This window comes from Schistocerca americana, chromosome 3 (genome assembly GCF_021461395.2).
Source record: "Schistocerca americana isolate TAMUIC-IGC-003095 chromosome 3, iqSchAmer2.1, whole genome shotgun sequence".
In the NCBI taxonomy this organism is placed as follows: domain Eukaryota; kingdom Metazoa; phylum Arthropoda; class Insecta; order Orthoptera; family Acrididae; genus Schistocerca; species Schistocerca americana.
Genome location: NC_060121.1, coordinates 612,249,183 through 612,321,271, shown reverse-complemented (window position 1 = coordinate 612,321,271; position 72,089 = coordinate 612,249,183).

Here is a 72,089-nt window from a genome sequence, read left to right as displayed (position 1 = left end):
CTGCTGAGGTCATCGGTCCCTAGACTTACACACTACTTAACTTAACAAACTAAGTCACGCTAAGGACAACACACACACCCATCCCCGAGGGAGGACTCGAACCTCCGACGGGGGAGCAGCGCTGACCGTTACAAGGCGCCTGAGACCACGCGGCTAGTTGTTGTACCGTTGTCATTAGGGTAGCAATTTCTTGGTTATGGAACTGAAAAATTTGTGTTAGATCCATCACATTGGTCGCTTGCGGTTATGGCGGAGGGGCAGGAGGTGGAGGGGGCGGGGTAGCCATTGTTTAGTCAAGTATGTTATAGCAAGAAGCAAGAAAAATCTGAAAATAGAAATTTGATTAGTTCTGCGACACCCCTTTTATAATACTTGCAAGAGCACAGCAAGATGTTAGCTATGAAAACACCTCAACACTATCACTACTGCAAGCTAAAACACAAGATAAGCAAGCAAAATCTCTGGCCAAGTTGATTATCTGCAGTCGCCAGTGAAATATCCCCATCGGCACTGTAGTATGCTCGTCGCCACTGTAGAGTCTTTTACCGTATGGGATCAAGGGAGTGGATGTTGTTATGGGTGTCCGGTAACCTCTTTCTGCAACACAAATGCACACGTGGATTAATAGAGTTCTTTATTTACAGGAACTGGATACTCACCTTTAACAGAATTTTTATGATATGGTGCAAACTCATCAGTAATAGTCCTCTAGCACACAATATCGGTAATCCTACTATTACAAGCTTTAGTCACTAATCTCGTCGCCATGCACTGTCGTAGCCTGAGTGAGCCAGTCAGGTCCTCCGGTCAGCGGCGGCGGCTTAAATACCTATTGTCGAGAGGGCGTTGGCGGCTATTTGCTTGTCGGTGTCTCTCTGGCCTCTCTCGTGACAGGCGAACTTGACCCAGCACCTACTATCGGTCTTCGCGCTACATCTTTGCCGACCGGATTGCTGGCGGCAATTTACACCAGCAGATTTGGTACAGAGTCGAGTGGAGGGTCTGAATCAGAGGCACAGTCGGTTTTCTGACTGTGTAGGCTGCAGATTCCTTGGCGTCTAGACCTAGCAACAATCGGTATTGTAGTTGAAAATCGTCGTAGCTATGCTGGTAAAGAACCATAGCTCAAACGTTAATAGAAATCACTGAAGCTCAATGGGTAGCGATTCTACTTGACTACCACAATAAATTAATAGTTGTTTCCTTTTACCGAAGCCCGGGCTCAGGTGGTACAGTTGCTGAACAGCTCAAAGAATATTTGATGCCCTAGCCATACAATTGATACCTTAGTCATACAATTGTACTTGATGGTGGCTTCAATCTGCCCACGACATGTTAACCAAAGTACACATTTAAAACTCTTGAAATCAGTACTGAATGCTTTCTCCGAAAATTATTTTGAACAATTAATTCACAAGATTACTTGAAGTGTAAATGGTTGCGAAAACATGTTTGATTACTTATCAACATACAATCCTGAGCAAATAGGGAGCAACATGACGGATGCAGGGCTTAGTGAGCACAAGATCGTCTTAGCAATACTGAATACTGTAACATCCAAATCCACCGACAATCTACACTCTTTTCAAACTGACTCTGTAAGCATAGACCAGATGTTGTTCGAATTCAAAGAAATAGTATTGACGGTAACTGAGAGATATGTACCAAATAAACACTACTGGAAGCAAGGAAAAAAACATGTCAAATTTAAAAGAAAGCAAATCTCCACGATTGGCGATGTTTTAATTCGCGAAGTTTTACACAAGCAGGAAACTTAGCGCGAACCTCAACGCGAGATATTTTTAATAGTTTCAACAACGAAACTATGTCTCAAAATCTGGCACAAAAAACACAAAGAGATTCTGGTCCTATATACAGTACACCAGTGGCAGGACACAATCAATATCTTCGCAGCAAGATACCAATGTATAAGCAGAGTTACTAAACACGATTTTCCGAAACTCCTCCAAAAAGGAAGAAGAATTAAATATCCCACAATTTGCATCAAGAACTCCCGGCATGAGTGACTTAGAAGTGGATATGCTCAGTGTAGAGAGGCAGCTTTAATCACGTAATACAGGCAAGGTCACTGGTGCAGATCTTATACCAGTTAGGGTCCTTTCAGAGTATGCTAATACAATAGATCCATGCTTTGCAGTCGTACACAATCGCTAATTCGACGAAAAAATCGAACCTAAATTCTGGAAAATTGCACAAGTCACACCAATGGTCAAGAAAGGAAATAAGAATAATCCGTTGAATTACAAAGCCGTATCACCAACGCCGATTTGCAGTAGGATTTTGAAACGTGTACTGTGTTCGAGCATTAAGAATTACCTCGAAGAAAACGATTTATTGACAGAGAACACGGATTCACAAAGTATCATTCTTGGGAAACCCAACTAGCTGTTTATTCGCACGAAGTGATGAGTGCTACCAGCAGGAGATCTCAAATTTATTCCATGTTTTTAGATTTCCAGGAGGATTTTGACACGGTTCCTCACAAGAGACTTCTAATCATATTGCTTGCTTGCGGAGTATCGCCTTAGTTGTGCGACTGGATATGTGATTTCCTGTCAGAAAGGTAACAGTTCGTAGTAACTGCCGGAAAGACATCGAGTAAAACAGTAGTGATGTCTGGCGCTCCCAAGGAAGTGTTATAGTTCCTCTGCTGTTCCTGATCTACATGAGCGATTTAGGAGACAATGTGAGTAGCCCTCTTACATTGCTTGTCAAATCAACTTGTCATTTACCGCCTCGTAAAGACGTCAGATGATAAAACCCAACTGCGACATGATATAGACAAGATATCTGAATGGTGCGAAAAGTGACAGTTGATTGTAAAAAGTTATCCACTTGAGTACTAAAAGGACTCCGCTAGATTTCGGTTGCAAAATAAATCACACAATTCTAAAAGTTGTGAATTGAACTAAATACTTAAACTCGAACGATCACGTAGATAATGTTGTGGGGCAAGCGAACCAGACACTACGATTTATTTCCAGAACACTTGAAAACGCCATAGGTCTACTGAAGAGACTGCCCACACTAATCTTGTCAGTCCCCTTCTGGAGTACTGCTTCGCGGTGTGGGAGCCCTATCAGATAGGCTTGACGGAGGACATCGTAAAAGTTCAAAGATGGGCAGCTCGTTTTGTATTCAGCTAAAATTCCAGACGTCAACACTAAGTCGTGACATTTAATATTTTATTATAATAGCGTTAGATAATCTGCTGTGATGAATGGCTTACTTAAAGGAGGACGTGGTTAGTGTTTAACGTCCCGTCGACATCGAGGTCATTGGAGATGGAGCACTAGGAAAGGATGTAGAAGAAAAGCGGCCGTGCCCTTTCGAAAGAAACATCCCGGAATTTCCCTTAAGCGATTTAGGGAAATCACAGGAAACCTAAATCAAGATTTTGTATGACCATCCTTCTCGCAGGAGATCTTTGGGACGACGGTAGTTTACTATTGTGACAAAATAAAACACCTACAGCCGTCCTTACGATTTTATTTTGATGCAACCAGCAATGGTTACAATACATTTACTCATAAGTATATGCAATTTAAAATTTTGTTGTATTTTTGGGTGTTTACTTGGGTTTCATACATATGAACGCTTTTCGAGTGGGTGCTGGTGAGGAAGCTGCGTGAACGTTGCTGCCAATAGCCCCTAGTTATGTGTTTGATGGTAGAAATGTTCAGATGTGTGTGAATTACTAAGAGGCCAAACTGCTGAGGTCATCAGTCCCTAGACTTACACACTACTTAAACTAACTTATGCTATGAACAACACACACTCCCACGCCCGAGGAAGGACTCGAACCTCTGGAGGGAGGGGCCGCGCAATCCGTGACATGGCGCTTCAAATCACGTGCCCACTGCGCACGGCTTGGTGGTAGAACTGTGTATGTTATCCCTAGGATTGTATGTAGATATCTTTAAATGCCGCTTTGTTTAACATGCAATTACTTTAGTCATATGTGACACATTTAGTGATTATGTACTTGTGTTCAATTTAGCGTGGATTTACATTACTTTACCTTAAGTTCCACTACATACGACTCGTGGCATTGCCAGTGTTTTTGCTGTAATAGTGTACGTATTGCCAACTTATAGATTGCTGTCACACGTTCAAAGTTTACGTCTGACAGAAAAACTACAATTACTTACATTTTAATTACGGGCATGGTGTGTGGCCTCCTCACTGGTCGATCAATAATGTGTCTTCACTTTGACACGATTTGTATGAGTGGTATTTTCGTTTAAAAATTTAATTCCTTGCACTTAATGGGTTTTGGTTTCAATGTCATCGAAAGACCTAAGTGTGTACTGTTGCAATGGATTTATTCATAACTATATACAATTCTAGATCTCAATTATTTGTTCGTGATTACTTTTCCTTTTGAGGAGACCAGAAAAGCTTACTGAGTAGCACTCCGCTCAAAGGGAAAAGTGATCACGCAGAAATAATTGAGATCTAGAATTATATATAGTTATGAGTAAATGGTTCAAATGGCTCTGAGCACTATGGGACTCGACTGCTGGGGTCATAAGTCCCCTAGAACTTAGAACTAATTAAACCTAACTAACCTAAGGACATCACACACATCCATGCCCGAGGCAGGATTCGAACCTGCAACCGGAGAGGTCGCTCGGCTCCAGATTGTAGCGCCTAGAACCGCACGCCACTCCGGCCGGCAGTTATGAATAAATCCATTGCAACCAGTACATACTTAGGTCTTTCGATGACATTGAAGCCAAAAGCCATTAAGCAATTAAATTTTTAATATACAGGGTGAGTCACCTAACGTTACCGCTGGATATATTTCGTAAACCACATCAAATACTGACGAATCGATTCCACAGACCGAACGTGAGGAGAGGAGCTAGTGTAATTGGTTAATACAAACCACAAAAAAATGCACGGAAGTAGGTTTTTTAACACAAACCTACGTTTTTTCAAATGGAACCCCGTTAGTTTTGTTAGCACATCTGAACATATAAACAAATACGTAATCAGTGCCGTTTGTTGCATTGTAAAATGTTAATTACACCCGGAGATATTGTAACCTAAAGTTGACGCTTGAGTACCACTCCTCCGCTGTTCGATCGTGTGTATCGGAAAGCACCGAATTACGTAGGGATCCAAAGGGAACGGTGATGGACCTTAGGTACAGAAGAGACTGGAACAGCACATTACGTCCACATGCTAACACCTTTTTATTGGTCATTTTCACTGACGCACATGTACATTACCATGAGGGGTGAGGTACACGTACACACGTGGTTTCCGTTTTCAATTACGGAGTGGAATAGAGTGTGTCCCGACATGTCAGGCCAATAGATGGTCAATGTGGTGGCCATTATTTGCTGCACACAATTGCAATCTCTTGCGTAATGAATGTCGTACACGCCGCAGTACATCTGGTGTAATGTCGCCGCAGGCTGCCACAATACGTTGTTTCACATCCTCTGGGGTTGTAGGCACATCACGGTACACATTCTCCTTTAACGTAGCCCACAGAAAGAAGTCCAGAGGTGTAAGATCAGGAGAACGGGCTGGCCAATTTATGCGTCCTCCACGTCCTATGAAACGCCCGTCGAACGTGTACCTCACCCCTCATGGTAATGTACATGTGCGTCAGTGAAAAAGACCAATAAAAAGGTGTTAGCATGTGGACGTAATGTGCTGTTCCAGTCTCTTCTGTACCTAAGGTCCATCACCGTTCCCTTTGGATCCCTACGTAATTCGGTGCTTTCCGATACACACGATCGAACAGCGGAGGAGTGGTACTCAAGCGTAAACTTTAGGTTACAATATCTCCGGGTGTAATTAACATTTTACAATGCAACAAACGGCACTGATTACGTATTTGTTTATTTGTTCAGATGTGCTAACAAAACTAACGGGGTTCCATTTAAAAAACACGTAGGTTTGTGTTAAAAAACATACTTCCTTGGATTTTTTTATGGTTTGTATTGACCAGTTACACTAGCCCCTCTCCTCACGTTCGGTCTGTGGAATCGATTCGTCAGTATTTGATGTGGTTTACGAAATATATCCAGCGGTAATGTTAGGTGACTCACCCTGTATATATTGTTGAGTCATCCTTTATGACACACTGCATCCTTCGATTGTTTCATGGCAGTACATGATATATAATGCATTCGCATATGAATGTTTTCATCACGAACAGTTTTCTTGTGGGCGTCTTTCATACGTTTTACATATGTTATGATCTGAGATGGGTCTTACAATCGATTTTATAACGTCTTGGACATTAATTTTATATATATGACATAATATATGCCACTCATCTGTGTACAACTAGGCATCTTATACTTTGACACGATACATACGTCATGTTCCTTCTCTTTACTTGTTTGTGAGGACTTGTTTCCTTCCAATTATCATCTTATACAGGTATTTTGTCTTACAATAGGTTATTTCAGGGTTGTGGAGATAATTCATATCCGAATGGCCAATAAATTCATGAATAGTTATTAAAAGAAGTTTTTAATAGATAGTATAATTGTGCAACATATTGAGTGAAAATTCGTTATGGTATATTTTAGATATGTGACAATCGATGTATTTGTTCGTTCTATCAAATGTTCGGTGTAAGTTCACTTGCAGAGTATTGCCATTGTTTCTCATTCTGTTTTTAATCTGTTTCTATGTAACTTGATTGATAAGTTGATAATGTTATAGTTTCTGTTTTCTGTATACAGGCCTGAAGATGGCACATTGAAGCTCTGAAAGTGAATGCATCAAAATAAAATAAAATCATAAGGACGGCTGTAAGTGTTTTATTTTGTCACTCCAAATCAAGGTGGCAGATTGCGGGTTTGAACCGTCGCTCTCCCGAATGAGAGTCCAGTGCGCTACCTCGCCCTGTGGTTTAGTTAAATACCATGGTAATAAAAGGCGCATAAAGGCGTGTGCAAACTGCAACAAACAGAGACACCATGAGAATTAGACAGAGAACACTTTTTTAAATATTTAATATTTCAAAACTACTCTGTCAGAAACACTTACTAGCTGACACAGTATTTATGTTATATTTTGCACTGAATTCAAATATAAATGATCTGATGCGTTTTCGATTCTAAAATCGTTGAAATACTCAGCCTGTGCGTAGATTAATGTTGAATTGTAAATTTTTTCTCCCTCACTCAAGGGGCAATGTGAGACATCATTGTAATTTAAAGTCAAAGACATAATCATCTGCCGAGAGCACAAGACTAGCGCATGTAACATCACCTCAGTAAATTTCATATATCACTTGTTTAAAAAAATTGATGTACGATTTATCCTTGTTTCAACTCTTGTTCCGACCGCCAAGCTGTAAGGTGATCTCTTTTTTATCCTCTGTAAATTATACTGAATAATAAGGCATTTAAGGTTAACTACTGCTCTTATTCACTAGCACGATGATTAAGATTGTGTTTATGTTACAGCCGCCTAAATACGTTGGAAGTGGTTGGTTCGGTAAGGCGACGATCGCGCCCTCTCAGCACGCTATGGTATGTACACTCACATTTTCACAAGCCGAGCATGCAGACTAATGTTCTTTACGAGGTCCGATTATCACAGTTGTCATCACTAAAATCATTTGTTGCATTGAAACTTGACATTATCACGGTCGTGCGCCACCACGCTTTCCCGCCATCCCTTGTCGTCTTCTGCACCTGACCATTTCATGTTTTAGAGCTGTCAGATATTTGACAATTAAATGACGTAGTTTGAGCTTCAGTTTTATCACTAATTCAAAATTCTACAGTTCCATGTTATTAGCGTACCCCTGCTGTAGTCGATGTGATATTCCCCACTACTCGAATGATTAACATTCAGAAATCATATCGTTATTTGCTCTCAACATTTCATTATTGTTTTGTGAAGTACTTTGCAGCATGTAGAGTGTATGATGCAAGTAGAAGTTTGTACAGTAACGGACATTTGCATCGTTCCAGACGATTACCTACGCTTTTCTCGCAATCTAAATCAACGTTGATGACTGAAAAAAAAATGGTTCTGAGCACTATGCGACTTAACTGCTGAGGTCATCAGTCGCCTAGAACTTAGAACTAATTAAACCTAACTAACCTAAGGACATCACACACATCCATGCCCGAGGCAGGATTCGAACCTGCGACCGTAGCGGTCGCTCGGTTCCAGACTGTAGCGCCTAGAACCGCACGGCCACTCCGGCCGGCACTTCCGTTGATGACTGACATCGTTAGTATTTACGATGTGTAGGCGGCACGTAGTTGGACTGATAGATGTTGGGGTGCCAGCTGAACAAGAAACCAGATTTAAGTCAGTATCTTTGAGTCACATCTGGAACTCAGTCCAGTCACACTCTGTTGCTTCAAGAAATGAACGTTCTGCTGGACACTCTTGATAGACCATACAGGGAACGCGGAAACTGACTTCCTTCCTTTTCGATTGCATGCTCAGTGTGTCGTATGTAGCTGCTGCAATACACGCCTTGAAGCATTGCTGCTGCGCTTTCCTACGGGGGATTGATGTTTGGCATTCAGCGATTCTTCGAACCAGAATAAAGTCAAAGCAGATACAGTTATATAGATTTCATTATCAGTAACGAAGTAACTGAAATCTCAGATCAGTAATATAATTTGGCTCACGTTCCTCCGTTAATCGTAGAATATATTTATAGTGCCGCAGACAACGATTAACTCTTGCATTACTAAGTGTGAATATTACATTTCAAGAAAGCACTTTGTCAAATTCAGCCAATTCTCCATCTAAAAAAAGACTGCTTTATTTGACTCTGCGGAAGAGACTTCGGATCTTTTCCTTCAGTTTATTAAATATAGTGAAGTCCAAGAGAGCATTATGAAACCACCTAAAACGACATCCCGTCATTATTTTATTTGAATTTTAATGTCGTGTCTATATGTAGCTTGTTGTAGAGGAAGAAAGCTAACTTCCGTTAATTTTGTTGCTGTGTACTGAAAGTAACTGTAACGACTGCCGTTAGTAAAACATCTGTTTTCTCTATAACGCTCTAAAAGCACTGAAATTCTTAGACATTCAGACAAGCCATTTTAAAGTCCCAGTAAGAACATGGTAAAATCGGACTTGAATTTTTTAACGTTTTATTAAAAAAATAGGAGGTGAATGTAAGCGTGGTTCCAAAATATGCTCTGAAATTATGCTTTCATCAAAATACAGATTAACTCGAACAACCAACCATCTACAGTAAGATTTTATCTTACGTTTGTTTGTCTCACTAACCGAAGCAATACTGTTTATGTGCATCTACGTCATACTTCGCAAGTCACCTAATGATGTGAGGCGGAGCGTCCTTCTACCATCCCACGTACTCTATTCCATTCGCGAATGGCGCGTAGGAAGAATGATTGTCAGTAAGCCTCTGTTAGCTTTAATCTCTCGATTTTTTTTTCTCGTGGTCATTACGCGAAACATATGTGGGAGGAAGCAATATGTTATTCGATTCTTCCTGGAAAGTGGTCTCGCGAAATTTCAGTAGTAAACCTCTTCGTGAGGATCCCATTTTGATGAACAATACTCAAGAGTCGGTCGAACAAGTGTTTTGTAACCCCACTTTCTTCGTAGATGAGTTACATTTAATTAAGATTCTTCCTATGAATCTGTGTGGCATCTCCTTTTGCTACTACTTGTTTTGTATGGTCATTCCACCTTAAGATCGCTCTGGATGGTTACTTGTAGATATTTTGCAGTAGATACTGCTTCGAGTACTTTCTCATCAATAGCGTAGTTGTACAATAGCAGCTTTCTTTTCCTATATATGCGCAATATGTTACATTTATTTGTGTTGAGGGTCAATTACTAGAGCATGCATCATCCATCAATCCTCTGCAGGTCATTATGCAAATCGATACTGTCTTCGGCCTTGCTGCTTAGGCACATCATCATCACCTACGAGCAGTTTTAAAAAGAGCATCCGACACTTTGTATTCGATCATTTATAGAGATTGTAAGCCGGCTGGGGTGGCTGAGAGGTTCTAGGCGCTTCAGTCGGGAACCACGCGGCTGCTACGGTCGCAGGTTCGAATCCTGCCTCGGGCATGGATGTGTGTGATGTCCTTAGGTTAGTTAGGTTTAAGTAGTTCTACGTCTAGGGGACTGATGACCTCAGATGTTTAGTCCCATAGTGCTCAGAGCCATTTGAACCAGAGACTGTAAATGACAACGATGCTATCACACTTTCTTGGCGTACTCCGGAAATTACCTTTACGTCTGTCGATTTCGTTCCGTTAAGAGCGACGTGTTGGGTTCTGTTTGCAAGGAAAACTTGAATCCAGTCGCATATCCGGTCCGATGCTCGGTAAGTTCGTATTTTGTTCACTAAACTTTCTAAAGACAGGAAAACGTTGTTTCAAGCAAGGGAATTATCCTACCTTTTTCTTGTTGATCCAAGTCAATTCTAATCCAACAATGTTGAATGGGCACTGTGCACGATTCCAGCATCTTGCGTTGCTACCTGGGGTCGGGTCACACTAGATATGAATTGTCGTTGCCTTCCCCTGATGTGATGTTGAGAGGTGGCACTCCATGCTTTCACTTAAACAACATTGTCCGTCAGATTCTCGTTCATATTTTAGGTCATGATCTCGCTGTTCCCCAATACTACATTTGGTATGCGTGGTTTATGACTTTTTTACATGAGGAAATTGTGAGCAGAATGTTTTCATAACTGCATGTAAAACGCCATACAGAAACCAAGATGCTATAGTGGACGCGATGGAGAATAGGGAGAGAGATCACATGGGGGCCAAAAACGCTGAGTGCAGCGATCTGGCTGTGTGGGTGATTATGGAAAGCAGCGGTCGGTGGACTGTGCCAGCAGCTGGATTTGTGGTGGAAGCTCTCTTCACCTCCCGCTTAGGGTCTGTGAGAAGAGCGCCGTTTCGTAAAACATTTTACCCGGACTAGGCTGCCATTCCGTCGCGAAGATGGCCAGTTGGCGATAACATCTCGGACTTACGACAAAACTGGTTAGTTCAACTCTTGAACTAGATAGTTAGAGATCAGAGACGAACAAACACGTTTCAGTACCTAGCAAATGAGCTGGCGGATGAGATGAGACAAATGTACGAACAGGTCACTCGTGTAGGAATTAAGCCAGAAGAAACAGCACATCGCCGTGAGCTCGTTATTCACCAGGAATGTCAAAGGCACAGGCTGATATACGGTAGAACGCCCAATGAACTGGTTACGACGCTCAGCGGAGCGTGCGCAGTGGCCCGCAGTACACAAAGTACCGGGCTGAACAATTGCGCGCAACTCGGACGTACGGAAACATTACTAGATGACTGTGATAACACGAGACGGGGTACAACAGCATTCAGGGATCGGTCGGCCATGAAATCTTGGGTGCACACGCGCTAGAATTTGGAGAAAGTGCAGGGACGCAAGGTTATGAATATTTCGACTTAAAACATTTTCTCTCAATTCAATTTTTTCAGGTTTACAAAGAGAATCACGATTCATTACATGCCAAGTCATTCAAAAACTAGTATACAATCTGGAATTTATTTGTGGACACCCGGAAGGCTCAATAGAAGAGCACATGCGTGGCGATGCAGCAAACTGCCGCAGCTACGGCGAATTCAGAGTGGCTTTCCTCAAGGGCTACTGGTTACAGGACATCAAAAAAAGAATTAAACAGGAGAGTATGTTATGAAAGAATTATGAAGCATTGATGTACCGCAGTCCGGTAAAGTTTTTTGAGACACTTATCAATAAGAACCGTTACCTGGACAACGGTGTAGCGATAAATAAACATTGCTATACTGCTACATGAAAGTGCCATTGAGGTACTAGGAATTGTTCATTGGCAAATGTAATGACACAATAAAGTCATTCAAAAGCGCTCTACGTGAGTTAGATTTTGTTAAGAAAGAACAAAACGCGAGAGACCGAATGAGACGCACTGAACGAAATTCGCAAGTTGCATGTGGTGGGAATAATAACGGGCAGAATACAAATAGAAACAGGGCAACAACAAACCATTGTCAAGGCCAAAGCTTTAGCAATGAGCCCCAGTGGAATGATAGAAGCAAACGGGGTACGTATGGTGGTAATTTTCAAGAAAACAGAAATAACAACAGGAGGGAAAAGCAAAATTCTAACCTGTTCATGCAGACATTGTGGAATTCAGGACAAACAAGGAATAATGGAGGGATTGGTAGGCAGAGCCCGCAACATGATCACTAAAATGACATAGTGAAAATGAGACCACCTAACCCCTCAGACAGAAACTCCAGTAGAAGTCCGCGTAGGAACTGACAGTCAGCCACTGCGGCATCGTTATATCATTAAGTTAGTGTTGAGCATCATTTATTTACATTTCATTAATATAGTCTTTTAGCGTATTGTTGCTTGCATTTACACTTTTTGCATGGCTTATTGTTGTAATGAGAGGATAAAATCTTCTTCTGTGACACCTGATCAATGACTTTGACGTTCGTAGTTTTCGATACAGCATTTGCTCTTTCATAATTTATCACAAATTTGAGATGTAGATGTAGAGTTTGCGAATTTTCGTGGATGATTTACAACATTACGGTTGCTGCAGCGCACCGTTCCTCGTCCACGGCACCCCGTTTTCCTCTGCCGCCTGAATTAAGGTGAAAGGGTAAACTACTGCTGCACTAGCGCAGGGTTATTAAGTTCTGTTTTCAGGTGAACCGAAGTTTGTGGTGTACTTGGTCGGAGCTGATTTCATCTGAATAGAGTTGAGTCTCACAGTGAATTCATATAAACAAAGCCAGATTGCGTTGTAAAAGGGATTAATTCAGGCAAGAATCTGTATGCTTTACTAATCACACACCATTCCTTTGCTTTTGTAAATTTTGTGTAAGGTTTATCAACTAGTTGTAGTTACGAAAGGATTAATAAAACCTGTCTTCATTTTGTAAACTTAAATACGCCGCTGTTCTCGCTCATACTTCCTTAACTATACGTGGGATACCAGCTGTTTAACGTTCAATCTCATTAAATTAATTATTTGACTATTAATCTGAGTTCTGAAAGTGACCACAGGCGTAGGAAACAAAAGTGCCATAAGTAAATTCACTAACTTCATACATAAAAATTAAGGGTGTAGCTCTCGATTTAAAGATCACTGAGTAGATAATATTTAGCATCACTCAGACATATATTTATGATTAAAGCAAGTGACGGCCTGCAATATTAAATGTAAGACATGGGCCCACACTGTGTGGACGACTCATCACGTCTTGTATTACATCTCTTGTGTTTTTGATGACATAGGCGAGTACTGAATCTAAGGAATTCATCGGTTGATACCGAGAAGGTCGCCGATAGCTTACAGCAAGAGTCTCACATACCCGCATTAGTGAGGCACTATGACAGTTCTCGTGACCCGAAATTTACACTTTTTCGTTTTTTTGGTTTAGAAATTCATCGAGCATTAGAATTGAAATCTGCAACCTTCACGTTGGCTGCTTCCGCGTTAGAGTACGTTGTCGTTATCATCTACGGGCTAACATGGTTTATTACATCAGTTAGGTGCAATTCTTCCTATTTGTGTTGGTGGCATAAATAAAAATGTTTCGGCAACTACCACCAGTGGGACAAAGTGTACTAGAGAGCCATGGCAGTACATTTTCATCCTTTTTGTATCATCATTAGAAACAAAAACGGACACGGGTGAAAGAATACAGCAGCAGAATCAAAAACATTGCAATAAACGTGGCTCCGCAAGCGAAGCGATTGCGATATAACTGCCAATGTGTGATGAAGAGCCGCCAATGACAGCCAATGAGCGTTCAGTAGTCTCCTGCGCAGTCTGCTCTGAATGTGGTAACCAATGCGAGCATTAAACGTGATCGTAACGAGTTATTTAGTGAAATTTCATTCCGTATGTTGCGATTTCCCATGGTTGATGGTAGTGATAAGAGACAAATTTTAAACAAGTGAGTGAGAGACATTTTTTGCATGACACTCTCTTTCACCAAGCGCAAAGCAATCGTATGCGCGTACCGCAACTGTCGCTTGGGACCGGCGACAATGCAATCCTTGTCCGTTTCTCGATATGCGCGAGTCGCCATCGTTGGCAGATTGGTCTATAGTGTGAACAGCATCTCGCGCCGCAGCAGCTTAGCGTGCAGCTGTGAGCGCTGGTCGCCAGCGGAGAGGAGACGGTATCTCCCTCCGCAAGCTGCGCCACAGAAAAACAAACACAGTAAGGCCACGAGGCGGCGCCATTTATAGTCCACTCCGAATGTGATAATTAAACAGTCGTTGTCTTGTTAATTATCTTCCACGTATGGTTACGTTTAGCCGGCCGCTGTGGCCGAGCGGTTCTAGGCACTACAGTCCGGAACCGCGCTGCTGCTGCGGTCGCAGGTTCGAATCCTGCCTCGGATATGGATGTGTGTGATGTCATTAGGTTAGTTAGGTTTAAGTAGTTCTAAGTCTGATGACCTCAGAAGTTAAGTCCCATAGTGCTTAGAGCCTTGGTTGTGTTTAATTGCTTTCTCATCCTGAATGATTTCTCTTAATGGGTTTGATGTTATTTTTACATTTTGTATTCTGACTATGCCAGGCTAGAAGTAGCTTTTTATTGTCAAGGGCCCCCACACGCATCAACTGGACGACCTATCCTTGTCGTGATGTCGGGCAGGCAGTCTCTCAGAACAGTCGCTACCCCCCTTCTTCCCTCCACCCCATCAAACTGCAGCCGAGAAATTGTGCTGTGAAGCTCTATCGTGCAACTGTCGAACAAAAGTTTCGCCTTTGTCACTGCGCGTGGGATTAAATGCTGTGCTACAGAGGGCGAGACGAACGAAACTTCGACAGACTCTTTGAAGAAATTTAAATAATGTCGATTGTGGGACAAGTCGCGCGATGAGTATAGCTATAGACATGCAAGAAATGAAGCAGTTGTGTTATCTTTTAACTAATCCGTGATGGTTTACGTGACAATAAACAAATCACAACAACTAGGTGGCGCTGTAACCGTTGAGTGCAGTCGGGCGGAACGTGTGTAGACCGCCACGAAAATAGTCGATTCGCCGGACGGCCGATAAGTTGGTTCATGTGTAGGGACCTTCACCTTTTACACGTTTTATGTGGTTTCTAATAATGAATTTTATTTCCGTATATTGGATGTCAGACACAAAAGATTGGTGTAATATCCTATAATATTTATTATTTGTTACACGAACCGGGTTTCGCCTGTTACGCCATCATGGGGTACAAAGGCAAGTATGTGGTACAGTGAAATTTTGTTGAGTCAAATATTTTAAGCTAGTACATATATCTCAATTCCCAGAGATGAAAAATGTTAATGTTAGAGTTAGGAATACAACACAACGGATTATTTCAATGCAACAACATGCTGAATGGACCGCTTAGGATTGGCATCACGTTCTCTTCACCGATGAGTGTCGCATATGCTTTCCACTAGACAATCTTCAGAGACGTGCTTGGAGGCATCCCGGTCAGGCTAAAAGCCTTAGGCAAACTGTCCAGCGAGTGCAGCAAGCTGGAGGTTACCCTACTGTTTTATGGTGGCATTATGTGGGGCAGACGTACGCCGCTGGTGGTCATGGAAGGTGCTGTAACGGCTGTACGATACGTGAATGCCATCCTCCGACCAATGCAAGAGGACGTGCTACTGTTTATTAGAGGTACCGGTGTGTACAGCAATCTGGACCACCACCTCTGAAGGTCTCGCTGTATGGTGATACAACATGCAATGTGTGGTTTTCATGAAAAGAGTTACATGTTTGCATCTGTTACTCCCCTTCAAAGTAGTCACCGGCGTTGTGTAGAACTCGTTGCCAGCGATGTGGAAGACGTAGTATACCGCTAGCAGAACGTGTTCTGTTGACGGTGCGAATGGAGCAGTCTACTGCCTGTCGAACATTGGGAACCGTTCTGAAACGAATGCCACGAAGTTGTTCCTTCATTTTCGGAATGTCCGCCCCTGGTAGCTGAGTGGTCAGCGTGACAGAATTCATACCTAATGGCCCGGGTTCAATTCCCGGCTGGGTCGGAGATTTTTCTCCGCTCAGGGACTGGGTGTTGTGTTGTCCTTATCATCATCCTTTCATCCCCATCGACACTCAAGTCGCCAAAGTGGCGTCAACTCGAAAGACTTACACCAGGCGAACGGTCTACCCGACGGGAGGCCCTAGCCACATGGCATTCCATTCCATTTTCGGAATCAAATCAAAGTCACAGGGACTTTAGTATGGTGGGTGGTACAGTATTTCCCAGTCCCATCGATCGAACAGAGCAGCCACAGCTTGTGCTATATGCGCCCGCGCATTGTCGTGGAAAATCATAGGTGGGTTACGCAGAGAGTATCGCCGCTTCTTTCGCAAAGCTGGTCGCAGGAGATGCTCCAGAAAAGAACAGTAATACTGTGCATTGACAGCCTGCTGTGGAGGAACGTAATACGTTAGGATAACACCATCACAGTCGTACAGCTTTGCGTTAGACCGCTCGCTCACAGGAGACTTTGTTTCGTCCGCAGCTCGTGGTCGTGCGGTAGCGTTCTCGCTTCCCACGCCCGGGTTCCCGGGTTCGATTCCCGGCGCTGTTAGAGATTTTCTCTGCCTCGTGATGACTGGGTGTTGTGTGATGTCCTTAGGTCAGTTAGGTTTAAGAAGTTCTAGGGGACTGATGACCATAGATGTTAAGTCCCATAGTGCTCAGAGCCATTTTTGACTCTGTTTCCCTCGATTGTGACATGAGCCGGGCAAGTCCATTTGCTCGGAGGTAAGGTAGGAATGTCAACAACGTGTGGTATCAGCGAAAATAGTAGATTCCATTGCATAGTGTCTGCACAGCAGTGTTGCCACTGTTTAAGTTCCAACCTACGTATTTCGCATTCGTGGATCCTGCACAAAACTCTATATGGTCTCTTTATACACCCTGTAACTCTTTAACCAACCCTTCAGCCCTTCCTACAGTATCGTCACCGATTAATTTGGAACTGACCAGAAATAGGAGTGCACTAAACCCACAACATTAGACGTCTCGTTAGGAACAGAACGAGCTGAATTCCATGTAATCAATACAATTCAATTGTTTGCACAACCGACCAAAGCCTGTGATATTGACTGGTATTCTCATTCCAATACTTTAACTACTGGCCCGCGAAGACTGCTCTACATCGAACATATATCACCCATCCTATTCCACGCAATCCCTCTACATGTATGCAGGCTGAGGGGATTAGCACCTGTTATTGGTTGTAGTAGATACGAGTGTTATGGTGATGTAATAGGCGATTAAGTAGGAGAAGAATGTAAGGTATAAGCATCATTGAGCTCTAGACAGAAGGTGTTTGAAACATTTGATGTAAATAACTTCTGCTATCAATTCTGTAGTATTGTGTGGTGTTTGGATTCCATAACAAAAAGGTATTGGAAAGAGAGAAATGATTATAGAACACTCCTAAGACTACATGCTTCTGCAGCTAAACATGCTATAATATTTAAACATCGTGGATTCTGATATGTTTTTTTTCTTGGAATGCAACGTTCTGTTATTACCCCAATGCAGGAAATATATTTCCAACATCTGACACACATTCACCGTGGAAGTTTTCTGTCTCAATTACTATGGCAAGAAACTTTAAGATCATAAAACTGCTACCTTCTACAACAAAGGGAAAAGCATCATAGGTCCTTTGTGATACATGCACTATATAGCTTTCCAGATGTGTATAACGCTCACTGTTCACCTCCAATTAAGATTAGAAGTTTATGCTATGCTCACATCAGTCCTATAAAAGATCGCCAGCAACGGAAAATGCATGAAACAACAGCATCTGATGAGGAAATAGACAAATGCATATCAATGGTGTTTGATATGGGAAATTAGATACTATGTTGGACTAACTCCGTGAACAGAATACAGTTTGTTCCATACACACCATCTATCAAGCTAATGTATATACAGAGATTGTGGTACCCCACAAACATCTGTCACTGGTTTAGAATCACTGCAGTTATGAAACTGAAGACTCGATTTATGTCCAAGATGTGGCAAGGAATGAGAGTACTTCGCATACTTCTTCGTTAATCTAGAGGATGGTGCCGAAATACGTTTTCCATTGGTTTTATGGACATGATTCATCACACATGCGTTGGAAGTCCTCTGTTGACTGTGGTATAGAGAGGTTTCCTGTTAACGATTGCTGTGCTCTAAGGCGGATGTAGGACACGCAGTTGTATATGAGTCGAATGCGGGCTATACAAAACAACTGATACACCCTGAGAGAACAACAGGAGAAAATGGATAAATGTATGATAAATGATGTTCCGCAATATCTCCTCCTTTGAGCGCATCGTCAGTCTATGGTCGACTGGAAGCCGTGGCTTAGCATGTGATGGGCAGTTGGTTACAAAGAGTACTCCAACCTGTCAGCTCTTGCCTGTGGCTATGGCGACAAGTCCCGATGGTGCGCTCTGTGGATGACTAACTAGCGAAATAACCAGTATGCTAGCGACAGAAGTAGATGTGTATGTTGCATGAGAAGATTTAAAATGACGGGTGTTTGCACTGGATGATGTGAATTCGACTTCTTGGTGACAGTTTCTCTGACCTCTGAGTGTTCAGTAAGTTTGGTGTGTGGATGCTGGCAGATGGGAGTGCAGTTGTTGGCGTGGTCGATGTGTGTGTGTGGGTCTGTCCCAACTGGCGCCTGTGTGACAATGTGATCATCCAACCAGGGGCGATGCCGCAGCTCCTGAGAGTCAGCAGACAGTGTGCTCTTCGTTATTGGGAGTCTATGATCGGAAGAACTGTTTTCACCAGGTATGTTTACTGGCAACATCGTCGTGGAGGATGGTGTTTGTGTTGTCAAATGTTGGAGCACACAAGACCTCAGGTATATGTAGTGCTATGAGCAATTAGTGGCGAAAATTTGATTAATTGACTTGCAAAATGTTTGTGTGTGCTTCTCAAACATTGAAAATATGTTTTGTTACAAAAAGACATCATCGGAAGGTGCTGGAGAGTGTTTTAAGCGATCTAATTGACTCCCTTAGACCTTCAAACAATTAATTTGACAGGGTAATGCAAATGGACTATTTCCCTTTAATTCTGATATCGAAATATCTCCCTTTGTCCCCAGCATTAGCCAATAGGGACACAGATAATGAGGAGATATAAAACCTTCTGTGTGTTTGGAAATGTTGCTTCATGCACAAACAGGAAGCAGCCACTTGAGAGCATCTGCGACACGAAGCGAGTCTGGAAGTTACCGATCAACCACCTGATCCTTTGTTCAGGTCTGCAATGTCAAGTGAGACTGACATCTGGCCTGTGGTCGGTGGTATTTAGTATTGTATTCTGTAATTAGGACACTGGGTGGTTTTTGATCTGTGCAGCAGCACCCAGATGTCAGGCACATGTGCGGGCGACCACAAATGGTGGCTAATAAACCACACTTCATTCCATCCCTCATTGCTTACAGTTACTATGTCGTGGGAAGTGGGGGTGTGAGTTTGGACAAGAGCTCTACCCATTTTAGATGGTATGCATCAATGTGTATTACTGACATTGATTTGAATTTCATGTCTCGAGATTCTAACTCTCCAGCACAGACTGAGGCTTTTTCCCAATCTTTTCTAGGAATGGAGGGGGGGAGGGAGCGTGGGGTGGAGGTGGCACATCTTCTGGTGGTGCTGTTGTGCACTAGCTCATTTGATCCCTGCACATCAAGGTAAGCACACACATGAAAGTTTTCCTACATTACAACACATTCAATCTACAGCAATGTAAATATGTAAATAGGTGATGTGAATTTTTCCCGCGCTTAAAGAGATCCAAACCATGAAAATTAAATTTTATGAATAAAGAGTACATCCTCTGCTATGTAATTGACATAGAATTTAATTTCGTATTGTGAGATACTTTCTCTCCAGCACAGACGAAGTCTTGTTTCCACGTATTTCCTGATAGAGGAGGGGAATGGGGGAGGGGGGTAGAGTTGGGGGATTTCCCTGAGGGACTTAATTAATTAGTCAATTAATTTTGTATCAGAAGTGTGCTTGTATTGGAAAATGGGGAGGGGGAAGGGTTAGGGATTTCCCAGAGGTGTGGGAGAGGATAAGAGGAGTGGGAGGGGGATGGGGTGGGCGTTTCTCAGAAGGATGGATTGTCCCCAAGGGATCATAAATCAATCCCAAGGGGTCTTAAAACAATTACCATAGCAATCTGATAACGGGTCATAAGTCAATTAGCATAACAATATTTTAAGGGTAGGGGAAGGGGTTACATGAAAAACCACTAAGCACAACAACGAGTTCAGGTCACAAATCAATCAGCTGTTACGATTTAATTAATTTGCATATCAGTTAGATATCAGGGGTGTGCCAAAACGCCCATGACCCTACTACTATAGTGAACTCACGTTGATATCTTTCCCACCAAATTCGCTTGATTTGAACACGACAATACATATCTGGGCCCAGTTCGCTTGATTTGAACATGACGATAGATATTTGGGACACCATGATGCCAGTGCCGCTTCCGCTTTCACAACACTGACCCTACAGCTATTAAGTGTGCTGAGCGTAGATATGTGGTGTCTCATACCTCTATAAACCTACCACGGACTTGCAAATGAATGCCACGCAGAATCGCTGCTGTTTTGCGTTCCAAAGATGAACAGTACGCTATTAAGGAGTGCATGTGAGCAGTACGGCCCTGCATAAGATAGTCGTGTGTACAATATCTGTGCTGACACGTGAGGTTTTTCCACCTCGTTACGACACGGCGTTAGTCAGTGGTATTGTATGTTAGTCAGTGGTACTGTATGGAGGACGAAGGCAAACTGATAATGAACTGCAGTTGATGGATGTGCAAGAACTGAATACTGCTGAAGTAAATAAAAGCTGGATGACAGCTCAGTCTGGAAAAATGCCCTTTTTTTGTCATCAGTCTTCTGACTGTTTGATAGGGTCCGCCACGAGAGATAAAAAAAAAGTAGACACCATGCAACCCACGCAAGAGATACTAGTGGGTGAGCCTGAACAAATAGGGAGGCCAACTTCTTGACAGAAAATAAGAAGATATGTAAAGCAGTTGCTGTCTGAAGTGGGGTCTCGTCGTCCCAGCAAATAAGTGGGTACAAGAGGACAAGCCACCTTCTGGGTACGTAATGACGCAATGGGAAACCCTGCACACGTCGTTGATGGAGTGGCTGCCGAGGCTCTGACACGTGACCTCGTACAGTGTTTTCTCCTTGACTTTGTCGAGTGTTCGTAATTTTCCAATGAGGCCAGTTCTTGGGAGTCTTCGCGCAATGTGCGGTCATAACTTTTCTGTTTCTTTCTCGGAGGAAAATGTATGTGATTTTCTGTTTCCTTCTCGGAGGAAAATGTATGTGACATCTCATTATGAGGAACTAGTTAGAGGATATTTAACAGCCCCTCTGTCGACGTACAAGTTGTGCGGATGCTGTCAGTATGAATCTTACAAGATTACCACAAGTTTTAATGGTAGATTCTAATCACATGACACTTTGTGCCGATATCTGTTCAAGCAACAGAATAAATTGTTTTTCGATGATAATCGAAACTGAGCAAAAGAAACACTGCGCTATCATTGATTGATAAGACTCTCGTGAAACAGCAAATATAATTTTTTTCTGAGTTTCATGCGAATCGAGCTCAGTCCACTTGATCCACGTGCTGTCGTGCACCTTGTTGTCGCGCACCCAAAACGTATCATCACCAAAAATATTATCAGCTGATACAGCGCGAGTCCATTTTTTTTTTTTATTCGTCAAGATCGTAAATTTGCTCCGAACTTGGTATAGTACAACTTTACATCACAAATGGCCCGTTCATTCAAGGATTATTTCACCACATACGGTAAATTTTGGGGAACAGCATGAAAAGTGAATTGTTTCGAAACACATTCTGACGCTTTCGCTTGTTCCATAGAGTCACAACCATGCAGAACACTTTAGATTGTTCAGAATCGACGATCTGCTTGTTTAGCGGACGCCTTCTCATTTGCACGGGACAGTTTTAATTCTTAATCTGACGTGGATAGGCTACAATGGCAGAAGTCGCCGCTTTTGGGACAATCTTTACCTTGCATCTTTCTGTCGGATTAAAACTGTGCACGGGAAAGCGACTCAGACTTATTACCTTTCGCGAACAATCCTCTTTAAAACTTAGCGATGCAGGCAGAAGACTCGCCGCACAGTTCTGAAGGCAGCAAGAATTTTATACCTGTATGTACACTATCTGATCAAAAGTATCTGGGTATCTATTAGTGGTCATTGATATGGCGTCTGTTCACACTTCGCCTTTATGACGGATTGAACACTGCCAGAGACACTTTCAATGAGGTTTCTGGGTGTCTGGTAATAATAGCAGCCCATTCTTGCTCAAGACCCGAGAACAGAGAAGGGGGTCTGATTCACCCCAAGATTGTTCCATTGGGCTCAGGTCAGACCACTTCAGGAATGTTACTGACTACAAACCATTGTGCCACAAGGGCTGCTTTGTGACAGTGTGCACTGACGAACTGAAACAAACAACCATGCTCTTAAAACTGTTCCTCAGTTTTACGCAGTACGCAATGCTGTCAGAAGTGTTAATATTTTCGCGCATTTTACGTTTTCTTAACGCAATAAGGGGACAATACTCCGACCACGGAAAACGCTCACATACCTTAACACCACCTCCTCTGCACTTCGCCATTGGCACTACACATGATTTCAGGTAACATTGTCCAGGCATTCGTCAAACCCAAACCCATCGGATTACCACAGAGTGTAGCGTGATTTATCACTACCAGTCGCGTGTTGTCATCAAGTGTCCAGTGGCGTCGCTTAGCAGTGACTATAGAAATATGTGGCCTATGATGAGGTGCTTAACCTTTGAACCCCATTCTTTTTAACTCCCTACGCATGGTCACTGCACTAGCTGGACTGGTATTAGCGCTTTGGAACGCGTGGGTGATTCCTTCCTCAGATTTCATGCTATTTCTTACGATCGCCCTCCACAGTGCTCGACTATCCCTGCCTGTCAGTGCATCAGGTCTGCCTGGGCTCAGTTTAACTGTGCCTATTCCTTCATTTTTCTACTTGCAGGTCACGTCTCCAACAGTCGAACTGGGCAGCTTTAGAAGGACGAAAATGGAACCTCTACTCAAGTTTGGTCCAGTGACTGGTCCACTTCAAAGGCAATGAGTTCTCCTAATCGAGCCATTCTGCTGTTACTGCTTCTCTACTGACAACACAGCTTCAGACAGTGAATTCGTTACGATGTATTAAACAGAAAGACGTCAATGACATGCCTGACACTTACCGAACTGTCTATCAAGAGCAACTGATGAAATCGTAGATCGAAAAGCACACCCCAGATTGTAATGGAGTGTAGCGAAGACTGAATACTAATGGTCGTAAGTGGCGCACATACCTACTCGTGTAGCGTAACACGCAGGACGCTAAATTGACGGACATGGAAGTCAGCCACACTTGGATATTTCTCTAAGGGGTGATCAGGCACACCAGCCAGCCAGCCAGCCAGAGACTTGTGTTCAGACGGTTTTCCACACTCTTTTAGGCAAGTGCTAGGCTGGTCTCCAATCTCTACCTCAGAAAACAGGATACAATAACACGGAGTACAAAGTTTACGGGAGTCACAGACTGGAGGTGCATATGGCTTCACTTGCTTAGGCTATTTACTGACTGAGGCAACAGGTACAGCATCAGGCTCAAAGTAAAAAACAGACGAGCCCGTTCGACTAGAAAATCACTGGGAAAGCGTCGTCAATGGTGCAATGAAAGTCAGCGGGAGTTCCGGAGTTGTGTACCAAATCACCAGCCACTATCAGTTACATTACTACCTGACGTCTGTCGTACATTAACTACAAAAATCTTTTGCAGACTTTCACAAAGAGGTCTTAATACCAGCTCTACTGAAATCATGCATTAGTTAACTACACTCCTGGAAATGGAAAAAAGAACACATTGACACCGGTGTGTCAGACCCACCATACTTGCTCCGGACACTGCGAGAGGGCTGTACAAGCAATGATCACACGCACGGCACAGCGGACACACCAGGAACCGCGGTGTTGGCCGTCGAATGGCGCTAGCTGCGCAGCATTTGTGCACCGCCGCCGTCAGTGTCAGCCAGTTTGCCGTGGCATACGGAGCTCCATTGCAGTCTTTAACACTGGTAGCATGCCGCGACAGCGTGGACGTGAACCGTATGTGCAGTTGACGGACTTTGAGCGAGGGCGTATAGTGGGCATGCGGGAGGCCGGGTGGACGTACCGCCGAATTGCTCAACACGTGGGGCGTGAGGTCTCCACAGTACATCGATGTTGTCGCCAGTGGTCGGCGGTAGGTGCACGTGCCCGTCGACCTGGGACCGGACCGCAGCGACGCACGGATGCACGCCAAGACCGTAGGATCCTACGCAGTGCCGTAGGGGACCGCACTGCCACTTCCCAGCAAATTAGGGACACTGTTGCTCCTGGGGTATCGGCGAGGACCATTCGCAACCGTCTCCATGAAGCTGGGCTACGGTCCCGCACACCGTTAGGCCGTCTTCCGCTCACGCCCCAACATCGTGCAGCCCGCCTCCAGTGGTGTCGCGACAGGCGTGAATGGAGGGACGAATGGAGACGTGTAGTCTTCAGCGATGAGAGTCGCTTTTGCCTTGGTGCCAATGATGGTCGTATGCGTGTTTGGCGCCGTGCAGGTGAGCGCCACAATCAGGACTGCATACGACCGAGGCACACAGGGCCAACACCCGGCATCATGGTGTGGGGAGCGATCTCCTACACTGGCCGTACACCACTGGTGATCGTCGAGGGGACACTGAATAGTGCACGGTACATCCAAACCGTCATCGAACCCATCGTTCTACCATTCCTAGACCGGCTAGGGAACTTGCTGTTCCAACAGGACAATGCACGTCCGCATGTATCCCGTGCCACCCAACGTGCTCTAGAAGGTGTAAGTCAACTACCCTGGCCAGCAAGATCCCCGGATCTGTCCCCCATTGAGCATGTTTGGGACTGGATGAAGCGTCGCCTCACGCGGTCTGCACGTCCAGCACGAACGCTGGTCCAACTGAGGCGCCAGGTGGAAATGGCATGGTAAGCCGTTCCACAGGACTACATCCAGCATCTCTACGATCGTCTCCATGGGAGAATAGCAGCCTGCATTGCTGCGAAAGGTGGATATACACTGTACTAGTGCCGACATTGTGCATGCTCTGTTGCCTGTGTCTATGTGCCTGTGCTTCTGTCAGTGTGATCATGTGATGTATCTGACCCCAGGAATGTGTCAATAAAGTTTTCCCTTCCTGGGACAATGAATTCACGGTGTTCTTATTTCAATTTCCAGGAGTGTATATTCATTCACGTAGTCAACCCTGCTGATGACAGAAGGACAGTACTAGACTTTGCAGGCTGGCAGACGTCTGCAGCTTTTTGGCGAAATTTTGAGTGTGCGGATTCACCCCTGTCTCACCGACTCCTGGGGAAACTGTGGGCGACCCAAGTGTATTCTGTGGACTGTCTCCAACTCAAGACGGTCCAGAGTTTGTCAGTTGGCGATAGCACAGTGGTTTCTTTGAGTAAGCTTCAGATACTTCATTGACGTCAAATGACGAATTGACCCGTGGAAGTGCAGCACAGTTTTAATAATATTATTTAATGATCTCACCTCTCAGAGTTTCAAGCAGCTGTACAGATTTAAAAGATTATCACACACTAGCTACGTTCGTTAACTTATCGTAGGATTCCTCTTAACCTGCCCCCAAACTCTTTGTGTTCGTATATATGTATGTAGGAAGGTTCCTGACTTCTCAGAACAAAGTAGTTTTTGTGCGCGTCACATTTAATTCTAAATATTGTCTGAAGCCTTATAAATGAAAAACACAAACTTGTTTATTTTCTGCGGTATTAATTTATTTGGGTAACCAGTTTCCGGCCTACAAGCTTATCATCACACTGACTATCGTTATCAAGGAGGATGCAGCATTTATAAACGACACTGAAAAAGGTATTGATATGAAGAGAGAAAAGGTCACCTTCGCCGGTGCAATAGTGACATAACTGAAAATGTTACAGCCAAACAGTAAACAAATATCTATAGAGGTACCTAAAACATTAAGACTAGCCTAATGATGGCCTTGTAAGTTGAGAATCAGTTAACTAAATAAATCATTACTGTAGAACATGCCAAGTCTGTGCGTTTCATTTAAGATGTCAGTTTGTTCTATCAAGCTGCGATGGAGCAAGCAATAAACATGATTTTCAGAACGCTCTGCAAATGTACGTTCGTTCTAAACTTGGACTTCCATGTCACATACACTGTCAAAAATCATCCTAGAGACTCTTAGACTATGGGTTCGATACAAAGAGATATTTTTATCATATTTAGATATCACACTCTCCCTGCCCTCACATCTACTCCTACGGTACTAGCGCTGTAATACCACCGTGGATTTTTCAATTAATGATTCACAAATGTGGTTGAAATTGCTACAGGCGTTCTTGAGTCGTGCTTATATGTCACTACTTTCCCACGAACACCGCCACAAATCCATATGTACCCTCACGCTAATTGACTCTTGGTACCAAATTTTGTGTGTACCATGATTGGCTGAAATTATCTAGTAGATATTGTGGATTACGTGTGACGCTCCATGAAGGTGTTCGCAGACGATGCCATTGTCTATGGGAAGGCTGTAGTGCCAGGCGACTTTGTCGAAATGCAGGAATACCTGAGGAAGACCGATGATTGATGCAAGTGCTGGACGTAAATAAACGTAACGTATTGAGTATAAATTGGCGAAGGGATACCTTACGATTCGAGTACGCTATGGGTGATACATCACTGGAAACCACACAAACCATAAAATACCCAGGAGCAATCGGATGGAGTGGAATCACCACGTAAAATTATTTGGAGGAATTGCTGAGATTCACTGGAACAGTATAAAAGAAATACACGGACCAGTCACATTAATGTTACCGCCGGCTATGTTCGACGTCAACATGCAAAACCACCCACAGGCGGCAGGTGGCAACAGTAGCAGCGGGAGGTATATAAAGCGTATCGGAGTAACGTAAGACACTACTGGCTAGGGCACAACAACCTATGGTAAGATGACACACACGCACAAGCGACAACATCGGCAAGCCCTTGCAAATCAGCAACATTGTCTGGATATGCCAGCTGCTATTAAAGTCGACCAACAGGCTACAGCAGGGAAACCGACTCATGCTAATGCAAAAACAAACACTACCTTACACCGTGAACCAAATATATGACCTATCGGACACTAAACGATGATGAACCTAACTGTTACAGGTATGCTGACGCTGACAGGGAAACCAACGCCGGCGTCCAGCAGCAGCCGCCGAGTAACACGGCCGCGCAACGTCAAAGGTAACCCCTTGCATGAGACCCACTACTAACAAAGCTTACCCCTGCATGAACTATCACGCAGGCAGCAAGGAAACCGCTACTGCTCTCACAACCCAACTATGCAGAGTTTTTTTCCCCTTGGCTCTTACCTTGGCACTTTTTTCCCCTCTGCCCTTCAAACCGCTACCCTTCGTTCAACTTTCGATCCAGTCTATCTCTAGATAGGCGCGTATTATTGGCTAACCTTAACCAGACGTATGCAACAGCGTAATACCCACATCCTGCGAGATCTCAGTTTAGTGAAAACTAAAACTTATAAACTTATGCAGAGATGGCACTAGATCATTTGTGTTGGCCATCATGCCGGTGTGGCCCTGGAGGGGCAACACCTTCTTTTTTTTTTTTTTTTTTTTTTTTTTAAGTGCAAAACAGTGTAGTCTTGTCGTAATGCGGAAACAGATTTACCTCACTTTCGAAATGAATGCGTTAATCATTAAACATATTCACTAATGGAATTGATAAGAGCACCAATATTATAAAGAAACATGTGACGTTCTGATTAAGAGATGAAATGAATAAAAGTTTTACTTCAAAATCGGCGTAGGTAATTTTCGTGGTAAGTCATTAATAGCCCGATGCTAGGCCGTGTATTGGTAATAAAAGTTTGAATCGCCAGTGCTGGCGCACAAGAAAATACGTACAACAAATTGTAATTTGACATCGCAAATCATAAAAAGATAATGAAGGAAGTTTCTAATATCCCGCAAATTTGCATTTAGACTGCTACAATGGCGGCCGACTAATTGTATCTCCTTATCAACACTTCCGCATCGTCTCGCCTCAAACCGAAGATGAAATAGCTATATATGAGTTGGAAAAAGGTGGGTACAATGATTCACTTCAAATAAGAACATTTCAAAGTTTAACAGATATTTTGACTTGAAATATGCAGATATTAATAACATCGTACCTCTTCTCAAAGTGTGCGTCTACATTGGAAGCTAAGACAGAAGGGGGTGATACAGGCAAGATCCGTCGCCAAAGAAACTAGACTCATTTCTTTGAACATTCTTTAGTTCACATTTTAAGAGCACAAATTACGTTCACATAACTTTTTTACTACTTCACGTCGTTCCACCTATGGAGCGGTCGGTTATCCAATTAATTTAAAAGAGGCATTACAAGACACAGCTGTTTGTATTGAGGTATTAAGTGCATCTCCGCCTCCGCTGCTGCTAGTCCCCAACCAATGGTGCGCAACGACAGAAAACCCCACAAATGTGGATATTACACCCTTCGATAATGCTCCCAAATAGAGACCCACAATGAGGCCCCATTGAGACTCTGTTAGGTGCTGATAACGCTGTCTCACACGAGGACGCAGGATCTGCGTGTTCTTCACATGGATCACTCCATCTGACGCTTATATATCCCGTCAGGCCTGGTAACAACACTAATCATGAACAACACTAATGCACTCTGGTAGTCGTTCTACATTTTACATATAACTGCAACTCCAGACAATGGGGAAAAAAGTAACAGTCCATCGCGAAATCCGTCGTTTTATTACAGCAAGTATAGATTTCAATATTACGTAGTAATGTAACAATTACGAATGTAACAACAGGTGACATTAGTCCGAAGCGTCAGGTAGTAAACAACTTTGGTTGGTATAGACCGTTCGGAAGCCTAACCGTGAAGTTCATGTTAGACTCCTGTACACTCCATACAGTAACCAATGTTATTAAATACGTGTCACTTTGCACTCATGTCACCTCTTGTTATATGGACTCAAGTTGTGTATGTGCGAGGTGTCTGAGAAAGTCTTATCTACCAAAGTTTTATTTTTCTCATACAACAGTACTGTCACCTTCAAGATATTTCCCTTCGGCAGGTATACATCGGCGGGGCCGTCGTTCCCAGTCTTGGTAGCAGCGCTGAAAGACTTCAACTGGTAGGGCCTTTAACATGTTGGTCATATTCTTTTGAACGTCCTCCAGAGTCCCAAAACGACGTCCTTTTCACATTTCTCGGTTTTGGGAAAAGAAAAGAGTCACAAGGACTCAGATCAGGTGACTAGGGGCTGTAGAACAATAGGAATGCCTTTTGAGGAAAAAAAAAATCCGTGATGGAAGTTCCCATGTCATATGGGGTGTTGTCATGATGCAGCATCCACTTGTCTACAATGTCCGCTCTCACTAGTGTCACACTTTATCTACGTCTTTTGAAGACATCTTTGTAAAACACTCGGTTGACATTATTTTCGTTCATCGTATTCGATGCTTCAGGAAAGCCTGCAACTGTGTCTTTCATACAGGGTGTACATGAAGTCGAGGAACACTTTTAATTATTTATTGCACAAGAACTAAACACTGTATAGATGTTATACATTTTGCATTTTGAAGAGAAACTCTGAAAGTGTTTTTACAAACGTTCGATATGCGAACCATGAGTGATGCGGCAGATGTCAATACGGTAACTGAATTCTTGCCATAGTCCATCCAGCATGACATCATCGACTGTGGCAGTCGCTTCTCGTATTCTCTCCCGGAGCTCTGCTACATCACGTGGTAGAGGCGGTACATACACCAGATCTTAAATGTCTCTCCACAGAAAAAAGTCACACAGAGTGAGATCTCGTGATCGGGCAGGCCATTTCATGAAACAGCTGTCCCCTTCTGTAGCATGGCCGATCCATCTATCCGGCAGCTCCGTGTTCAGGTACCCACGAACACAATGAAAATAGGGTGGAGCCTCATCCTGCTGAAAGATGAACGCAGAGTCCGATTGCATTTGAGGCTTCAGCCATTGCTGCAAAATGTCCGAGTAGGAATATCCAGTGACAGTGCTAGAGAAGAAGAATGGTCCGTACAGTTTTCGACGTGACAAGGCACAAAAAACATTTACCTTTGGGGAATCATGCTCAAATTCATTTCGTTCGAGTGGATGCTTTGTACCCCAGATTCGACAATTATGCCTGTTCACTTTCCGATTAGTGTGAAAAGTGGCTTTGTCGCTAAATATTAAGTGCTCAACAATGCCACCCCCATCCTCATTCAATGGTTGCAAATGCGAACAAAACTCAAAACGCTTTTCTTTGTCGTCGCCATTGAGCTTCTGCACTAGCTCCAATTTGAATGGTTTCGTAGACAGCTTCTGTCTCAGGACTTTCCGCACTGTCATTGAAGCCATTTAGAGTTCACGGGATGCACGACGCACCGATTTCTCTGGATTCCTTATGAATGTCTCTCGTATGCACTCCACATTCACTTCACTCACACTGAGACATCCGCTTCTCTTTGGCAGGCATAAGCAACCTGTCGTAACGGATTTGTTGTGCCAGTGGTGAATGGCCTTCCTTGTTGGTAGCTGTTGAACAGCGGTAGCACTCCAACACACAGAAAGCTCGCTCCACACCTGAACTCGCCACGTTTGCGACTATCGCTGACTAGCGGCAAATTACCAAACTACTCTGCGGCGGTAAGCATGAAAAAAAAACTTTCAGGGTTTCTCCTCAAAATGACATGTGTATCATATCTGTACAATGTTTGGTTCCTGTACAATAAATAATTGAAACTGTTCCAGGACTTTATGTATACCCTGTATCTACATAACGAAAATTGCACCAGTTACTAATTTTTTTTTGTGATTAGCAGAATACGTTTCGAGGATTTATTTCCATTTTCAAATGCATTTGCGCATTATTTTAAATGAATATTTTAGAGATGTTTGCATATGTGATTTTCTGCCTGTCTTGCGAGTTCGTGTTTAGAAACAAATCTTTTATTTTATAGTTTGTGGGTTTTGTAAATATACGTTATCTTCACGAATGGAGATTTTCATATAATTTTTATTCCTCACTACTTGAATCAGTGGTGTTCATTTCATTTATTTTTTTTCCCGCAGCCAATTTACTCACACTTTATAGTGCACAAAACTGAGACGGTGGCAGTCTAGAGACGTACATGCTGCTGGAGAAGTGTAGCGTGTGTTTGCTGCAGGCGGTCTATGACGTCACCACGTGAGTGGGTGCGACCTTGTCCAACCTGGAATGTCCTTCGACCCTCATGGGTGCACGGTGACATCGTTAATCGCCAAACAGCTGACGCAACTCTAGCTGCACCCGAGTCCGCAGGTGGTCGAGGTCACACAGTGGCGAGGTGTTCCAAGGCCAAGTTTATCGTCTACCTCTGTGACTGAATCGGAACTCTCAGCAGAGCCATTTACGATTAGTACAGGTAGCTGTTACAAGTACAATCCCGAAAGGATCTTCCTTTTTTATATTCGTTACCATGTTGTACTGATGATGACTCTTCAACCTGGATAGAATCAACAACAAACTGGGTTAGTTCCCTACAGTTTACTTATTCTGAAGAAAACAAGTGTCTGGGTGGCAACCACAGCTCAGAGGCCTTGTGAATAACATTAACAACACTCAACATTCAATAACTATTCAATTTATCATAAAAATTATAATAATTCAAAAGTCAAGAATGATGAGATGTTTCTAAAAGCCGCATAGGTATATGAAAGTGTTTTATTCGCAACTACCAGTTTCACGTCAGTATAGACGCATCTTCAGGTTTATAATGGTTATATTTTCATACTGTAGATACATAATCACAGAGTCCCAACTTTCAGGACGTTAGCCACGTTAAGAGTCAAACCATATTTTGTTATGACGTCCCACCGATGTGGTTTGACTCTTGCGAATAAAGCACCTTCATACAGCTGTGCGACTTTTAGAAATACCTCATCATTCTTGACTTCTTAATTGTTATAATTTTTATGATAATTTGACTGGTTATTGAGTGTTGAGTGGTGTTATTGTGAAGTGTTGTTGTTGTTGTTAAGGTGGTGTATTAACTAACGATGGTAGTCACCTGATTTTGCCTGCAGCATCCACTCTGCTTCTGGCACTTCTGAACTGCTTCCCCTACCAAAGTATTTTCATATCTACTATTTCCCAAGTTGTAAATTTCTCAATACGTGCACCCCTGCTGGTTGAGCTGAGCTTTTGTGATACATTTGAAACATCGCACCTGACCTTTATTGGCCGCGCAGGATTAGCCGAGCGGTCTAAGGGGCTGCAGTCATGAACTGTGCGGCTGGTCCCGGTGGAGGTTCGAGTCCTCCCTTGGGCATGTGTGTGTGTGTGTGTGTGTGTGTGTGTGTGTGTGTTTGTCCTTAGGATAATTTAGGTTAAGTAGTGTGTAAGCTTAGGGACTGATGACCTTAGCAGTTAAGTCCCATAAGATTTCACACACATTTGAACATTAGCCGGCCGCGGTGGTCTAGTGGTTCTAGGCGCGCAGTCCGGAACCGCGGGGCTGCTACAGTCGCAGGTTCGAGTCCTGCCTCGGGCGTGGATGTGTGTGATGTCAGTAGGTTAGTTAGGTGTAAGTAGTTCTAAGTTCTAGGGGGCTGATGACCACAGAAGTTAAGTCCCATAGTGCTCAGAGCCATTTGAATCATTTGACCTTTATTGTAACCTGTACTTCTGTCCCTCCCTGGATAGTGCGCTTTCAAATGAATTATATAGCTAAGTTGGGAGACAGCCTGAAAAAAAAGTCGTTATTTACAACTACAGAGATTGTACCGCTCAGTTTACATGAGGCGTAGGTGCGAATTCAAGAAGAATTGGAGGAGAGAGTCATGGAGGTCAAGGCAACCCCCCAAACATATCCCCCCCCCCCTCCCGCTGCCCCACAAAACAAAAAGAAAAACACATTTTAGTTCCAGCGTTTATATTTTAGCATAAATCGGTTTCCAAAGGTTTAACGGCTCTTAGACATCGAGATCATTACAGACGGAAAACCACGACATTTAACACAGGATGTTTTTCAGTTGATTGTCCAAGGGCTTGCTGACATGGATGGTCTTACGAATTGGCCGGTAACTTTCTAACCTGATGAAGGCACATATTCTCAAGATGACTGTAACTGGTAGTAACAATGAAACCGACACTATTCGTATGTCCACAAGTGGAAACGACATACCACAGGATGTTGAGTAAGGGGAGACATTAAGCGAAAGGCTTAAAAAAAAACTGAGTTCCAGAATGTAGGCGGAAACACTGAAAGAAATAGTATTACCTTCATTTACACACTCCATTAGCCGTTCATAGTCTTAGTACAGTTAGTTACATGTAATGTCCACCATCTGAACGATTCTTCTATGGAAATGATGTAGAACGAGTCAGTTAACAGGCAGTATTTGTACAATACTGGCCATTAAAACTGCTACACCAAGAAGAAATGCAGATGATAAACGGGTATTCATTGCACAAATATATTATACTAGAACTGGCATGTGACTACATTTTCACCCACTTTGGATGCATAGATCCTGAGAAATCAGTTCCCAGAATAACCACCTCTGACCGCAATAACGGCCTTGATAGGCCTGGGCACTCAGTCAAACAGCGCTTAGATGGCGTGTAGTGGTACAGCTGCCAATGCAGCTTCAACACGATACCACAGTTCATCAAGAGTATTGTGACGAACCAGTTGCTCGGCCACCATTGACCAGACGTTTTCAGTTGGTGAGAGATCTGGAGAATGTGCTGGCCAGGGCAGCAGTCGAATATTTTCTGTATCCAGAAAGGCCCGTACAGGACCTGCAACATGCGGTCGTGCATTATCCTGCTGAAATGTAGGGTTTCGCAGGGATCGAATGAAGGGTAGAGCCACGAGTCGTAACACATCTGAAATGTAACGTCCGCTGTTCAAAGTGTCGTCAACCTGAACAAGAGGTGACCGAGACGTGTAACCAATGGTGTCCCATACCATCACGCCGGGTGATACGCTAGTACGGCGATGACGAATACACGCTTCCAATGTGCGTTCACCGCGATGTCGCCAAACACGGATGCGACCATCATGATGCTGTAAACAGAACCTAGATTCATCCGAAAAAAATGACGTTTTGCCATTCGTGCATCCAGGTTCGTCGTTGAGTACACCATCGTAGGCGCTCCTGTCCGTGATGCAGCGTCAAGGGTAACGGCAGCTATGGTCTCCGAGCTGATAGTCCATGCTGCTGCAAACGTCGTCGAACTGTTCGTGCAGATGGTTGTTGTCTTGCAAACGTCGCCATCTGTTGACTCAGGGATCGAGACGTGGGTGCACGATCCGTTACAACCATGCGGATAAGATACCTGCCATCTCGACTGCTAGTGATACGAGGCCTTTGGGATCCAGCACGACATTCCGTTTTACCCTCCTGAACCCACCGATTCCATATTCTCGACCAACGCGAGCAGTAATGTCGCGATACGATTAACCGCAATCGCGATAGGCTACAATCCGACCTTTATCAAAGTCGGAAACGTGATGGTACGCATTTCTCCTCCTTACGCGAGGCATCACAACAACGTTTCACCAGGCAACGCCTGTCAGCTGCTGTTTGTGTATGAGAAATTGTTTGGAAACTTTCCTCATGTCAGCACGTTGTAGGTGTGAATGCTCTGAAAAGCTAATCTTTTGCATATGACAGCATCTTCTTCCTGTCGGTTAAATTTCGCGTCTGTAGCACGTTATCTTCGTGGTGTAGCAATTTTAATGGCCAGTAGTGTATATGCCAATAGTATTGCCATTAATTAACACATTAGCTTTTTAATTCCACTCGTGCAACTACACTTAAAAACAATTGTTCTTTTTACCGGGGCGGATGTGCAGTAATAGAGTGAATGAGGTTCCGGAAGGTACCGACAGGGCTGTGGAGGCATGCCGTCTGCACTGCCGTGGCCAGGTGCCTAATGCTTCCCAGATGAGAATCAATATCACGAGCAGCCTGATGGAGATGGTTCCATGGAGTCTCGAGCTGGTTTAAATCCGGTCTGGACCCTTCCGACAACTGTTGCAGGTCCTTATACGTCAACGGACATCTGGAGCATAAAACCCATTCATCTAAAACGGCTACCTGTCGTCACTCAGATATCCAGTTGCGGTAGTACGGGCGTGCAAATTTCAGCCTTAGTCGACGATTAACGCAGTCACCACAGGTGCATGAACCAGGCGCCTGCTGCGGAGGCCCATACGCTGGAACGTTCTCTGAATAGTGATAGAGGAGACTCTGCTGGCAGCCCCTCGGTTTAGAGGGCAGCCAGTTCCTCAAGAGCTGCACATCAGTTAGCCAAGACGCATCTCCGCAGCCGTCATTCGCCTTTGGCATCTGTTGCCCGTGGTGCATTACAGTTGTCCCAGCGCCGGTTCTGGATAGCGCCATTTTGCCAAACCAGATATGGTTTAACCGCGGTGACACTCGAACAGTTTATAAACTCAGCCGTTTCGTAAATGCTCCATCCTTGGCCTGAAAGCCGAGTCCTTTTTTGAATGTTTGATAAATTGTTCCTGAACCCACCGATTCCATATTCTGCTAACAGTCATTGGATCTCGACCAATGCGAGCAGTAATGTCGCGGTACGATAAACCGCAATCGCGATAGGCTACAATCCGACCTTTATCAAAGTGCCGTCTGCGAGTGGTTACTGGCTCAAATGGCTCTGAGCACTATGGGACTCAACTGCTGAGGTCATTAGTCCCTTAGAACTTAGAACTAGTTAAACCTAACTAACCTAAGGACATCACAAACAGCCATGCCCGAGGCAGGATTCGAACCTGCGACCGTAGCGGTCTTGCGGTTCCAGACTGCAGCGCCTTTAACCGCACGGCCACTTCGGCCGGCGCGAGTGGTTACTGCTCGTTGACGTCGAACGTAGGCGGTGGTCACATTAATGTGACTGAATGGCGATTGTTGTGTGATTTATGATGTTGTCAAAGTTGTAACAATTTATTTCTGATACTCTTTAATTAATTCCATGATACATGTTCTTCTCAAATTTTCGGTCTAATGCTTTTCAGCTGCTATTTTTCCCTGAATTGTAATTTCTTAGATATTATGCTAAAGCTCTGAGCTCAGTACTTAGTTAAACAAATTGTTATTGTTCGCAGTAAAACATTTTATATATTTGCGAACTTCAAAATGTAAGTTAAACATGTCGACCATGCTAAGACCATCTCTCGCAACAAAAGTTGCGGATTGTTAGGAAGGAATATATGTTCTGAGCTTGCAACAGACGCAGTTCTGCTGCGGAACAGGTAATTGGTGCATCACAGTGTATGCCCGCACTTGGTTGGGTTGTTTGGGGAAGCAGACCAGCGAGGTCAACGGTTTCATCGGATTAGGGAAGGAAGGAGAAGGAAGTCGGCTGTACCCTTTCAAAGGAACCATCCCGGCATTTGCCTGGAGCGATTTAGGGAAATCACGGAAAACCTAAATCAGGATGGCCGAACGCGGGACTGAACCGTCGTCCTCCCGAATGCGAGTCCAGTGTGCTAACCACTGCACCACCTCCTCGGAAGCGGAGCTGATCTCAAAAGTTTTTGTATGTATTGTCCCGGCCGTGTGGGTCGGGCATAAAACGTCTCTGAATCACCTTGTGAATCTTGTCGTGTGAACTAGCAGTTGAAAATTGATCGCGTTTTTCCAGAGATAGTTCATACACTTTCAACCACGACGGATCCAAAGACAGTTCTTTTTATTATTCTGGGGTAAGACATCAATTGAGCTCCAGTCTATTTTTTACTAATTTGTTTCCCTGAGTAATTTGATTTAGTTAGTTTAGTAGTCTGTATGCATTCGTTGAATTCTATGAAATCTGTTTGTAAAAAGGTTTATCAGCTTTCTTCAATAACCCTTGAATGTTTACAGATATTATTGTCTACGTACTAGCTGATTATGGAATTTAGTAAACACTGGAATGTCTCATGTATTTCTGTTTTATTGACACAATTAAGTTCTTAAATTAATGAGAGACAGCACTGGGCAATCAATGGAAGGAGAATTGATCCTAGTGTGTATTGTTTCGGTATGACAACAGTCAGTCAATACCACAGTCCTTCGTCTACCTATCACCAAAGATATGCTTTCCCATGAAACTGTCCTTTGATATTAATATCCGATAAATTATAAATATGTATTTCGGCCTTACAATGTCTAAGCTTCTCAATTCTCACGACACCATATTAAGTATGGGTTCGAATGTGTGTTCAGCACAAGTTTAGTCTTTTAACGGGCACTATTTTTCGCCTCTCGTTTATTAGCGGAATCACCTTGACAACGAACGGCAAAGACACTAATGTGATAACGTCCACACTATTTTCGGTCCCAATACTCTTTAATAATTCGCATACAGCGAATAAAGTCCTAATTCAATATAAAAGTTTCCGTATTGTCAATAAATCTCTTCACAATCGTAAGTATACGATCGTAGCGTTTCGTTTAACACGTACTTATTGCTATAACGGACCAAACGCAACGTCGCGTCCGGCCGTAGTGAAATGGTGCCAATCATCTGACTGAGATAGCACAGACGTAGACGTCGCTGGTCGGCAAGGCGGGCCGTCGACATCGACCATAGACGACAATGTCCAGGCAATGGGGGAAATGATTCGCAGCAGTCGCAGATTTTCCAGCGATGAAGACGTTCAGAAACCAATACCTGAATGACTCCGTGAGCAGGGATCGGATTTCTGTCGTCGAGGATCTAAACGATTGGTACAATGTTCTGACCGTTGTTTATAGAGATATGGTTACTGTGTTTAAAAAGGTGTCATCTCTGTTACTTGAGCGTGGAGTGCAGCATTCAGTAAAACTTACGTGGCCTGCTATAATAATGTATAAGTTGCCTTTTTGAAGTCCCGTCTTGTTTAATTGTACCATTATTAAAATCGTGGGCATCTGTGTCTCGTTAAAAGTGTGGGAGACGGCATATAATATTTACAGAAGGGGCGAGGCAAAAGCAACAAGCTGTGAACATTCCCCTCCTCCTCCCATCTTCCCAAGAAAATTCGACAGCATGGGGCTATGGTGGTCAGACTATGATGCAACATTTTTTGAGCCTTTTTATTTTTTAGGTTTAGCACCCGACCAATGAAATTCTGAATCCATTCTGTTCCATGAATTACATTTCTATGTCTTTATAGGACACATACATACAATAACACAACTTTAAAACCCATTTCCGCGGTAGTGGTAGGATTAGAACTTGGCTACTAAATGACTTAGCATCACTCGAGAAGCAAACTTAGTCCGCGGTTTAATGGGAAGACAAAAGTGGCTCTGAGCACTATGGGACTTAACATCTATGGTCATCAGTCCCCTAGAACTCAGAACTACTTAAACCTAACTAACCTAAGGACATCACACAACACCCAGTCATCACGAGGCAGAGAAAAAATGGGAAGACATGTTTGGGCGACAGCCGCATCGCATTTCAAAAACTCGCATGTTGTTACTTACCAGTACAAGGTGGGAAAGGACCGCCTGAGGAGTGACGGCCTGACGATGGGAGAGAGAAAAGAATGAGGACGCGAACAGACCTGATGGAACGAGCTGGCAAAATGTTACTACCCAGTAGGTCAGTAGTGTTCATGTAACAGAAGTAGGGACGTGATGACTCTGCGAGTGGTAGCTGGGTATCTGTCCCAAATAACAGAGTGAAATGCTCATAAATGCACAACTTCTGCCGTACTGCGGAAAATTCACTGCTTGAATGGAAGCATTGAAAATGTATAAAAAACGGATAATCGCGAGTAACACTCTCGCTCTGATGGTTCCGTGCAAACTCATAGCAGTTCATCGATAGGTTTGGATGAATAAGTTTGCAAGTAATACAAAACCCTATCAACACCCAAGATGTTCCACGTCAGTTAGTTCCAAAACCAGCAGATGTGATGAAATGTGAACAGTCAATTATCATGCGACATGTCAGAGCCATCGACTTGTTCGCAAACTCGATATATGCTGGTTAAGCGAAAATCACAAATATTAGCAGATTATCATTTCAGTACAACAGCTTGTTTATCACAAGTTATGTCAAGAACAACAATAATTACTTTTATTCCGCAATGAAATTGCCGATGAAACATACTAGCTGTATGCCTACAGACGAACAAAAGAGCCCTAACAAAGAAGTGACACTGCGGATAAAGTTTACCTTCATCGTTATGAGAAAATTTTATCCATCTGGTGGCACAAAGAAGATATCGTGCACTGCGAGTAGCTACCGGCTCGACCTGCAATGAAAACGGCTGACATTTACTGCTAACAGCTCAGAGGCCATGTGAATGCAGTTGAAGGAAAACGACCAACAGGACGCCTTCGGGTGCTGCTGCAGCGCGCTAAGGGACTTCCCCAAGTCTCTGACATAAAAAAAAACCATCCAGGAGCTTGATTAAGTAATTCTATATCCCTACATTCTCCCGACCTGCACCCACTACTTTTCCTATTTTACACCAGTGAGGAAACTCCTTCTAGAAAGACGGTTCTTGACAGACTTGGTTTGACACTTCTTCAACTCCAAGGCATATAAAACTGCACATTCACGGAATTGAGAAACAACCTCAACACAAATTGTGGATGGTACTAGTAGTATATTAACAAATAATTTCTGTGTACTGTCCGTCTCTTATGAAAAAGGTAAACAAGCAATGATTTTTTCGGATATCCAATCCAATATGTAAGGAGACTGAATGTGATTCTCATCCGGCTATTACATTAGCTGTTAAAATATATAGCTATTCTTACGAGCATCTGCTTAGTAACACGAAGAAAAATTCCGTCACATTTTCCCACACAAAGAATCCTATTTGGCTGTACTTACAAACTTTTGCAAATGTCGTATAAGTTTTAAAGGCGTTTACTCATGTTCCGGCTTATTCATAAGAGTTTCATTAACTGACGAACACATTACTCGTACTTACGGATTCCAAGACTTATGACTTTAAAATGACGACCAAGAGCTCACGTCATGGGGAACAACTTTTGGTAGGAACAAAATATTCACTGATACTTTCCGGCGACACTAGGCGCCCTTTAGTATTGGTTACGCCCCTGAGACGCAGCAGGGAACAGGCAATCTGTGACATACGTATTTCTCCTGTGTTGCCTAAAATCCAGTCATATGCTCTATATGAAAAGGAGCAGTCTCAGAAGAATTAAAGTTCCTGATTAGTTTCTTAAATATCTTTCTCCATTTAGAGAGACTCATTCTTAGGTTTTCTTGTTGGAAGTCACTACCAATTTGCTGGGTTAGTTATTATGTAGCATAATCTGGCCAGTAGGGCCTGCTTGTTTGGTGAAATCTCGTCATCGCAGGCCGACGAGTACTATGGGACGCCTAGTGTCAGCAGGAAGCATCACCAAACAATTTGTCTCTAACAAAAGTTCTTCCCCTTTCACGTGATCTACCACCACTAAACGTTTGATGCAAAGCTTTGAAAACACTATATAATATACGAGGTGGTCCATTGATCGTGACCGGGCCAAATATCTCACTAAATAAGCGTCAAACGAAAAAACTGCAAAGAACGAAACTTGTCTAGCTTGAAGGGGGAAACCAGATGGCGCTATGGTTGGCCCACTAGATGGCGCTGCCATAGGTCAAACGGATATGAACAGCGTTTTTTTTTTTAAGTAGGAACCCCCATTTTTATTACATATTCGTGTAGTACGTAAATGGTTCAAATGGCTCTGAGCACTATGGGACTTAACTTCTGTGGTCATCAGTCCCCTAGAACTTAGAACTACTTAAACCTAACTAACCTAAGGACATCACACACATCCATGCCCGAGGCAGGATTCGAACCTGCGACCGTAGCAGTCCCGCGGTTCCGGACTGCGCGCCTAGAACCACGAGACCACCGCGGCCGGCGTAGTACGTAAAGAAATACGAATGTTTTAGTTGGACCACTCTTTCCGCTTTATGACAGATGGCGCTGTAATAGTCACAAACATATGGTTCACAATTTTAGACGAACAGTTGGTAACAGGTAGGTTTTTTAAATTAAAATACAGAACGTAGGTACGTTTGAACATTTTATTTCGGTTGTTCCAATGTGATACATGTACCTTTGAGAACTTATCATTTCTGAGAACGCATGCTGTTACGGCGTGATTACCTGTAAATACCACATTAATGCAATAAATGCTTAAAATGATGTCCATCAACCTCAGTGCATTTGGCAATACGTATAACGACATTCCTCTCAACAGCGAGTAGTTCGTCTTCCGTAATGTTCGCACATGCATTGACAATGTGCTGACGCATGTTGTCAAGCGTTGTCGGTGGATCACGATAGCAAATATCCTTCAACTTTCCCCACAGAAAGAAATCCGGGGACGTCAGATCCGGTGAACTTGCGGGCCATGGTATGGTCCTTCGACGACCAATCCACCTGTCATGAAATATGCTATTCAATAACGGTTCAACCGCACGCGAGCTATGTGCCGGACATCCATCATGTTGGAAGTACATCGCCATTCTGTCATGCAGTGAAACATCTTGTAGTAACATAGGTAGAACATTACGTAGGAAATCAGCATACATTGCACCATTTAGATTGCCATCGATAAAATGGAGGACAATTATCCTTCCTCCCATAATGCCGCACCATACATTAACCCGCCAAGATCACTGATGTTCCACTTGTCGCAGGCATCGTGGATTTTCCGTTGCCCAATAGTGGATATTATATCGGTTTACATTACCACTGTTGGTGAATGACGCTTCGTAGCTAAATAGAACGCGTGCAAAAAATCTGTCATCGTACACGACGTTCAAAGTCGTCGCCATGCAATTCCTGGTGCATATAAATCTGGTACGGGTGGGTACGGGTACAATCGATGTTGATGTAGCATTCTCAACACCGACGTTTTTGAGATTCCCGATTCTCGCGCAATTTGTCTGCTAGTGATGTGCGGATTAGCCGCGACAGCAGCTGAAACACCTACTTGGGCATCATCATTTGTTGCAGGTCGTGGTTGACGTTTCACATGTGGCTGAACACTTCCTGTTTCCTTAAACAACGTAACTATCCGGCGAACGGTCCGGACACTTGAATAATGTCGTCCAGGACACCGAGCAGCATACATAGCACACACCCGTTGGGCATTTTGATCACAATAGCCATACATCAACACGATATCGACCTTTTCCGCAATTGGTAAACGGTCCATTTTAACACGGGTAATGTATCACTAAACAAATACCGTCCTCACTGGCGGAATGTTACGTGATACCACGTACTTATACGTTTGTGACTATTACAGCGCCATCTATCACAAAGCGAAAAAAGTGGTACAACAAAAACATTCACATTTCTTTACGTACTATAGCGCCATCTGGTTTCCCCCTTCAAGCTAGACAAGTTTCGTTCTTTGTAGTTTTTTCGTTTGATGCTTATTTCGTGAGATATTCGGCCCGGTCACTATCAATGGTCCACCCTGTATACACTACGATAAAAAATGTTCAAAAGTGTCGCACCACGAAAGATTTATCGGAATGGGACGGAAATCAGTAGATGTGACGTACACGTACAGACAAGTAATAATTCATTACAATTTCAGAAAAAACTGGATGATTTATTCAAGAGAAAGAGCTTTGTAAACTGAGCAAATGAATTATGTGTTGGTTCACCTCTGGCACTTATTCAAGCAGTTATTCAGCTTGGCGTTGGTTGATAGAGGTTTTGGATGTCTTTCTGAGGGATATTGTGAAATATTCTGTACAACTGGCGCGTTAGAACGTTAAAATCATGAGATGGTTGGGAGGCCCTGCCCATAACACTCCAAACATTCTCAGTTGTGGAGCGTTCCAGCGATCTTTCTGGTCAAGGTAGGATTTGACAAGGGCGAAGACAAGCAGCAGAAACTGTCGACATGTGCGGAAGGCCATTACCTTTCTGAAATGTAAACCCAGGATGGCTGGCCGTGACAGGCAACAAAACAAGGCATAGATTGTCGTCGACCTATCGTTGTGCTGTCAAGGCGTCGCCGATGACAACCAAAGGGGTTCTGCTGTGTGGAGCACAATTGGCAGGGCCCTCCAAATGGCTCAAGGTTATGATGATCTAAGGCGCCAGAACGATATCCTTGAGGAGGACATCCAACAACTCTATCAACCAGTTCCAAGCCGGATAATTGCTCCATATGGACCAGAGGTAGACCAACATGTTACTGACTTGCTCAGTTTGTGGAACTCTTTCCTTTGAATAAATGATCCAATTTTTCTGGAACTGTGATGTTTAGTTTGCCTGTTCATGTACATCACATCTATTGATTTCCATCCCATTCTGACAATTACTTCGTGGTGCGTCGTTTTTCATTTTATTTACTTTTTCTTAGAGCGTGTATAATAAGTTTTGAAAGGATTTAAAGTTACGTTTTCCATGAAAGACAATTTTGAGAGTGCCTGTCCCATAACACTATAATTCTCATCTGATTAAGTCATTTGGTTAAGTTAACAATGTATTCAGATAATGACCTTCACAAATAAATAAAACACTTGGGTCTCGTAATACTGTCCGGCACGACGTTTTTTGTTACAGAATGACAAAATACTGTATGGTTCAGAAGGTGCATGACTGTCAACAAGTCGGTTACGAACTGATAAGTAGGTAGAAAGAACAGTTAGACCAGAGGGTTTTGGGTTTTTACGACGCTTTTAGTAACACACGCTCGGATAAAAAACAGGGATGGGGAAGTAACCTGTTGTGACTTTTAAAAGGATCTATGCCGGTATTCGCTTTACTCGGTGACGCAGAAAATCTGGCTGAAATCTAAAACCTGTTTCATCCGAAGAGAGACCAATACTTCACCGCTGCGCCATGCGGATGCTATTAGAGGAAAACAGAATACAGTACTCTGAACAGTTTTTTTGGGACGATCTATGTAAAATGTACGTTCTGAATCATTGTAGCAATTAATTCACATCTGCCGAAAATAGCTAGGACACATAAACAAAGTTTATGTTTGCAGATTCGTTATAGGCAAGATAAAATAAACGGACGACAAATAAATCTCAAAATAATTATTGCACAGTGATGAAATTCCTGGAACACAATTTATCTAGGCAACATAAGTAAGCGACTAACATTGTAAGAATACAGGTTAATGTCAGTGCGAGATAAGCCATTACAAGTGTGAAACGCTGGTACATTAATGACCGGTGTGACCGCCGGAATGTTGAATACAGGCATGCATGCGTTTTGTTGTACAGGCGCCGGGTGTTAGTTTCTGGAATGGGGTTCCATGCCTGTTGCCCTTGGTCGGTCAATTCAGTGACGGTCAACGTCGATTCTGGATAACGCCCCGTACGTGCTCAACTGGAGACGGATCTTTTGATCGAGCACGCCAAGGTAACACGTCGACACTCTGTACCCCATGTTGGGTTACAACAGCAGTGGATGAGCGAGCTTATCCTGTTGAGAAACGCCGGCCGTAGTGGCCGTGCGGTTCTAGGCGCTGCAGTCTGGAACCGCAAGACCGCTACGGTCGCAGGTTCGAATCCTGCCTCGGGCATGGATGTTTGTGATGTCCTTAGGTTAGTTAGGTTTAACTAGTTCTAAGTTCTAGGGGACTAATGATCTCAGCAGTTGAGTCCCATAGTGGTCAGAGCCATTTGAACCATTTGTTGAGAAACACCCCAATTCCTGGGGTTCATGAATGGCAGCATAACAGGTCGAATCACCAGACTGACGTACATATTCGCTCTTAGGATGCGCGGGATAACCACAATAGTGCTCCTGCTGTCATGCAAAATCACACCCCAGACCATAACTCCAGCCAGGAGTAGATCCAATGTTTTCAGCACGGAGACGGGTTGGTTGTAGGCCCTCAACTGGCCCCCTTCTGTGTAACTCACGGCTTTCACTGGCACCAAGACATGACTGGCTTTCATCAGAAGTCACTACAGAACTCCACCTTGCCCTCTGATGAGCTACCGAGCGAGGTGGCGCGGTGGTTAGCAAACTGGCCTCGCATTCGGGAGGAAGACAATTCAAAACTGCGTCCGGCCGTCTTAATTTAAGTTTTCCGTGATTTCCTTAAATCGTTTCAGGCAAATGCCGAGATGGTTCGTTTGAAAGGGCACGGCCGACTTCCTTCCCCATCCTTCCCTAACTCGACTGGACCGATGACCTCGTTGTTTGGTCCCCTCTCCCATATCAACGAACCAATCCGATGAACTCTCGCTTTGCACCACTGAAGTCGCAAATGGCGGTGATTTGGCGTCAGTGGAATGCACGCCACGGGGCGTCTGGCTCGGAGCTGTCCTTGAAGTAACCGGTATGCACCAGTTCGTTGTGTCACTGTGGTACCAACTACTGGTCAGATTGGTGTTGCAGATGCAGTACGATGCGCCAGAGCCATACACAGATCCCGACATCTTCCCTCTCGGCAGTGCCACGTGGCCGTACTGATCCCGATCTTCTTGAGACTGTACATTCTCGTCATCACGGCTGTCAGCAATCATGTACAGTGGCTATATTTCTGCCAAGTCTTTCTGCATTGTCATAGAAGGAGCTTCCAGCTTCTCGTAGCCCTAAAATCACGACCTCGTTCAAACTCAGTGATATGTTGACAATGGCATCTTAGTCGCCTGAAAGGCATTTATGACTAACATCAACTCAGCACGTTCGGTCTCAAAGGTAACTAACGTTTACGACCGCTACAAAGTATTTAAAGCCAACCTCATTTGCATCCTCATAACGGCGCTGCTGGCGGTACTCGCATGTGACGGGTGCTAAATGTAAATAAACATCATCTTTCAGTTGTAGAAAGTTGTCTGCCAACTTTCGTTTATGCCGCACAACTTCCTCTTGTTCTTGCGATTTTTCCCATCAATTATACGATGTATATAATTTGTATTCATTTTCTTCGACAAACTATTCTGAGCAAGTTTCAAAGGCAGTTTTAGACCCAATGCTGTGCGAAGGAGCAGGTTAGGAATATTCCGCGTAGCTTTTATTTTTTTCCCCGTCCTATCCTTCCATGATGCGTCCATTACGCACAACTGTGCTATTTGGAACCTGTGACGACACACGGCCTACTTTCCTCAAATAAGACCGAAGAAGATCGCCACCATCAACAGTGTTACATGGATTAGACGTTGCAAGAAGCTTTGTGACTGAAGATACTGGTATTCAATCTGATGACTATGACTACACATAGCCACCTGTCCACCTATCACCGCTCAAATCTCGGCAGCGAATACATCTTCCACTACGATCCGCGGACGTGGAGCTCCATCGAACTGGCATGTGCTAGCGATCTTGGCAGCAGAAGCACGGTGTGTATATGCACTGTTCTTACAACCGTTATGTCTTCTTGCACCACGTGAGGACTACGCCTGCGTGATCAGTTTTCACGTAACTTAAATCACATTATAATGGAGAACGATACTTCCAAAGCCTATTTCTTGACTTAGCAACCCCTCTTCTCTTTCTGTGCTGTCCTCTTCATTTCTTGATAATTATGACAATTCATTACCTCTAACAGATCGGTTATTTTGTTTCGTGGTCTCCCATTTTTTTCCTCCAACGTGTCTATTAAAACTTATTGGATCTAAAAATATATTCAAAATTTAGTTTTCATCTTTGCATAGTTATCATGATGGTTTTCTGTTTCTTGCTCCTTTTCTTCATCTCATTTTCTTTTCTGCCTATCTGATCCTTGTTAGCTTTCTGCAGATCCACATTTTTATCGTTTCTAAGTGCTTTTTATCTACCTCCAACAGCCTCACTCCAAATTAACATCTTTATTTTCTTTGTTTTCGTTTCTGTACCAAATATTCGCTAGTAATTGTCTTCATCAACTGAAAACAGGTTTTTTTGGTTGCAATTCATTTTCTGCTTTTTATGATGCATCTGTTGCCTTCCGTAATTTTGGTGCACCAATTAAATCTTGAGTCGCAGTCGAAAAAGTTCTCGTTGCCAAAATGTATTAAATTTTGTATTTTATTTTCCGTATTTTGATGTGAGGTGTGCCTCTTTTCGTTTGTTTACGATCATGATCTTTCTTCCTTAACTGTTAAGTTTGAACTTATTCGTAACTGCTGCAAATGTAGATAGTATGTTCCACACAAGTTTTCCACTATTAGTTATTATTGCAAACTTGCAAATTTTATGTAGTGAATGGGAATTCCATTTAGTTTAATACAAGCTATCTCTTCTCTGAAGGTCTTCATAGCTTTTCGACAGAAAGGTCGAACAAATACGTGGATAATGGGCATTCTTGTCATGCATCTTTTCTTGTTTTAGCTGTACGTAGCTCTCTATTAATCTTTATTCACTTACTTTAGTTTTTGTGTATGTTTAATATTTTTCTGTTTTTCCTTCCCTCCCTCCCTCCCTCCCTCTCTCTCTCTCTCTCTCTCTCTCTGTGCGTGTGTGTGTGTGTGTGTGTTTGTGTGTGTGTTTCGAGATCTTGAATAGTTTCTTCAACCGATGCTGTCAAATACTTATTGAAGATCAATAAATGATATGTGTGTAAAAATCTGTATTTAATTACAAGGATTTTGTCTAGGAAGCTCGTGAGTGCTGTAATTGCTTCTATTGACCGTATTTTTGGTCTAAAGCAAAACTTCCTGAGATGTCATTCTACTTTTCCTTTTATTCTATTTTCACCATGAATATGAGTATCTTATCAGCACGCAGAATTAGGTTTATCGTTCTGTACAAGAGATAGTCATAAAGTTTTAATTAGCACTTCAAAAAAGAATAAAAAAGCTTTGACTTCATAATAATAATACTCCTTATCTACCATTCACCCTTCAATGTGATGCAATTTTCCCAACTATAGACAACTTAGTGTTTTCTTTGGTGTTAGAGGTGTAAGTAGGCTGTTTAGGTAGCGCACTGTATTAAAATCGCTGACTGCTCTGTGTGCAGTCTGTGGCTGGTTGGACTCGCTGTTGGAGTATTCGCTAATGTAGTGTTTTTTGGATGTGAACAGCGCGTAACTTTGGGCAGCTGGAGGTGAGCCGCCAGCAGTGTTGGATGCGGGGACAGAGATGCCAGAGTTTTGAGATGTTAATATGAGCGGACGATCTGGACGTGTGTCCGTCAGAAAAAAGATATTTGTCAAAATAGATGTCAAGACTTTTGAACACCATTAAGGTAAATATATTGTTTGTTCTCTATCAAAATCTTTCATTTGCTAACTATATGCCTATTAATAGTTAGTGCCTTCAGTAGTTAGAATCTTTTATTTAGCTGGCAGCATTCGGGCTCGCTATATTCCAGTAGTTCGAGTAACGAAGATTTTTGTGAGGTAAGTGATTCATGAAGGGTATAGGTTATTGTTAGTCAGGGCTATTCTTTTGTAGGGATTATTAAAAGTCGGATTGCGTTGCGCTAAAACATTTTGTGTCAGTTTGGAAATGATCAGAATTAGTAAAGAGAAAACTGTCTGAGTACGTTCAGTTTTACTCAGCTATTTCTGTATCAAATAACGTAGAAGTTTGCCAGCACAATCTTTCTTTATATTCAAAGGGGAAGTTTCAAAGTCTACATTTTGGTTGCTCAGCAAAAGTTCCACCTCGAAAATCACCTCGTTGGTTTCTGAAAATGTCTACCATGAAATGGTTTCTTCATCCTAGGAAATGGAAAGAAACCAGAGGGTACCATGTCACGGGAATACTCGGGTAGAAGCCATACTTGATAGCCCAAAGAAGCAGCTTGTGTGATTGTGTCCTATACGGTATGGGATGTGGGAGGTGTTGCGTAGCGAGGCCCCCGTAACCTCGTTCAAGGAATTTAGCAATATTTTTCTATGTTTTGGTTCTTATGAGCTGTTAGCATCACACCATGGTAGTCCCAAAAAAACAGCATCATCTTGCTCGATAATGGTAGTGTGTCCGCCTTTGTCGGCGGGGGTGAATCCTCACATTTCCACTGCTTGCTTTGCTTCTTCTTCACAGGTCCATAGCGATACACGCATTACTCGTCCTCGGCGTTTAGCTGGTACTCTGTTTTTCGTTACTAGGTATTCTTTGACAATATTGAAATATTCTGTGCTACCTAACTACTGTAACGTGCTCTGATGAGCCAAAACGTCCACCGTGTGATTGCTGTCTGGTAGCTTGCGTACATGTGATGCATCAAGGACAATGCACCATGTAGGTCCGGACAATAAGTTTCGTCAGTGTTGCTCATATGGAAACATTACTTCCAAAAACAAATATACCATGGCAGCACTAGCTGTACACCTTGCACTGTTTTTCGAGACAGTGAAAGTCCAACAGGCCAAGATCTTGCCTGTAGGCCAGGTGATCCAGTCTCTCACATCTGAATTTGATCCTGTGTGAGCCTTGTTGTGTGTGTTTATGCTTTGTCGTCCAAGAGCACGACACCTTCACTCGAAGCCCTGGTCTCTTTCGTCGAATGACGGACCTGTGTTTGGTGAGGGTGTCACAGTAATATGCCACATTGATGGTCTCTTGCTAGAGGAAACCGAGAAGGGAAGCAAGTGTCCTAGAACACTGTGGCCATGGCTTTGTCGCGGAGAAGCCAGCCGTTGTAGCCGAGGGGTTCTAGGCGCTTCAGTGCCGAACCGCGCTGCTGCTACGGTCACAGTTTCGAATCCTGCTTCGGGCATGGATGTGTGTGATGTCCTTAAGATAGTTAGGTTTAAGAATTTCTAAATCTAGGGGACTGATGTTAAGTCCCATAGTGCTTAGAGCCATTTGAACCATTTTTTTTCGCAGAGGGTGACACTGAACTTTTTCCTCGCTAGTGAAGTGCGATGCTTCCAAGTCATTGAGGAGACCTTGTATACTGGGAAAAGTGGCGCACCCAAGTCTCATCAACTCTGATGATTCTGAACAGGAACTGTCGCACTTACCACATGAAATGATCGGGGCTGATTCCCATTCCTGCTCTTTTGTGATTCGGGGTCAGGTTTTTTGTCAGCACCCATCTTGTAGGCACATTTCGGCAACCCAATAGATCCTTGAGCATGGGGTGGGCCTCAGCAAGGACAATAAGTAGTGTCGACGCCAGGTCTGACACCATTATGCTCCTGACCACAAACAACAAACCCTATACTCCTCTAATTTTGGTTTTAGTCATATGGTTCAAATGGCTCTGAGCACTATGGGACTTAACAGCTGTGGTCATCAGTCCCCTATAACTTAGAACTACTTAAACCTAACTAACCTAAGGACATCACACACATCCATGCCCGAGGCAGGATTCGAACCTGCGACCGTAGCAGTCGCGTGGTTCCGGACTGCGCGCCTAGAACCGCGAGACCACCGCGGTTTTAGTCGAGGATGTGGGGGGACACCCACATCAACCTTCATCTCCACATTCTGCCTTGCTTCGCTGAACGTGCAGCGACCAAGCATTTGACGAGCCATCTCCTCTCGGTCATACACGATGGACGCTCATGGATGATGGACACATTAGTCCCACGTGTCCATTCATATTAGATAACAGCACACATTTCCATTGGCGACCACATTGTCAGTACACGTCCGTCTACCATCCTGAGGTGTACTCGAATTGTCTCGGGTATGCCAGTTTGCTGCTACTCTCTCTTCTTTGGTGCTCCGCGTATGCATCATTTCTCCTCTGCTGAAGCCCCTCCTGTTGTTGAACCAGTAACTTGTGTGGATTCACGTGACGTTTGTGTCACCTGGTCTATAATCTTCTCTGTCTCAAGCAATGACGAAACACACTTTCCGAACGTGCCTAGTATATGCGTAGGAGAGATGTATGGGGAATCATTCTATCCACGATATAAGTCGTCAGTAGGGAAATCCACTGAGATAAGGCAACGCGGAATATTCCTTCGCGCAGCACTGACAGTGAGTATAAGACTGCATTTGACAGGGGCAGATTGTTTTGGCGTGGGGCCTGGGTAAGAGTCTCTCGGAAATGGCTGTTCGCGTGGTCCTGTCGTGAGCATTTAGGAAATGTGAAGGACGGCGACCGCTCTTTAAAGCAGGATAGGTGGAAATCTGTGGCAGATCTAACGACAAAGAAAAATGCTGGTGTAGGCGCAAGTATTTTGGACCATACATTTTATGCATGTTATTAAACTTGGAACTCAGCAGCAGATGACCCAGATGTGTTCCCTTGTTGACCCAAGGGCATCTTCAGTTACGATTTATATTGTTACAACATGTATATGGTCATTTTATGCTAAAGGCGAAATTCACCTCGGTTTTCAATGGAGTTGTGGTAGTAGTTTAAACGAAGGGACCACGACGACGGCGGAGTATGTGAACATTACTGCAGACCACTTGCATCCCATCATGGTTGATAGCAATAGCAAAACTATCATGATGCTAGAATCATTCTATAGTGGTTTGAGAAGCATGACAGTGGACTTGCATTGATGTGTTGGCTCCCAAATTTGTGTGATCTGAACCCGATGGAACTCATCATTTACGACCCGTAATTTAAGGGTACAGCGTGAGCTAAACCTAGACATTTGGTGCCACAGAACTCCGGAAACCTACAAAGTACATGCTGAACCATGCCTGGAGTCGGCTGCCGTTTGGCAGGTGACCATAATGTTTTGGATATTTACTTAAAATGGTGCATTACTGCTGTACGCTTTCACCAAATGAGCATGAAATGTCACAACATTGTTCACCTTGAAATGCAGAAAGCAAATAACCGCACGACGCTCCTCTTTATCAATAAGCTGCACGATTTGGTTTTGGTTGCTCTAGAGGCGTTCTGCGGTATTTTGGTATGGTGATTTGATTTTTTCCGGGACTGTAGATAACCTACCTTCAATCGAACAAAATATTAGATAACAACTTTATTTTTTATGCGATAGGTGAAGCTTTGAAGCTACCCCTCGAGCGTGGATAGAGGTAATTAATGCTCTTTCATTTTCAAATGGTGTAAGTCCACGCAGCATACACGCTACTTTGTGTATTTTACTAAACAATATAATCCTTCGAACTTTGATCATAACAGGTTGTTCTTTTAAAACTTTTCATTTTCTTGAGGGAGTAGCGAGAAATGAGGTATAGTTCTAAGGAGGTGGAAGTTCGAGTGTGAGGAGGAGCTGGTGGAAGTGGTGTAGAGAGTGCAAGAGATGCGGGAAACGGGATCGAGTTGGCTCTTATGAGACTAGCGGCTGCTGCCGGCGAGTTCCCCGAACAAGGAGTTGCGGTGGCGAAAGTTCCTCCCGGGAACCACCGCAGCGTAATAAGTTGCGCGGCTGGGTTGCGTCTCACGGACCAGTCTGCCATCAGGGCTTAAGGAGCAGAAGTTGCTAACTGTACAGCCAATCACATGAAAGCCTCGGCGTTTTGAAACTCGTTTACAGAGCTTTGTCTAAGACCGACTAAAACTCGATTGACACTAGGAAGGTAACGGAGGTGTTTTCGCACTAGAAGGGACGGCAACACAGACTCTCTTAATTTAGTCCATTACCGAATGGTGAAAGTGAGCATATGAGACGCAATAATTAATGCAAAAAGTCGCAATATAGCATCAGTATTAAGAATATAGCAATGTGATAAAGCTTTTCAATGGCCGAAGCAAATTCATGACGAACGCTCTTCTCAAACATTGTACGGTAAACTGCTCAGATGTGAAACAATAGGAAAACTGTCTCCACACATTTTAAAACACTCTCTCTTATTTAATAGAGAAAATATGTACATACAAACACATCAAAAGATATTTATCATGCAATAGATTGTGCCTTTTTATCTTATCCGTTATGGTTTTCTTTTCTTTCTAACAACAGAATGACATAAAAGAAACAACTATACTTTTCCACTGCAATAGGTTATTAAACAAAGTTTATTTAATGTAATTCTTTCATTATTTTATATTCCCATTTATGCACAGAGTAGGTTATTTCTTTTTCCACGCATTGTGGAATCCATACATTTTTTTTGCTGTCATTTTTCTTTTGTGGAAGAAGGTAAAATATCTATTTCCTCATGGCAGCTTTACAATGAGTTACGAAAAAAAGGAAAAATAAAATAAAAAACTTTGAAGCCGCAAAAGCACAAAACCCACAGTTGTAACATGAGTAATTTTGGCGAAAATACACTAAGTTCCGTAGTTACCAGGTAACGTCACCGTGCCATCACCAGCGTCAACATCGAAACCTTCTTCCCGTGAGATCTCAACGTTCACGTCCCGTTCTGTTCAGTTCCGCTCCATTCCGTTGACATTCTCTGCGAATGCCGCGATTTTAAATGTCTTGTGTAATGTTTTGACTTTAGGCCTCATCAAATCGACCGTAAATCATCAGATACACTCTGATCAAAAGTATCCTACATGTATTAGTGAACGTTGTTGTGGGGTGTGTCCATCTTCATCTTTATGTCGGCTTCAACTCTGCTGGGGACACTTTCAATGAGGTGTCTGAATGTCTGTGTAGGTATGGCAGACCGTTCGTCTTCCAGAGAAGAAACGCAGGATCTAGATCGAAGTCTACGTTCCAACTCATCCCTAAGGTGTTCCACTGGGTTCGCGTAGGGACTCTGGGCAGGCTAGTTCATTTTAGGAACGTTAACGTCCACGAACTGTTGCCTCGAAGATGCTGCTTTATGACACTGTGCATTGTCTTGATGATACAATCATCATCTCCGAGGTGTTCCTCTAATGTAAACAGAATACAATGCTGCAAAATGTGTTCGTAACCTTCTTCATTTGGCGTTTCCTTGGGCGCAATGAGGGGATTACACCCTAACCACGAAAAACACCGCTATAACGTAACAGTATCTTCTCCATGCTTCACTGTTGGTCGTATACATGTTCTCTCTCTGCATCCGCCATATTCAAATCCTTCCATCGGACTGAAACCCGGTAACGCGTGACTCATCGCTCCAAGTCACTCGTTTCCAGTCATCCATTTTACACAACCTTAAACGTCCGTTAGCACAACTACAGAAATGTGTGTCTTTTGACCAGCTGCTAGACCATTGTACCCTATACACACAGTCACTGACCTGCCTGAACTGGAGGTAGCACTTTGAAACTCACTAGTGACTCCTTCCGCTGATTTCATATGATTTGTACAATCATCCTCCGAAATGATCAAGGGCCCTGTCCGTCAGCATATCACGTCTGCCTGGTATTGGTTTAGCTATGGCTGTTCGTTCGTGTTTCCAATTCATCATCGCATCATGAATTGTCTAACTGGTCAGGTTTAGAAGAGTTGAAATGTCCCGCATGGATGTGTTACTCAGGTGAGACCCAATTACTAGTCCACATTCAAAGTCACTGCACTCTCCCGAGCGACCCATTCTGTTGTTGCTGCCTCCATACATAATACTTCTCACTTCCTTTTACACTGGCAGGTCCACCCGTCGTGACATCTAGTGATCAATTCCGCATTACCTTGGGTGTCCGGATACTTTTGATCAGACAGTGTACTGCTGCCGAATGACGTGCATGCCTGGAGACGGGACATCCGCCACCGTGCAGTTTGTGTACTTCGGGTCACGCAGAAAATTGAACAGTAACTACCGATTATGATATTGTTCTGGCTATCCAATGAACTTCCAACTGCAATCTTGGGCTGATATGATACTTTGCAGTACCACACACTGCTGCACCGTTAAAATCTTTAATCAAGCACAGACACATCGGAACTTTTCGCCTACTTACAACATGGCAGACGCTGCCGAACACGGGAGTTTCCATCTACACCTATACGCCGCACATCATCTGACGGTGTGTGGCAGTGGGTACCTTCGTTACGACAATCTGTCCCCCATTTCCTGTTCCATTCGCGAATGGCGCTTCGGACCAACGAATGTCGGTAAACATTAGCTCTAAATTATGCGATTGTCTCGTAGTGGTCATTTCGCGGGACTGTGTGGTAGAAAGTAAAATGTTGCTCGGCTCTTCCCAGCAGTTACTCCCTCGGAATTTCAACATCTCCGCGATGCACTATGCCGCTCTGGTAGCGTCTGCCACAGCACTTTTTTTGCGTAACGCTCTGGTGCCAATTAAACCATGCTTTGACGAAACGTGCTGCTCTTCGCTGGATTTTCTCTATGGCTTTAACATTAATCCAATCTAGTAAGTAACCCACACTGATGGGTAACACTCAAGATTCGGTCTAGCGAGTGGTTTATAAATCACATTTTCTGTGGGTGAACATTTCTTTCATACTTCGCCAATGAATCCCTATGCCACATTTGCTTTCGCTGCATGTAGTTTTTTATGGTCATTTTACTTTGTCCCTCCGGATGGTTACTCCTAATTGTGGATCCGTTCGCCCATTTGTGTAAAGTATCCTACATTTATTTACGTTTAGGCTCAACTGTAAGCCTTTGTATCAGTCGTCAATCCTCTGCAGGTCGATACATCCTTCTGGAGTTGAATCCTCCTGCAGTAAACAGCGTCGTGTTCACTATCAGCTTAACTGTATCGAATACCTTCCGGAGACCAAGGAACACGGTAGCAAATTTGGGGCCTTAGTCTAAGCCGTCCTCGGTCTTATAGACTGACAGAACGAACTGAAATTCGCGACAAGTATTTGCGGAATCCATGTTCATTTTTATAGAGAAGAAAGATGTGCGTTTTACGGAATCATACACATGTTCCGTAATTGGACTACAGACGAACGTCATTGACACACGTCTGTCTGCCGACCCTTCTTTAAAACAGATGTGCCCTGAAACTTTTTCCAATACCTCGGAACCCTTCGTTGCTCCAACAACCCACGATAAATTACTTCTAGAAGAGGAGAAGGAAACTTCGCACTATAAGTGCAGAATCTGACAGATGTCTTATCCGGTCTAAATGCCTTTCCACCGTCCTGTTCGCTATCTCAGTAACTATCATTCCGGCAATCGCTCGACGATCGAAAGGAGGAATCTTTGATGGCGTTTTAATTGTGTGCCCCAAGACCAGAGTCCTCCACCCGTGCTGCAGCAGAGGCCAGCGGCGGGCCCCGGCCCGGCTTAACTAGCGACGGCGCTGTTTCCTGAAACGCGGCGCGTCGCAAGGACGGCCTCAGCCGCCCCGCATACAAACCTGCGGCTGAAGGCGACCTCGGCACGTACGGTACGGCTGCGAAATTTCCGCGAACCTTGCTGCAGAAGGACGGCCGCGGTTGCTACTGCTAACTGCTTCGGCGGAAACCACGATCTCCTTGCTGCTGCAGTGCTGTTTCCAAGCTTCCAGAGCAAACTTCTGACCGTTTTTAAAATTGGAATACTGTTAGGTCGGCATGCCACAAACGCCAAATGGCCTTGATGTGTACTACATGCTCCGACACGTAAACCATTAGCAATGCTAAAATACTTGTGATAAAAATCTCAGTTGCAATTCGTCACACTTGAAACCTAGCCGGCCGGAGTGTCCGAGCGGTTCTTGGCGCTACAGTCTGGAACCGCGCGACCGCTACGGTCGCAGGTTCGAATCCTGCCTCGGGCATGGATGTGACTGAGGTCCTTAGGTTAATTAGGTTTAAGTAGTTCTAAGTTCTAGGGGACTGATGACCTCAGAAATTAAGTCCCATAGTGCTCAGAGCCATTTGAACCATTTTTGAAATCTATTAGGGTCATTATAAAACAAACGAGAAGGAGGCTGTAAATGAAAACCACTGAAGGGACCGTAATGCCATTGCCTACGGAGTAAGGTGTGCTCCCTATAAGTGCTCCAAGGCTCCAAATTCGCAGCTAGAGACATGGACGCGCACACACGGGATGGCTGAGCGAGCACGTACATACCTCGACTGTTCACTACAGTCAATAGTGCTGAAATGGAGGCTGCAAGAAAATAGCAAAGGGGTGTGGTGCGTTTCCTCACACCGGAAGGAGTGTGGAGAAACGAAAGTCATCGAAATTCGACATTACGATCCCTTCAGTGGTTTCGATTTTTCACCATCCGGCTCGTTACTTTTCGAATAACCCTAACAAGATCGATTACGTTGAAAGATCATGTTCTCATCTAGAAATAAAACACACTGTCATACTAATAAATAGCTGTTCCAGTAGATACCACAGACTAACAAATATTTAAAATTTTTAAAATTGTGCATAATATCTCGGTAATCATGAAAAGTCAAAATTCTTAAAACAGAACGTAGTCTTAATCTGTAAAATAAAAGGAAGAGTACTAGAGTACGTTTGTGACAACACTCCATACCATGCGCCATTTTACTAAACTCACTTTGCATCATACAAAACCATCTGTCGCGGGCATGTGAGAGAGAAATTTGGTAGGCGGAGGATAAAGCACTGATACGGGGCGGTATTAAAATTTAATGAATATTTTGTTTAAAAGGTGGAATACAGTTAATTTAAAATGAAGAAACAGTTTAAATAATGCAACTAGCATTGATACATGATACATGTTGCTAAAATTCATAATGAAATTTAAAAAAACTGATCTAAAACACTTAGTGCGGTATGGTAGGAGCTATGAACGAGTGGTAAGGTGCCGGGCTAACATTAATGCAGACATCCTTAGAAAAACTTATTAACAAACAATTCTTACCCAACATTTATTAAAAAATATTGTCCTATCTCTTTTATATTTTTTCTTTTAAAGGGTAGTCATTACAAGACTTGCTCTTAATTGATAATATTTACACTAATCCAGTATCAAGGGTAAAACACTGGTGATCCAACAGTGCCTAATTTGAGCCCAAAGGAATTATAACATCAATTAAAAGTTCCAACTCAACTAGATAACTACTTGTAATAAAAAATTTTAAGTCCTCAATTCTATCTTAAAAATGCATGTAGTAACCCTTAAATAAATTTATAATAAAAAACTGACAGCGATTAAAACCTTAGAACAATAATCAGATAAATTTAGTTTAGCAAATGCACTTCATCTACACAACAACAAATTATAGAGGGACCGCCTTATCACAAGTTTTGTACACACCAGTTTCTCTCGTGCCACAGTTTAAAATTTGCTGATTTATTGCACAGGAGTATCGAACCATTTCAAAGCAGGTTTAGGCGCAAAACTCCTTCAGATGAACGCCAAATTTAGGGACGCGAACTGTTCAATTAGAAAAGGTAATTACTTAACTCAAGAACCAATATGCAGTATTAGAATTCACCCGCTGCTACACCAGTGGATTTACAGAGCCATAATATTCCAATCTTATTTTATTTCACACGTCAGTCTTGCGCATACTTCCTGGCAATATATTACACACATCATTAAATTTGCCATAAATCAGTTACCTGCAACATAAATCAGTTACCACTGGTCCCACATGTGCATACAAAATAAAGGCCCCCATCAGGGCAAACTCAATGACAACCTTGTAACATGAATAGTTAAAACAAACAAATGACTTGTCACGAAACAGCGGAATTAATGGCGCCTCACAAGGGCAGACTCAATTACAGTTTTGAAAGACCAACAACTAAAACACACAGATGGGCAATTACTCAGCTTCACGTAGAGTTATCCAGTACTCAGGGGTAAATGCAACCAGGGCGCAGCGACAATATAGAGCCGGCTGTACAGACTTCCAACCGTTGCTTTAACTGCCGATGTCCTTCGGGCAACACAAGCATTGCTCACTCGAAGCGCTCTTGCTTGCAAACTGGGAGCTCGTGCCCAAATTACAGCTTTCCAAACAACGGCTCTCAACTACAACCAGGCCGCGCTATCACTCCAGGTACGGCCAAGTCGTTTTCCGGCGCATAAACGGGCTGCTCACAGCACAGCGCCTCGCTCACCAACTTCTTCGTGACGCTGCTAACTCAAGACTCCTTCGCTGACCGAGCCCCGCCACCTCGCAGACCACATTCGCATCACAAGCCACTCTAGCAAAGAGATTCTGCACAACCATCGATTGCAGTAGAGAGGCACAAAGCCGGACATACCAACATTTTGTGGAAGGTTTCGACATTCGGCATGGAGTGTGTGCAGTTTTCACCAGTGGGCGTCTGGGATGTGTTACGCTTGTGAACACTAGACTGACTCTGTTCGCAGTCACGTTGCCACTCGGCCAAGCTGCCAGCGAGTGCGGCGAACTGCAAAGTCGTCTTCTGCCGAGTGGCACCGTAGCAAAGCCGGAGAGCTGCTGCTGACTGGGCTGTCTGAGTACGTAGTCAAAATTCTTGGAGTACTTAGAAATCTTGAAACCACACTAAAGACTGAGTGTTTTACCTGGCCCTTCCAGGTGATGTCCACATACGCCGCCGGCGGGAAAAAATCAGACATCCTCAAAGACAAAACCATTTTATTGAAAAGTGAGGTGACATTTTAGAAGTAAATAACAACAAATTCAGACCAACTGAAACACACATTTCACATGAGAGGGCGTCCAAACAGTCTCATTAAAACACAGGGTCCTCCCCTCTGGTGGGAACGCACGCGTGTATTCTCGCGTGCAAGTTACCATAAAGGTGGAATGGTATCCTGCGACATCAGGATAGCATCTTGCACCTTCTGTTGCAATTCGGCAATGGTTCTTGTGGAAGACGATTGATTTACCATACATGTTCATTTGGTGAGATGTCTGGTGGTCCTGCTGGCCTGGGCAGCTGTTTTACACCACGAAGAGCACGTTGCGTCGCTGCGGCAATATGGGGACGTGCACTGTCATGCTGACAAAGCACGTGACCTTCCCGTCGAATGAATGGTAGCAGTATAGGGATCACAGCCCGTGCAATGTAAGGGGCACTGGTTTTCGTTATCCTGCAGAGCACGGGTTGTAACTGATGGCCTCCTACACCATGGAATGAGTCCCGTGTGTCGTGGGTGAATGCACTTCGGAATAGGCAATTCATCAGGTGTAAGTTCAACACTCGCATACAGACAGAACCTACTCTCATCACTGAAGACAGAGCGCCATTCCGCACTCCATTCATCTCTTTCACCACAGCAGAGCAGCCATGCTAGGCAGTGTCGCTGTGTCCGTGATAGCCAAGCCAGAGGCACATATGATCTTAATATGTCTCAAGCAGATGGTTTCTAATGGTCCCTGATGAGACAGCAGGTGCAACTCGTGCCCTTATTTCGTCCCTGGATAATGTTCGGTTGGCCTTCGCTGCCTCTGCACTACACGGACCCTCGGAACCCAGTAGGAGTGTTCCACAGATCACTGTTGAAAGTAGCGGCACAGCACCGATACATCGTTCCCATCATGTGCGGCAGTCCGTCAGCACTTCATCTTCCCATTGGCAGACTTCGCGACCCCTTCTAAATGACTGAAGCTGTTCAACAGGAGCACATGCTCGTCGGTGGGGCATGGTTGTACCCTAAAATGAATGTTCCTAACACTGTTCGCCTCTAAACTCAGCACAGTTACCGTATGCAGAGTCAAAACAGAGGGCGCACAGACAGAGCTCTTGGACGCTATCTGGCCGCCGATGACCGTGACAAATGAATCAATAATGCTACAACTCCTCAGCATGCACATATTATACGGGGTGCCACTGAACACATACCTCGAGACTGTTACGTTTTCTTCCGGCGAAGTATTTCAAGTTATTCGCACATATTCAGCAAAACGTTTCTTACGCGCATTGTGTGAAGTTTCAAGATGTGTCTCTTTTGGTCTTACCGGGAGTTTAATTTCAGCTAGATGTTTTCCAAAAACCATCTCATTTCTCGTAATGAAGTGTGTTCGTTAAATCGAGTCTCATAAATTCTATCACTATGACTCATATATTGTTTATGACAGTTGTTGCACTAAATCTTGTGGTATCGATAGCTACGATGCCACAACGTCGTTCCGCTCTGCTAGGTTGGCACTACGAGAGACACCGACGACAGCACCCTCTAGCCGGCGCTGTCGATGTCTACGAGCTCCGCGACTGCTTCACCCCATTTCATCAGGTGCAGACAGTCAGGTCACTTCGCTACCACTTCGCACCACCTTGCAAGTTATGTAATATGTTTGCATATGTTATCCGCTAGTAAAGGTGCCTTAACTGTATCTGCAGTACCGAGAGATTAGTACCTTTTCCTGTTCCTATTCCTTACCCACGCGCCGCCTCCCAGGCGGGATACAAAAAATCTTATACGCATCCGATGACTAAATTTATAACTTTATTTATTTGTATCATATTTTAGTAGAGAACGAAGAGTTTCAATTGTGTGAAAGCCTATTCTTAACCCGGTTTTCCGACGCTGTCGAATATGAGACCCATCCCCTGTATTCTGTAGGCTTGTAAATAGATTTTTGCGATTGATGAACTCTTAACGCAATTGTGTGAGTTCTCTCTGGGTCCTCTATTTTAATTTTTTGAAAATTTCAGTGACTGTTTCAGCCTTGTAGCCACTACTTACGATGAATGCCTATTTCATTTTTACTATGCGGTTCACGTACTGATAGCTTAGGCAACATGTTACTTAGGGAACTAAAATACGCCACTTTGTATATAATTGGACGCCGTGATGTAAAACCATAATGAGTTCTGGGTTTCCTGTAAATGCTGAATTTACGTCTATCAACTTCTTTAGCGACAGTTAAATCCAGGAAATTGATTACTCCCTTACATTCATGTTCAGCAGTTTATTTTTCTCTGGGGTGAAAAGCACTACGCTTCGCAGTAAAGTCATGTATTTCATTTATATTCCCTTTCAAAAATAAAGTGGAATCGACGGCATATCGGTAATAGTGCATCATTGTCTTAGGTAAGTCTCTGGGGTTTCATCGTAATGTTTCTGCTTTGTATGGTTCTTCGATAGTTCAGCTATTATAAAGTATCTTTTTGAAACAGAAAAAGATTGGGCTCTTGTACTTCATTAAATTGTTTGCGAACATAAGCTTCGATAAATGAACAGTAGAGATCTATACTTGTAAAAAAGTAGATGTATTTTATGAAATTGATCTTTATAAATCACTGATGTTGTGTTAATCATTGTTGTTGTTGTGGTCTTCAGTCCTAAGACTGGTTTGATGCAGCTCTCCATGCTACTCTACCCTGTGCAAGCTTCTTCATTTCCCAGTACCTACTGCAACCTACATCCTTCTGAATCTGCTTGGTGTATTCATCTCTTGGTCTCCCTCTACGATTTTTACCCTACACGCTGCCCTCCAATACTAAATTGGTGATCCCTTTATACCTCAGAAAATGTCCTACCAACCGATCCCTTCTTCTAGTCAAGTTGTGCCACAAACTTCTCCTCTCCACAATCCTATTCAACACCTCCTCATTAGTTATGTGATCTACCCATCTAATCCTCAGCATTCTTCTGTAGCACCACATTTCGAAAGCTTCTATTCTCTTCTTGTCTAAACTATTTATCGTCCATGTTTCACTTCCATACATGGCTACACTCCATACAAATACTTTCAGAAACGACTTCCTGACACTTAAATCTATACTCGATGTTAACAAATTTCTCTTCTTCAGAAACGCTTTCCTTCCCATTGTCAGTCTACATTTTATATCCTCTCTACTTCGACCATCATCAGTTATTTTGCTCCCAAAATAGCAAACGTCCTTTACTACTTTAAGTGTCTCATTTCCTAATCTAATACCCTCAGCATCACCCGACTTAATTCGACTATATTCCATTATCCTCGTGTGATGTTCATCTTATATCCTCCTTTCAAGACACTATCCATTTCGTTCAACTGCTCTTCCAAGTCCTTTGCTGTCTCTGACAGAATTACAATGTCATAGCGAAGCTCAAAGTTTTTATTTCTTCTCCATGGATTTTAATGCCTACTCCGAATTTTTATTTTGTTTCCCTCACTGCTTGCTCAATATACAGATTGAATAACATCGGGGAGAGGCTACAACCCTGTCTCACTCCCTTCCCATCCACTGCTTCCCTTTTATGCCCCTCAACTCTTATAACTGCCATTTGGTTTCTATACAAATTGTAAATAGCCTTTCGCTCCCTGTATTTTACCCCTGCCACCTTCAGAAGTTGAAAGAGAGTATTCCAGTCAACATTGTCAAAAGCTTTCTCTAAGTCCACAAATGCTAGAAACGTAGGTTTGCCTTTCCTTAATCTAGCTTCTAAGATAAGTCGTAGGGTTAGTATTGCCTCACGTGTTCCAATACTTCTACGGAATCCAAACTGACCTTCCCGAAGGTCGGCTTCTACTAGTTTTTCCTTTCGTCTGTAAAGAATTCGTGTTAGTATTTTGCAGCCGTGACTTATTAAACTGATAGTTCGGTAATTCTCACATCTGTCAACACCTGCTTTCTTTGGGATTGGAATTATTATATTCTTCTTGAAGTCTGAGGATATTTCGCCTGTCTCATACATCTTGCTTACCAGATGGTAGAGTTTTGTCAGAACTGGCTCTACCAAGGCAGTCAGTAGTTATAGTGGAATGTTGTCTACTCCCGGAGCCTTGTTTCGACTCAGGTCTTTCGCAGTATCGCAGTATCATATCTCCCATTTCATCTTCATCTACATCCTCTTCCAATTCCATAATATTGTCCTCAAGTACATCACCCTTGTATAGACCCTCTATACACTCCTTCCATCTTTGTGCTTTCCCTTCTTTGCTTAGAACTGGGTTTCCATCTGAGCTCTTGATATTCATACAAGTGTTTCTCTTATCTCCAAAGGTCTCTTTAATTTTCCTGTAGGCAGTATCTATCTTACCCCTAGTGAGATAAGCCTCTACATCCTTAAATTTATCCTCTAGCCATCCCTGCTTAGCCATTTTGAACTTTCTGTCGATCTCATTTTTGAGACGTTTGTATTCCTTTTTGCCTGCTTCATTTACTGCATTTTTATATTTTCTCCTTTCATCAATTAAATTCAATATTTCTTCTGTTACCCAAAGATTTCTACTAGCTCTCGTTTTTTTACCTACTTGATCCTCTGCTGCCTTCACTACTTCATCCCTCAAAGCTACCCATTCTTCTTCTACTGTATTTCTTTCCCCCATTCCTGCCATTTGTTTCCTTACGCTCTCCCTGAAACTCTGTACAACCACTCGTCTAGTCAGTTTATCCAGGTCCCATCTCCTTATTTCCCACATTTTTGCAGTTTCTTCAGTTTTAGTCTACAGTTCATAACCAATAGATTGTGGTCAGAGTCCACATCTGCTCCTGGAAATGTCTTACAATTTAGAACCTGGTTCCTAAATCTCTGTCTTACCATTATATAATCTATCTGAAATTTGTCAGTACGTCCAGGCTTCTTCCATGTATACAACCTTCTTTTATGATTCTTGAACCAAGTGTTAGCTATGATTAAGTTATGCTCTGTGCAATATTCTAGCAGGCGGCTTCCTCTTTCATTTCTTACCCCCAATCCATATTCACCTACTACATTTCCTTCTCTCTCTTTTCCCACTACCGAATTCCAGTCACCCATTACGATTAAATTTTCGTCTCCCTTCACTATCTGAATAATTTATTTTATTTCATCATACATTTCTTCAATTTCTTCGTCATCTGGAGAGTTAGTTGGCATATAAACTTGTACTACTGTAGTACGCGTGGGCTTCGTGTCTGTCTTGGCCACAATAATGCGTTCACTATGCTGTTGTAGTAGCTTACCCGCATTCCTATTTTTTATTCATTATTAAACCTACTCCTGCATTACCCCTATTTGACTTTGTATTTATAACCCTGTATTCGCCTGACCAAAAGTCTTGTTCCTCCTGCCATCGAACTTCACTAATTCCCACTATGTCTAACTTTAACCTATCTATTTCCCTTTTTAAATTTTCTAACCTACCTGCCCGATTAAGGGATCTGACATTCTACGCTCCGATCCGTAGAACGGCAGTTTTCTTTCTCCTGATAACGACGTCCTCTTGAGTAGTCCCCGCCCGGAGATCCGAATGGGGGACTATTTTACCTCCGGAATATTTTACCCAAGAGGACGCCATCATCATTTAATCATACAGTAAAGCTGCATGCCCTCGGGAAAAATTACGGCTGTAGTTTCCCCTTGCTTTCAACCGTTCGCAGTACCAGCACAGCAAGGCCGTTTTGGTTAGTGTTACAAGGCCAGATCAGTCAATCATCCAGACTGTTGCCCCTGGAACTACTGAAAAGGCTGCTGCCCCTCTTCAGGAACCATGCGTTCCTGTGGCCTCCCAATAGATACCCCTCCGTTGTTGTTGCACCTACGGTACGGCTATCTGTATCGCTGAGGCACGCAAGCCTCCCCACCAACGGCAAGGTCCATGGTTAATGGGGGGGAATCATTGTTGTATGACTCCATAATTATTTTATGTGTGTAAAAAGTTCTATTTCTGTCCGATGGTAACAGCACGAAACAGATTTGAATGTCTCGCTTGTAGTCTTTTTACCAATAATAATTGGACAGTTTATTTCAAAATGTGCTTTAATTTGTAAAATAATCGATCTTTCAGTTCTCCTGTCTTATGTGTATGAAGCATGTGATTTGTGGCCATATAAGTTCAGCTGGGAGTAACTTGCTTTGTGACGCAACGATTGAGTGTCTAAGTCCTCTGTTGATAATCCTTTATCATTTTAAAGTCGAGTCTGCATCTTTTCATGAAGTCCGATTCACTTTATAATGCAATTTTCTTTGTATGCATATTAGCAACTTACAAGGTTGGCCATCGACCACCAACGATAATTTTAGCCTCGATTCAAATTTTGTATTTTTTCGGTAAAAACTAATAAGGCAAAAAGGAGTAAAAAAACATTTTCTGCAATTGGACGTTGATTTAAATCAATAGGGATGATTGAAAATTTTTGCTGGACTGTTTCTCGAACCCGGGTACCTTCAATTACTACCATAGCTTCCATGGAAGCCCAGTTAAATATCACCCAAAACATAACAACGGCTCAGGTGGAGTGAGTCCAGTGCAGCGCATGTTTCGAGCGGCTTATGGCCTAAATGACTGTGTCCGAAGCGACTATCGACCTGGCGCAACAAGAAACGTGATATGTCCGACTAGGTGACAAGCTTCCATTGATCCGTAGTCCAATCGTGATGACCTCGTACCCACTGTAAACGTAATTGACGGAGGCTTTCTGTCAACATGCGAACAAATAGGGGCTGTTTGCTGCACAGTTTCGTATTCTGCAAACTGCGCTGAACACTGTGCTCTGAAACACAGCACTATACTGTTTTGTCAGATGTGCCGCTGTCCTGCTTTAGGGAGCGGGCAAGCGTATAACCTCGACATTCTTTGAAGAGGCGTGAACTCGCACTTTATCGGCCATTCATGTTTCACTCTATTTCAACCACTTTTCATAGATGGACACAATAGTAGCACGCGAGTAGCCGTCCAGTTTCGAAGTTTTCAGATGCTCACTCTGAGGTGCCGGGCTAAAACAATTCGCCCTATGTTAATGTTGATTATGCTAATGAATTTCTCCAATTAGGCGTGGTAGCGTGCGGCCCTGCTCCCCGCGCGGCCAGTGCTCCGCTCTTGAAGTTGTTAACTTACGCGCGGCGGTATTTGTGTATTCAGAGTTCACTAATAACGTACCTCATGGCACACTCTTACCGCCATGCGACGATCATACTAACGTTTCAGGCCGAACATTCCCGACTAAGAGCCTTTGAAGCTGAACAGTTCATTTGAGAGAATCTGCGTTTGAACCCCCTGAACGTGAGTGGAATACATTTTTTCGTCACAGGAAGCGCTGTCTTCGTCAACATGTCGACGGAGGCGCTATGCGCTGAAATCATCCAACGACATGCCAGTGGATTAAAATTTAAACACTCTGTTGGACGTGTAGGTGTGGTGACGGCGGGCCGTGCTGGAATCCGTCTCCGGACCTCGTGGGTGTTTGAGCTCCCGCTCGAAGTACGTGAAGAAGTGGTCACTGCCGTTTTCAACTATATGGCAACGTCTTGAGTCAGCTCTCGGAGAGGCGTCAAACGTGTACGACCTGCCCTGTGTTAGATGGCGTCTGGCAGATCAAAACTGAGCCGACGAAGCATGTTCCATCATACGTGATGATTGGCAGTGTGCGGGACATCGTCATGTATGATGGCCAGGCATGAATGTGTGCAGGATGTGCCAGAAAGGTCACATCCGATCCCAATGTTTACGCCGACGTTTGATGCCAATGGGTGCAGTGACCTCGGCGTCAACGCTCACGTCCTTATCACGTACTCGATGATAGCACAGAACCCTGCCAAGTCACTCCAGGATACGCATCAAGCCTTGTCAGCACCACCCAGCACAGCACAACGCGCCAACGAGATGCTCGCACCAGGACTGTCCAATCTCAGGAACCTGGAACCATGAACGTCGAATTAGATGTCGTGCCGACTTCTGCCTTTATCAAGACCGGTCTGGCATAGGATGATTGGGCCATCACATTATGATTTGAAACAACACTTCAGGAAATAGCAGTCGTCCCTGAAGTGCAAGAAACGCCATTGAACACCCTCCGACGATGCCCTCCTTCAGATGGCCTAGCGAGATGACGATCAGATGTCTGTCACATGGTGCGGCTACTCCAGGCGCCCCTCCTGTGATAGATCCTCTCTCAATCTAGAATGTGTACTCAGTGTTCCAGTACATGAGGACGACGGGCCCCCACAGCGTTTGTCACAGCACCCACTTCACCCGCTCGAAGAGAACACGACTGTCACATGTCTTCAACATCAGCATCCTGGGCTGATGATACTGAAGAAGGAGCAGATCAGAGCACCAGCATGTCAGAGTGGGAGCATCCTATGGAGACGCTTGTGCCAGAGCCCGGCCACTAGTCATGGCCACTGCAGCAGACCTGGTGGGTCTACACCTTCCTCTCTGTGAACTGGATCTGTGGCCAAATGATCCGTTACCTTTTTCATTCTGGCAATATTGGAATTATGTCAACGAGCGACAGTGCGTCCTAACGCGGAACCCACGCTATGAACAATAATACTTCTCCAGTTTCTTAGGGAGCACCTTCAATGAACGGCCTTGCAGCTGAAACGTCCAAGCCATGAAAGCTGAAAACTGATCTGAACCTAGCTGAACCATTGGTGGAATCTATATCCACTCAACGGGAAGACATATTTGTATGTGCCGACCGACGCAAGACTAGCTACTCAAGGCGCTATATATATGTATAATTTTCATGGCTCCCTTGCGGATTGTTCCCCTTTTATCCTATCTCGCCCCCTCATAGCTCTTGGCTACTCGTACTGGGACAAGGATTAGATAAGGCCAACGCGAGAAGTGGTGGTTTGCGTTTTTTTTTTTTTAATTAGGGTAAGTGTCGTTGGCAAATTTCCTTCCCTCCTTTTGAATAAATTTTCTAATCCTCAGAGGAGAAAAAATAGCAGCGACACTCTTGCCTTATTTGAAAAAAAAAAAACAGCTTATCAGGATCGACAGCAAACCAACACCGACAACAATAGTTCAAGAATACATGCCGATGTCACAAGGCGAAGATGTAGGGACAGAGAAAATGTATGACGATGCTGAACGGACACTTCGGTGTGTAAACGGAGATGAAAATCCAATAGTCATGGAGGACTGGAATGCAGTTGTAGGGGAAGGAGTAGAAGGAAGGGTTACTGGAAAATACGGGCATGGTACTAGGAATGAGAGAGGAGAAAGATTAATAGAGATCTGCAATAAAGTTTAGCTAGTAATAGCGAATACTCTACTCAAGAATCACAAGAGGGGGAGGAATACTCGGAAAAAGCTGGGAGATACAGGAAGATTTCAGATCGAATACGTCATGGTTAGGCAGAGATTCCGGAATCAGATATTGAATTATGAGGCGTATCCATGAGCAGATTTAGACTCAGATCAGGAGATTACTCAGAAAAATCAATGCACAAAGAAGTGGGATACGGATGTACCAAGAAATGGGTAGATATGCTTGAAGTTCTCTGAGGACCTAGATACAGCAACAAGGGGTAGCTCAGTAGGCAGTACAGTTGAAAAAGAATGGACATCCCTAAAAAGGGCGATAACAGATGTTGGGAAGGAAAACGTAGGTGCAAAGAAGGTAACTGCGAAGAAACCATAGGTAACAGATAAGGAATGGTGCGGCACGCAGTTCAGTAGAAGAGGAATGGACGTCTCAGAAGGGAAATCACAGAAGCTAGAGAGAAAAACATAGATAGAAAGAAGCTTGTCTGATGATATGAGCCGGCCGAAGTGGCCGTGCGGTTAAAGGCGCTGCAGTCTGGAACCGCAAGACCGCTACGGTCGCAGGTTCGAATCCTGCCTCGGGCATGGATGTTTGTGATGTCCTTAGGTTAGTTAGGTTTAACTAGTTCTAAGTTCTAGGGGACTAATGACCTCAGCAGTTGAGTCCCATAGTGCTCAGAGCCATTTGAACCATTTTTGATGATATGATAGGAGAAGAAACAGGAGTCGATATAGAAGAGATACGGGATCCAACACTAGAATCAGAATTTAAAAGAGCTTCGGGAGACTTACAATCGAATAAGGGAGGAGGGATAGCTAAAATTCCATCAGAATTTCTAAAATCATTGGGGGGAAGTGACAAGAAAACGACTATTCACATTGGTGTGTAGAACACATGAGTTTGGGGACATACCAGCTGACTTTCGGAAAAATATCACGTACACAATTCCGAAGACTGCAAGAGCTGACAAGTGCTAGAATTATCACACAATAAGCTTAACAGCTCATGCATCCGCTTTGCTGGCAAGAATAATATACAGAACAACGGAAAAGAAAACTGAGGATATGCTGGACGACGATCAATTTGACTTTAAGAAAGGTAGAGGCATCAGGGAAGCAATTCTGACGTTGCGGTTGATAATGGAAGCAAGACTAAAGAAAAATGAAGACACGTTCATAGGATTTGTCGATTTTCAAAAAGCGTTCGACAAAATAAAAAGATGACAGATGTTCGAAATTCTGAGAAAAATAGGGATAAAATATAGGGGGAGACGGGTAATATACAATATGTACAAGAACAAGAGGGAATAATAAGAGTGGTCGCCCCTACTGTTCAATCTACACATCGAAAAAACAATTACGGAAATAAAAGAAAGGTTTCAGAATGGAATTAAAATTCAAACTGAAAGGATATCAATGATATGATTCGCTGATGACATTGCTATCCTCGGTGAAAGTGAAGAAGAATTACAGTAGCTGTTGAACGGAATCATAGAAAGACGAAAGTAGTGAGAAGTAGCAGAAATGAGAATAGCAAGGAACGTAATATAAGGATTGGTGATCACGAAGTAAATGAAGTTAAGGAATTCTGCTACCTAGGCAGCAAAATGACCCATAACGGTCGGAGCAAGGAGGACATCAAAAGCAGGAACTGGCAAAAATGGATTTCCTGGCCAAAAGGAGTCTCCTAGTATCATAGTCCTTAGTTTGAGAAAGAAATTTCTGAGAATCTGTTTTCGGAGCACAGCATTGGTTGGTAATGAAACATGGACTGTGGGAAAACCAGAAAAGAAGAGAATCGAAGCCTTTGAGATGTGGTGCTACAGACGAATGTTGAAAATTAGGTGGACTGATAAGGTAAGGAATATGATGTTCTCAGGAGAATCGACAAGGGGTTTGGAATATACCCAGCAAACAATTGAGAACGTATGTTGCAATTGCTACTCTGAGATGAAGAGGTTGGCACAGGAGAGAAATTCGTGGCCGGCCACATAAAACCAGAAAAAAAAGAACCGTTTCTAGACTGATTTCCCATTCGGCTTTGCTCCAGTCATATACGGGATGATTGAAAAAGAACAGATTTCAGTTGTTTATTACAGACAAACTATGAAAGATAGACACATATGGCATGTGAGTACATAGAGGAAGGTTCAAAGTTATATGTTCGCCCAGACCATACACTCAACACAACAAGGACCATGCGTTGCTCGAGTAACATCGAAATGACAGTCCATCTCATTCCACTCACGAATCAACAGTTATCTGTTTATTGAATCGGCAGCTTCAACAATTAGATTCTCAGCTCTTGAAGAGTAACTGCTATAAGCGGGCCAAAGACACTGTCTTTTACGTACCGCCCCCCCCCCCCCCTCCTGATGATCCGGGAGACCAAAAACACTGAACGAGATCTTGTTGTTCACCTCGTTCAAACCAACGTTGTGAGTTGGTGCTGTTACGATAACGCCGCACCTCAACGTCAGAGTGAGGCTGGGTGCCATCAAGCATAAAAATTAAATTATTGGAATCTTCGTGAAGTTAAGGAAACAACTGATATAGCAGCACATCCAGGAATGACATTCCTGTAACAGTTACCTCCGCCCATAAACTTTATGAACCGGAACAGCACAAAACACGTGTAGTTTCGATGAGTCTCTTTCATGTTCGACGACGGCACCAGGATTTTGAGACTCGTAAATTCTGAAATTGCGGCGTTTTATGTAACCCAGTAGCTGAAACGTGGATTCGTCCGAAAAGATAAATTGCTCGGAAGAAATGTATTTTGATGTATCCTGGCGAAATGAAATGCAAAATTCGTATCTTGCGTTGTGCTCCCCGAACGCAATTGCTGTAGTAACTGCAACTTGTAAAGCTTCATATGGAGACGTCGTTTCGGAACACACCAACCGTTGTTGAGGAAGTTGGAAGTTCCTTGTCTTCCCATCTTGCTGACCTCCGAGGGCTCCGTGTGAACGCGTCTCGGATACGCTCGACATTTTCACCAGACTTGCGTGGTCTTCCCCTTGCGTATGCAACCAATTTCCAAAAATTTTGTATGCCAGTCATAAATATGCCTGTCCAGAGGCGACTTCTTGCTGACTAGACTCCGCAATGCATGTTGCACTTGAACAATGGATTAACTTCGTGCAAAATGACTTCTCTGGTGGTGCAGTCGCCACGTTATTACAAACAGCAGTGCAGCAGTGTCAGAAACTTGAACTTTCCTCTAACTACTGACATGCGCAATGTGTTTCTGTCTTTCATTATTTGTCTTTAATAAACGACTGAAACCTGTTCCTTCTTTCTGAATCAGCCGGAACTTACCATAAAGTGTCACGTGCCCTCAACTCCACCAGGCAGCATACAGTCCCACAGTGGGCAGCCATCGTAATATTTTTGCTCGATA